This window comes from Anolis carolinensis, chromosome 2 (assembly GCF_035594765.1).
Source record: "Anolis carolinensis isolate JA03-04 chromosome 2, rAnoCar3.1.pri, whole genome shotgun sequence".
Taxonomy (NCBI): domain Eukaryota; kingdom Metazoa; phylum Chordata; class Lepidosauria; order Squamata; family Dactyloidae; genus Anolis; species Anolis carolinensis.
In genome coordinates, this window is record NC_085842.1 from 98,318,213 (window position 1) to 98,390,301 (window position 72,089).

The window sequence follows — 72,089 nt, forward strand, 5'->3', positions numbered from 1 at the left end:
TAGAGATTTAAGAAGAAAAGCTACATCTGAAGCACAGTCTTATGCATGGTTACACTGCAGCACGTTCTCTGTGACCTATTCCATAGACATAGGCATTGTGTTAAGGAAACCATGGGAGTGGGTCTTTAGTCAAAGCTGAAGTCCCTCCTATAGCATTAAATGACCACTGTTACTGTATCAGAAGAGCACTCCTATTGATCCATCCTTTATAAACTGGGTACTCAAATTATTCCTGCAGGTTGCAGCCTTATAACTGCTTTTTATCACCTGTAGACAATACAGCAGTGGATGGCATGTTCAGAATACAAGGAAAAGGTAACATTGAGATATTTTGGTCTCTGCAAGATACAGTTCCCACTCCACAAAGTGTAAAAACTGGGCAGACAAATGACCAAGACAAGTACTAAGCGAATGTAAGCCTGATGGTGTATGGACAGCCAGGAGGAAATGCTGCCCATGATCCTAGGATTTAATTGATGGACCAACAGGACTTGCTACAGCGTAAGCGTCCAATGCAGAGCCAATAAATGCCATATCCCTTTCTGGTTCTTGTATTCAGCAAAGACTACTCTTTACCTCCCAAGTTTAGAAAACCAATGTTAATGCTATTTGTTCTTCCTTAGCGTAAGTGGAGAAATGCTGGCTTAGACCAAAGATTTCTCTAACCATTTGGTTTCTAGTAATCATCCAAGTGTCCCAAGGAGAAAGCATCTGCATGAGTGCAATGGCAATCTCCTCATGTTCTATAGCAGGCATCCTCAAACCGCAGCCCTCCAGCTGTTTTGGCCTCCAGTTCCCAGAGGCCCTAGCCAGCTTGCTTAGGGATTCTGGGAGTTAGAGGCCCAAACAGAAGGAGGGCTAGAGCAGGGGTCCCCAAACTTTTTAAACAGGGGGCCAGTTCACGATCCTTCGGACCGTTGGAGGGCCGGACTATAAATAATAATAATAATAACAACAACAACAACAACAACAATAATAAAAAGAGGGTTGGAAGAGACCCTTTGGGCCATTGAGTCGAATCCCCCTCTGCCTTTGTGCACCGAAAGCACAAGCAAAGCACCCCAGATGGATGACCACCCAACCTCAATGTTAAAAGTAATAATTATAATAATAAAATAAGATTGAACTTCAAAGACGCTGGCAGAAACCAGTGCAGGTGGTCCCGGTGGTGATGGGCACACTGGGTGCCGTGCCAAAAGATCTTAGCCGGCATTTGGAAACAACAGACATTGACAAAATTACGATCTGCCAACTGCAAAAGGCCACCCTGCTGCGATCTGCACGCATCATCCGAAAATACATCACACAGTCCTAGACACTTGGGAAGTGTTCGACTTGTGATTTTGTGATACGAAATCCAGCATATCTATCTTGTTTGCTGTGTCATAATAAAATAATAATAAAGAGGGTTGGAAGAGACCCCTTGGGACATTTATTCCAACCCCCATATGCCTCTGTGCACCGAAAGCACAAGCAAAGCATCCCTGATATATGGCCATCCAGCCTCAATGATGATGATGATGATAATAATAATAATAATACAGTAATAATAATAATCGTTGTAAGAGAAGAAGTGACCCCTTGGGTCATTTAGCCCAACCCCCTTCTGCCCTTGTGCTGTAGGGGCCGGATAAATGGCTTCGATGGGCCGCATCCGGCCCCCGGGCCTTAGTTTGGGGACCCCTGGGCTAGAGTTTGAGGATGCCTGTTCTATAGAATTTAATATTGTGTGGCATCTTGCCTCTAATATTAACGGAGTGATCTGATACTGAGATTGGACTACCATGGCAACTGGCTACTAGACAGCCATAATGATTGGCACTGATAGCTTTATCTTCCATAAAGCCACTGAACCACACTGATCTTGTGAGCCAAACAGGGTCGAGCCTGGTCAGTACTTGGATGGGTGAACTCCAAGGAGTCCTGCTTTGAAACCCTGCAGACTGAGCCATGACTGCCACTTAATGAGTTGACTATATTGGGCTAGAAGACCAATGGCCTGATTCAGTGTAAGACTCTACAGTGTTCCCATGGTGATTCTAATTTTTTCAAAGAATAGACACTCTTGCTAAACTGTTGTCTTTACATCTTAATGATTTTAAAAGCTGCAATTTCCCAAGTATTATATACAGCGTACTGCCAATGCACTTGCTTGCATGCTTTACATAACCACAGAAAGAAAATTGCTCTTTTTCATTATTTGTCAACAGCTGCCGAGAAACCTTTTACCCGACACCTGGCCAGTTATGATAAAAAGTCATTTTTATTATTTTAAGAGTGCAGCAACAAACAAGGAAGTATTGCTAGGAATCTCCAGAGAGGAAAAATACTATTCAAATAGCAAATTGCCCTAAAGTGACATTTTCCAAAATCAGTAATAAATACACTGCACTTAACAATCAACATGCAGCGCAGGGAATGTTAAAACAATGGCAGCTAACTTATGAAGATAAAATGGCTCTGGAGAAAGATGAAGAAAGCAAGAGAGCCTTCAAAGACATGCCCAATAAGGCTTCAAAAAACGATTCAGTCCAAAGGTAAGAGAACTGTAGAGGAAAAAAGGGGGGGGACTTCACTCTTTTACCACTCTCCTACAGGTTTAAAGTAGTTTATTTATTTTATTTACTATATTTATACCTTGCCCTTCTCACCCCGGAGGGGACTCAGAGTGGCGTACAGGTAGGCAGCAATTCAATGCTGCATAAAAATGTAGGTAAAGGTATTTCCTTGACATTAATCTAGTTGTGTCCAACTCCGGGGGTTGGTGCTCATCTCAATTTCTAAGCCTAAGAGCTGGCGTTGTCCGTAGACACCTCCATGGTCATATGGCCAGCATGACTGCATGGAGCGCTGTTACCTTCCCGTTGGAGCGGTACCTATTGATCTACTCACATTTGCATTTCAAACTATTAGGTTGGCAGAAGCTGGGGCTAACAGCAGGAGCTCATCCCACTCCCTGGATTTGAACTGCTGACCTCCAATAAACAGATATACAAATAAAATAAACATATACTTTAAAACCAAAACATCTCAACAATTCTTCAAATAACTTGAACCCGAATCTTTCTAGGATTAGAGCTGTAAAAGGTCAAGAGTGCTTCAACCACACACAAAAAGGAGAAAAACCCTCACCTCTGAATATTCATCTTTCATTACAAAAGCACATTCACTAAGTTTCCAGGAATTAAATGACAGAGATGGAAGGGAACTGCCTAGGGCAGGAGGCCTGGTTTAAATGAGTTTTGCAATCCCATGGGGTTTTAGAGGCTTGGAAGCACCAGGTTATATTGAAAGACCCTGGAGCATGCAGGGTACAAACATCCAGAAGGTAAAAATGACAGCTTTATGCATAAAAGAAAATCTAAGTTTACCCACTTTTGTATAGTCTGCAGAATCATAGAATCATGCAGAATTCAACTAACTATTCCTAGATCAGAATCTGGATTGCACAGAGCCCTTGTTTTAGTGTCAGTTATACACCCTTTCTTTTAAGAATTCACAAAAATACTCCTCCCAGATACATAATGACTCAGCTGTCAGAGGGGAGTATAGGCAGTCCCTGAGTTACAAGCATTTAACTTACAAACGACTAATACTTAAGAACGGGGGTGAGACAACAGGAAGTGATAGAAATCTACCCTAGGAAGGGAAATCCACTCCTGATAGTCATCATGGGGAAAAGGTGTCTCTACTGAAGCTTCACCACCAATCCTTGTTTACATAACATGCTATTTTTTTTCAAAATCCAATTGTCATAGGGACAGAAAGAGAGGTGGAATCTTCTGAACAGGGGCAAAGCCATCAAAACAAACACCACAGGAGTGTTTACCCTTCCCTCTGCTATCCAAAGCAAATACGTGTATATTTTTGGATGGCGTCACACATAAAAATGTACCTGCTCCAATTTACATACAAATTCAATTTTAAAAACAAACCTACAGAACCTATTTTGTTCGTTACTTGGGGACTGCCTGTATATGTGCATATAGGTAAAGAGTTTTGTAAGAAGTTGACATGTTTTTAAACAAATGCACCCAGAAGAAATATTCTTGGGTTCTAAGAAATTTGTGCACACTGACCATTCTTAAGAGTTTCTTTTCATTCTGTTCCAGAAAAGGTGGATGCATATGGATTGAGAAACAGAAATAATTAAGTAATAACTCAGTTTTGTTCCTGAAATGTGGAGTATTTCATTCTGACAATCACATAGGGATTTATCAAGATTTGCAGTACCATTGATCTTTCTTTCATTTGTTTTACTTTGGAGTTGAAAGGAAATAGTGACATCTATGCATGTCTGTTTTGAGGGTCATGTCAAGATTTTTTCTTTAAAAAAATTACATGGAGCAGTGACAAGAAAAAAAGCAAAGCTTCAGTGTGATGTGATCTCAAGCTAAACAAAATGAGCCAATTGCTAGCTAGAGAAGAAATAGCATGAATGCTTTGCTGAGCAAGCAGTGAGAGAGAATTTTGAATCAGAGACAAATTCAACATAAGAACAAACCTACAAAACCTATCTTGACTGTAACTTGGGGACTGCCGGTATTGTTAAAGTGGGAAAATAGTGGAAAAAATATCTGTGGGTGATAGTGGTGATTAAAAGTAATTAAAAATAACCAGCACTGAGTTCCCTTGTGGGCCCTATCTGGTTGTTAATGAGAAGGATCAAGGGCGTGTTTCATACATTTATCTTAAAGTGGGGGTGGAAAAAGTCTATTCCAGAAAACCCCCCATTTACAACATCTGAAGTCCTTCACAAACCTCTAAAATATTCCAAAATCAGAACCAAAGAATGATACAACTTCTCTGTATGTATCGTTATTGTTGTGCTGACTGTTGGAGACCTTATCACGGGGGTTTCTTGGCAAGATTTGATCAGAAGAGATTCACCATTGCCTTCCTCTGAGGCTGAGAAACAAGGTCATACAGTCACTGAAAGTCAACATGGATTTCTCAAAAACAAGTCATGTTAGACTAATCTTTTATCTTTTTTCAACAGTGTTACAAGCTTGGTAGATGCAGGGAATGAAGTGGACGTAGCAGATCTTGATTTCAGTAAGGTCTTTGACAAGGTCACCCATGATCTTTTTGCAAAAAACTAGTAAAATGTGGGCTAGTCAATGCTGTTAGGTAGATCTGTAATTGGTTAAGCGACCAAACCCAGAGAGTGCTCACCAATGGTTCAACCTTCATCCTGGAAAGAAGGGATGAGTGGAGTGCCACAGGGTTCGGTCCTGGGCTCAGTACTATTCAACACCTTCATTAATGACTTGCCTAAAGGTTTAGAGGGCATACTTATCAAGTTTGCAGATGACACAACATTAGGAGGGGTAGCTAATACTCTAGAGAACAGAATCAGAATGAAAACCTCAATGGATTAGAGAGCTAGGCCAAAACAAACAAAATAAATTTCAACATGGAGAAATGTAGGATATTATACTTAGGCAGAAAAGAACCAATCGCACAAATACAGGATGGGTGACGCCTCGGTTGACAACAGAGTGAGAAAGATCTTGGAGTTTTAAGTCCCTTCCAGACAGGCCCTATATTCCAGGATCTGATCCCAAATTTTCTGCTTATCACAGATTAACTGGCAGTGCTGACTCATATAATCCAGTTTAAAGCAGAAAACCTGGGATCAGATCCTGGAATATTGGGCATGTTTGGAAGGGCCCTTAGTGTACAAGTTGAACATGAGCCAATAGTATAATGCAGCAGCTAAAAAAGCCAATGGGATTTTGGGCTGTATCAAAAGGAGTATCATGTCTAGATAGTCATGATGCCTTTGTATTCTGCTTTGGTTAGACTTCATCTGGAATACTGTGTCCAGTTCTGGGCACCACTGTTCAAAAGAGATACTATGAAGCTGGAAGGTGTCCAGAGGAGGGCGACTAAAGTGATCAAACGTCTGGAGACCATGTCCTAAGAGGAGCAGTTTAAAGAGCTGGGGATGTTTAGCCTGCCGAAGAGAAGGTTGAGAGGAGACATGATAGCCATGTACGCAATGGGTTCAAATTACAGGAAAGGAGATTCCACCTGAATATTAGCAAGAACTTCCTGACTGTAAGAGCTTCTCAAACAGTGGAACTCACTGCCTCGAAGTGTGGTGGAAGCTCCTCCTTTGGAGGCATTGAAACAGAGGCTGGATGACAATCTGTCAGGGGTGCTTTGATTGTGCTTTTCCTGCATGACAGGGGGTTGGACTGGATGGCCCATGTGGTCTCTTATGATTCTACAGTCGGTCCCATGTCTGAGTAGAGATTCAAACCTAGTCTCTAAAGTCATAGTCCAATGTTTCTACATTGGCCTACTCTACCCATGCTTGAAAACCATGCTTCATTTTTAAAAGAAAAACATTCAACACAAGATTCCAGCTGGCTGTGGGTTGGTCAAATGTTATTCAGCAGTGGCTGATTTTTCCATTTTAAGTTTCCAAAAATATGCGCATTCTTTCCCCAGTCATAATCTTTTATTTGGATCCATTATTTATAAAGAGAAAGAATGAGACAAAAGGAGAAAGACCTCTGTCTAAGGACAACATCACTTTGTACATATTGAATACTGGAAGAAAACTTGAACAGACTAAAGCCAGAGGATTGTCATCTCCTTTGCTATTTAAAAAAAAGGTGTAAAAAGAGGGACGGTTGTTTTCCTTTAAAAAAAATATAACTCTTAAGGGTTGGGTGGGAGAAGATAAAGGAGGACGAGGAGATAGCAGTAAACAAAACTGCTGGATTGAAAAAAACAACAACACAAAAAAAACCGAGCAATCAAAGCTGGCTTTGTGTCTTCAGCATCTTATTTCCCATAAAAACCGTATCTGAATTTTTCCCCCTGGCAAAGCAATCAAGAATAGCTTCCTTCCCCAAGGTCCAGGCTCAGGTCAACTGCAAGTAATACTTAACTCTAAAATTAATGGTTAAAAATAGTTATAAATTAAGATTTAATATCAGGTCGGATCTTCAAAGTCACATCTTCTTTGTTTAAAAAATATAAACAAGTAGTTCTTTTCTGTTGAGCGCTCCCAGTAGAGTTCTGTGTGCTGTACAATCACTGTGGGAGAGAGGAAATTATGAAAATTGTGAAAGAAGTGACATATCCTGCTAGGATATATTAAGGGTACATGCTGTCTCTTTTTATTCACATGTGGATGACATGCTAGCTTTACTTCTACAAGCCAATCAGCCATTTCCTATTAACCTTAAATCCACCTGACTCCCTCCCCTGTCCCCACAAGATACTTCAATATATTTAGGGATATTCTCAAAGCCTGCATCCCTGTACTTATAAGCAAGGATTGTTACATGATGATAAAGTGTTGTTCCAAAGCTAAAGTTGGAAAACGTGTGTGTTTCCTTTTAGGAAGGGGAATATTTAATACAACTGCTGGGAAACCACCAACCAATGGTGCCATGAGGAAAACAAGGACTGATTTATCCCCGGAGCTTGAGGTTCCCCACCATTGCTAAATAAGACTGTTATTAAACTATTATTTACATTACACTATTTTTATATTTGTATTTTGTTTTGACACCTTAGGTAGGCTCAAGATGGCTTGCATATGTTTAAATCAACATAAGCAAGAGTACAGTCAGCCTCCCACACCTGCAGGTTTAACTTTTACACATTTGATTATTCGTAGATTTGGAGGACCTAGATAGTTCTAGACAGCTGTACTCCAAAAGAGTTTTTAACCCCCCCCCCGCCCCAGTTTGTGCATCCCCAACTCCTACAAAAGTGGAGGATGTACTGCAATTTAAACCTGCCATCCCATCCTGGGGCTCTCTAGATATTGTCTGATTACAGTCCTTACAGTCAACATTTCCAGTAATCATGAGGGTGGGAGTTGTTTTCCAAATGAAGAGGAGGACCCTGGTTGAGATGATTGATCCACTTAGCAGTTGCAGGGAAATATCAACTTTAGAAGCAAAACATTATAGCCAGCAAGAGACAGCTATATATTTAAACTTGGCCAAGTTAGCATGAAGCAATCAGCAGAGTGCTTAAGGACACTTACGTGATCATGCTGCTCCCTCAAGGTTGCCTATTTTCTGGAAAGAATCCAAAATAAATTACTTAAGATTGTTTTAAAAAATACATACACAAAGAGCAGAGCAAGATGTCCTTGGCTCAACTTACAGCACGTAGACAAAGTTTCAGATAAGAATTTCCAGTTTTTTAAATCACACTCATAACCATTTCTCAGAGCATGTCTACACTGGAAGTTAGTTTAGGTTCTGTCCAGAACAGAAATGCTCCAGATTAGTTCTGAGGTGCCCATATGCCCTGTGCCTGAATGCAGTGGGGGAGTGGGGTCTACATGGCCCAGCTGGACGGTCACCTTCCTTCGCCACTGATACTGCTGAACAGCCGCAGAGCTCAGGAGTGTGATTCCCCTTCCTCCTTTGCTGATGTCAGCAAGGGCCACCCGTGTCAGCCAGAAGATGTACCAGAGCTCTACGGCAGTGACATTATTATTATTATTATTAACTTCATTTAGGATAGTCACCATAAAAGAACTTTCCTGGCACCTGGCTGAAAAATGAAAGTCTCTGGAAGAATTAAGTGTGTGTGGTAAGTATTAGATTTGCCATTAAGCAAACAGTTTTTGAAGTATATCAATCTTGGCAGACCATTCATGTAACTAAACATGGTACTCCTAAATGGCTGTGTGAGACAGTTCACTCCACACAAGTCTAACAGATTCTATTGGATCTTATTTCTTGGTACAGTAGAGTTTCACTTATCCAACACTCGCTTATCCAACATTCTGGATTATCCAACGCATTTTTGTAGTCAATGTTTTCAATATATCGTGATATTTTGGTGCTAAATTCATAAATACAGTATTTACTACATAGCATTACTGCGTATTGAACTACTTTTTCTGCCAAATTTGTTGTCTAACATGATCTTCTGGTGCTTCATTTGTAAAATCATAACCTAATTTGATGTTTAATAGACTTTTCCTTAATGCCTCCTTATTATCCAACATATTCGCTTATCCAACATGCTGCCGGCCCGTTTATGTTGGATAAGTGAGACTCTACTGTATATCTATTTCTCGTTGCAGCTTTAGCGATTTAAGAAAACAGATATTTTGACCAAGTAAATGTCTTACCTTCTTTTTCTTCTTTTTCTTCTGCAAACCATCTTTACTAATGGATTCCATTTTTTTACTCTTCTTTTTCTCTATAAAAAATTATGGTGGGGGAGGGGAAAAAAGAAATCAGACCATAACTGTCAGAAAGTACTGATAGACTCACTTATAAAACCATTTATAAAGCCAAGATTGAATAAGGTTGCATCCAATGTTTCTACTAGAACCAATGGTTGACTCCCTTTTCTTCAGTCCTGACTGCACTCTAAAAACCTATTCTGGAGTTGCAAGGAAAATTACTGGAGGTTTTTGTGGTGAAGTGGCAGTGCAGAAAGAAGGGGGTTGCAGATGTCGTTTTGGAAGTAGGGAGATTCAGCTGATGCACCAAGGAAAGGGAAGGTGGAATGGGATAAAGACATGAAGGAGAAGGAAAGGTGGAGGCGAGAGGCCCATTTGTAACTAGGAGTCTACGTACATCAGATATTCGTAATTGTGGGATTGCCAGGAATCTAGGATTCAGCTAGATATGCTTTCATTCAACTCTGTGTTAAGGTAAATGTATCATAGCAAGCAAACCTCAGTCTTTTTATTGGTGATAAAAACTGAAACTTGTATCTTAAAAAACTTTGCTTGGTTTGTGTTTATTTCTCCTTTCTCTCTCTTGCTCATTTTGTTTGGTTAATCATCAATTTTAGAACCCTCTGAGCCTTGTTTTACTATAAATCCTGAGAAGAAAGAAATGGAGATAGGAAACCTCCTTCGAGATATTTTTAATCATGAATTGCTTTGTGTTTAGTGAGTTTTGTGCTAAAGATGCTTATTCACAAGGACCAGAAACTTATATAAAAAATCCCTACTCTCTTTCTGAATGTCCAGGAGGTTGGTGGGTAAGAATGTCATGATGTATAAAAGCAGGGTTTAGGGGTCATGTAGGGATTGAGAGACAAAATAAAATGGGCTGACAGAAAAAAGGCTGGCAGTTGCATACACAATCTATGAGGATGACCTGGAATAAATGGTTTTATTATGTCTTCTTGTAAAAATGGATAGCGCAGTCCAGATTAAATTTAAATTAGGGTTCTTAACCAAGAGTACATAGATTTGCTTCAGTAGGTTAATGAATTATATGAAAGAAGGATTCTGTCCCCTCCCCTTTGATTTCTCCCCTTATTTTGAATTTTCTCTGTAACAGTACATTTTATCATTAAAAAACATCTTTTTCAAGTGCTTGTTGTATTTGTTTTCATTCCAGTTCAGGATACAGAGCAAGAGAAAATGCACATAACTAGCTTCCTCCGAAGATTAAAGTGACATATGTGTAGTTTATCAAACCATAGTCTTACTCTGGAAATCTACTTTTGGTTTGGCATCTGTCTAGCAATGGTTACTCAGCTCCAACAGAGCCTCCCACTAATCCCCTTCCCTATATCTTTCCTTCACACCTATCCTTCATATCTATTCCTTTCCCTTTTCTTTTCCTATCCCCTTCTTTGGCATGGATGAGGTTGCGAACCTCTTCCTGGTGAACTGGCAAAGAAGAAATAACCGTGGAGCCTATGAAGAGCAAGCTATGAAGCCTGAGTATTTATTTATTTATTTATTTATTTTATATACCGTTCTTCTCCCCCAAGGGGACCCAGAGCGGTCTTACATAATGGCAAGATTACTGCCACATATAACACAAAATATAGTAAAAACCAACAATCGTAAAACACACTTAAAAACCAATATCACACTCAATTAAAACAATAAACTACTGTGTGACCGTTACAACAGGGCCAGTAGCATTGGGCCAAACGTCAGAGCCAGTCTGTATTCAACTTCACATTAATCCAGCGAATACATCAGGTTATATCAACTCATATCCTGAAATGGGCCAAAAGTATGAAATAAGAGCTGCCTCTTTAATAGGCACAACATTCTGCTGTTATCAGGGCATGGAGGAAGTAGAGTGCTATGTATAAACACTAATGCAAAAATAAATGTGGCAATCTTAAATATGTTATAAGATTCCCTTTCCTGTTTTTTATTCTGCAAGAACAGCAACCCTTAGCATTTATATAGTCTTAATAACTTTTGAGTCATTTGCACAGATATTTATGACTTCCCGTAACTACTGCTTCAAATGAAAACTAGCAGCAATTGTGTAGCAGAAACATGTGTGTGTTTTAAGGGGAGGGATTGTCTGTCTATTAAAATTCTGAGCATATGGCTAGAGCTGGGGGACAGCCTCCATTTTAATTTTAAACATGACCCTGCTTTTCCCACACAGTGAAGGATCCATTCTCTAGCTATACAAATGCTCTGCCATTTAAATAGTTTACACTTCTTACCCTCTTCGCTTTGCCTTGTGATGGCCAGAAGGAAAGAAAGAAAAGAGGAAGAGGTGAGAGGGTATGCACACACCCTGCATGTCTGCTCAGATTCACCCTGAGGAATTCTGTCAGAAACACTTCTTTACCTAGAGAAAGCACTTACTGCTAGAAAGCAACCAGTTTTAGTCAGTGAACAAACTCCAAACCCCATGAAACCATGTCCACAATGGAAAAAAGGTTATCAGAAGGCGTATCTGAAGAGTCAATTTACATTGGGGTAAAATATCAAGCCAAATTAAGCTTGATTTTAGTTTCTCTTTCTGTTTTTAAATGAGTTCATATCTTAAAACTAAAAGCCCAAACAGCTCACAATAAAAAGAAAATGCAAAATAATACAAAACAAACAACATAACAACTCAGGCAGTATCTAGCATAAAATGGTAACTACTGCCAGTCTCTGAGCCTCTGACTGCCAGTATCTGCTAAGTTTTCAGGAAAGCAAGCAAGCATGGGAGTTAATGGATCCAGTCTCTTTCACTTGAAAGGTGGTGGGGAGAAGGGAGGGGTACTGGTTCTTCACATCAGGTAGCTTAAGTAACACTGATCTGGTAGAGGATTTTCAGTTAAAGGGATATACAGGATAAAATATCCCTTATCCAAAATGCTTGAGACCAGAAGTGTTTTGGATTTTAGAATATTTGCATTGGCATATACGTTCATAATGAAATATTTTAAGGGAGTGGAAACCAAATCTAAACACAAAATTCATTTATGTTCACATACATGTTATAAACATAGTCTGAAAGTAATTTTATAAAGAAAATTTTAAATAATTTTGTGTATAAAACATAATTTGCGAACATAGAACCACCAGGAACAAAATGTGTCACTATTTCAGTCCACCCATGGAGACAATTCTGGATTCTGGAATTCTGGAAAAGGGATGCTCCACCTGTATTAAATAGGTATATATCAAAAGTAATAGAGGCCCACTCTGGTGGGCGGACAGAAAAGAAGGAAAACTCTAGGACCAACTTTGGACTGAATGATTGCCTGACCATCTTTTGTACAGTGTTGGAGCAAAGAACCGCACCAAGCCTTGTTCCACTCCTGTCTTGCTGGTCAAATGTTAGCCTCCCAAATCCCCAAGAGCAACACTAACTTCTGGATGATGCTACCAAGGCTTTTCCCTCTCCCTGCAAACTAACCTTCTGACTGAAATGTTGAAAGCCTGCCTTAGGTTACTAGCAAACCTAACCAAAGCCTAAGGTTTTGTTGCTAGTAAACAGCACCAAATGAGCCCACCTGAGGGAAGCAGTGAGAACTGACGACAGGAGTGGAAAGGGAGATATAATACCAATTAACATGGAGCTTTGACAGGCATTTGGAGGAGAAATTGTGCTTACTCTTATCTGATTTTTTCTCTTTGCCATCTTTCTTTGCCAGCTTAGTATTGTCCGAGGACTTAGATTTCTTCTTCTTCTTTTTCTTGGTCAGCATATCAAGAATGTTCTCCTCTTTCAACTTCTTCTCTTTTGGCTCTCCTGAGACAGTTTCCCCTGTTGCCAGTTTCCGCTTCTTGGATGGCTTCTTTTTCTCCCCGCTCTTGGGTGCCTTTGTTTCTTTTGGAGTCTTGATGTCCACGACAGGGGTGGCCCCATCTGTATTATCTAGAGCTCCTGTGCCAGGAACCTGGGCCACAGGGCCCTCGTTGCTCTTAGAACTGACATCTGTAGGGTTAGCTTTGAACAAAGAAGTGACTGGCAACTTGGTGGCCAGGGTTTCTTTTGCCTTCCCGTTGCTTTGAGTCTTTGCTGTAGCCTTCTTGGTGGCAGAGGCTTTGGAGGAGTCCCTTCCTGGTCCTTTTTTCCCTGCCGTAGCCCCCTTACCTGCAGTCTCTTTGGCCACAATTGCTTCTTTCCCAGAAGCCGGCAAGGAGCTAGTTTCTGTAAACACAAAATTGAAATAAATAACAGAGCCAATTCAATGAGTTTTCTGCAGTCCATTAGTCAACATTTAATGAGAAATAAAACTTTTTTTCCCTACTCAATTCACTAGGTTCATTTAACAGGTGGAAGAACAAAGTGTAGAGGTAGAGGGAAAGAAGGAGCATTTTCTGATATGAGACATCTGTCAACAATTCATTTTGCTCGCACACTTGGGATTAACTGGCAAAGCCAACTTGGATCAGTTTCTCCCTTCAGGCATTTGCCAAAGGGATAAGTACACACAGCACACAGAAGTAAAACAAAAACCAAAAAACATGTTTTACTTATTTCTCAGTATGTCCAACAGGTGGCAGCATCAGACTTCTGTTTTGGGATGTTGGCTGGCCTTTACTTGAATTGTTTGTCTCTATCAAAATGCAACCATTTCCCAGATCATAAACTGCTAGGCGGCTCCTAAGCAGAATGGAAGCTTTGCACTTCAGACATGAGAGTTCTAAAATCCCAATCAACATTTTATTCAGGCAGTCCGAACCAGAGAAATAACGAATGAAACACAAGGAGCTGATCATAAGTTCGAAGACCCTTTAAATTTAAGAGTTGGGAAGCTGCAGGCCTCTATGTGCTGTTGAACTACAAGTATCACAATAGAACTCCTCCATCAACTAAACTGGATGAAAGCTGGGAGTCAGGCTCATTCTGCACCCGAAAGGTTCCCCACTAAATTGAAAGCCAACAGTTCTTAAATGTAATATTAGTTGCAATACAGGCTCCTGTTTACAAATAAAACAAAACAGAAAAGAGCCAAATCTCATACACTTTGATAGAAAGCTAAGCAGATAGCATATTTAACAGTGATTGTTCAGCCTATTTTTCCCCTCCAGCTCCTTCCCTAAAATTTAACTAATGCTATGACATGTCATCAAAACATAGCTGCTGTATTAGGAATGAAGAAGCAGCTGTGGTAAATGTATCAAGAAAGGAAGCATGAGACAGTAGGTGCGCCCCAATCTAAACCAAAGACTTGAGCCAAAATCCTATTAATGGCATGCATACTTTTTGCTCCCATGTCCAAAACTATCCTCCCCAAACTCAGGCAGATATCAAGTCTCCCCTCCCGGTGGGAGGCAGGGATGATACTAACGTTTTCTCGAGAAAGAAAAATAATAATTATGCTTCTTCCCATTGTAGCAAGGTAGAGGATGAGAGGAAATTTCCTGCTGCCTAATCAAGACCTAGTTTTAAACAGAGGCTGGATGGCTATCTGTTGGATGTGCTTTGATTGTGCTTCTCCTGCATAGCATGGGGGTTGAGCTAGATGGCCCATTGGTCTCTTCCAACTCTGATTCTATATCTACACACACCCACACACCGTTTAAAAAGATTTTTGAACTGACTTATCATTATGGTTTGTTTCTCTGCTAGATAAATTGATATTTGTGATGCCTGTACAGCTGAAAAGGGATGGTAGTAATTCCATCTAGGGACAAATTATCTTCCTTGTGTACGTTAGAAAAAGGTTTACCACAAGGTAGGTTTCAGTTCATAATATAGCATAACAATTTGAAATCAATTTCTTTGTGTTAAGAACATCAAATATGCTTAATCTACTGCCACTTTAAAAAAATATACATGTTCAGATAATATATAGATTTCTAACGGGAGCCGGCTATAGGGAGCACACAATGCCCCTATTAAAGCAGCTCCACTGGCTGCCGATAAACTGCCGGGCCCAATTCAAGGTGCAGGTTTTGACCTATAAAGCCCTACACGGCTTGGGCCCTACCTATCTCCGTGATCGCATCTCCTCCTATGAGCCAGTGCGGACCTTGAGATCTTCCGGGGAGGCTCTTCTCGCGCTCCCACCACCGTCTCAAGTGCGGCTGGTGGGGACGAGGGAACGAGCCTTCTCGGCAGTGGCCCCCCGGCTCTGGAATGCATTGCCAAAAGAGATCAGGCAATCCCCTACATTATCCAATTTCCGTAAGGAACTGAAGACCTGGTGGTGTCGGCAGGTTTTTGAGTAATTATATTGGACTACCGCCGACTTCTGAGCCTGAATATATTGCATAAGATTTCCCTTTATGGTTCCCGTCCCCTTGATCTGGTCATGTAAGTGTGATTTATTGTTATAATTGTATTATTTTACTTTGTTTAATAATGTGTATTATGTTGTTATGTAATGTTTGTGATGCTTTTATGACTGTAAACCGCCCTGAGTCCCATCCGGGAGATAGGGCGGTATATAAATAAAGTTTTATTATTATTATTATTATTATTATTATTATTATTATTATTATTATTATTATTATTATATGTTCACCCATTTTAATATCTATTCTGCCTAAATCTGGTAACATGTCCACTGTGAAAACTCCCAACATCCATAAGTTTATTTGAGGAGAGTCCCTGAGTCCACTGTGGGACATGCTTGCCTGTATATCTGTGGCTGAGATGTAGCACACACCTCTCTCAAGTTCTCTTTAAGGGGAGGCTTCAAGCCACAAAACACTTTCTGGCAGGTCAAAACAGGATGAGAGGTTTATTATGCTAACAGCCTCACCCTTGAATACATAAATACATTCTGCTGAACAGAAGACTCCATGAGGAAGTATTTGCTTCTAGGAAAGAGATTCATGATGGCCTAAATTCATGTAAAGTAGCCAGAGTCCCTGCCTCCCTCCTCCAAGACTCACCTGCCTTCTGAGCAATTGCTACTTCAGCATCCGTGTTTGAGTCACTACTGTCACTTGATGAGCTGTCAGCAATTGCTGATTTCTCACTGATGCCCAGATTCCCAGCTTTAGCAGGACTCTGTTTGGACAGCAGCACAGGAGACGTTGTGGTTTTAAAAGGGGTGGAGGAACCTGCCAAGAGGGACTACAGAGGGAGTGAGGGGGGAAGAGGGAGAGAGAATGGATAGGAAGAGGCAGTTATTGAGTGACATCTTCTTCTCTTTAAGAAGAGCATCAGAGAAGCATGTATAAAAGAATTAACAGGTAGTTACTTGAACAACACTTTTTTAGAGTCTCACAGAAACACAAATTCCCAGATTGTGGTTCTTCAAATTGTTAACTTTGAACTTTAAAGTAGAATAGTGCAATGTAAAAGAAGGGGGAAATGGTAAACAAAGAATTGTTAGAACACCTTGCTAACTGGTGTAGGGTTAGAGAGGCCCATGAGATTTGGTGGAGGGAATATCAGGGAACAAAGCATTTAGAGTAGATGCTATCAGGTTGCAACTCCCAGCATTCTTCACAACTTGCCACAATGTTAACAGCTATTGGAAGATGTAGCGCAAGAACCTCCAGATATTCTGGACTTCAACTCCCAGAATCTGTCATCATTAGCAAGTGGAGTCTTCTGGGAGCTGGAGGATCTAAAGTTTAGATTTTCTGCCAACTTCTACTTTAGAAATACAACCAGCCTCTATTTCACTGTGAATCAGATTCACCTGTAACGCCATCGCCACTAAATGCATCCCCAAAGAGAAACAATGCCCAACCCCTTAGAATAGTGGTTTTCAACCTGGGGCCCCAGATGTTTTTGGCCTTCAACTCCCTGAAATCTTAACAGCTGATAAACTGACTGGGATTTCTGGGAATTGTAGGCCAAAAACATTTGGGGACTCCTGGTAGAGAACCACTGCCTTAAAATCATGATGTGGATTCAGAGGCTTTTTAGCATAAAGCTTTGAGTGAGTTACAGGGCCCTTCCTCACAGCCATATAACCCAGAATATCAAGCCAGAATAACGCAGAATATCTGCTTTGAACTGGAATATCTGAGTTCACACTGCCATATATTCCAGTTCAAAGTAGATAATGTGCGATTTTATTCAGCTGTGTGGAAGGGGCCATAATCTCATCCAATAAAATCAACTAAGCTCCTGCACAGTCAAGTTTTGTTTTATAAAGGCAACACCATACTTCTCCACTGTATGAATACAAATACGCTAGTAATTCATATGCTGGGAATGGTGTAGCTGAGAAGGATGTATGGAAATGGGGGGGGAGGGGCATTTCCTCCCTTGGGGAGGAAAGGAGGGAGAGAATTTATGCAACTGTTTTATGGCTTTATGACATATACACTAAATTTACTTTTCTGTTCTCTCCCTGTTAAGCATGCATAAGGGAGGGTGCTGGCCATTAGCACACTCCCAGGCTTGCCTGCAAGTCTAATGCCTCACACATGTACAACATATACGATACACTGTTCATAAATGGCAATTTTATAGCTTCAACATGGCTTAAATTACAAATAAAAAATTGCTGCAGCATGCATAACACTGCTTCCCTTGTTTAACCATTTCACTGCCCTGCAATTTCTCTCTCGGGTCTGCTCTTCACAGGTTAATGGAAGGTCAGAGCTGTACAGCTGACTTGCGTACTGTATGGAGCTGGCCTCTTATTGTGGCCCCTGTGGCCATCATGTCCGTTTACATATTTTCTATACAGTTTTAGCATCCTATAGCCAATCCTATTTACTTTCTATACCCAGTTTAAATACAAAATATGAAAGATGGAATCTATTCTATCCTTACTTCACTTAACCATCCTACACCTTTTTGGGGAGTAGGATCCTTGCCACTATATGCACCACGTATTCTCCCAAGGGGCATACTGATTTATTGATTTTCTTAAAAGTCACAGACTTCACTTATACAAACTGATAAAGAAAGGTCCTTGGTTTACTGTGAAATGGAACAGCATGCTAGTGGATACAACCTTTTCTCCCTTTGCATTATCAGGAGAAACTAACAAGAAATCAATAATGCACTGTGATGTCTGAACTCAAGATCCTATTTGACTTCCCAAAATTCCCAAAATAATCATAAACAAGCTAAGGATGGCAGTTACCAATTTCCAGTAAATTTTGCCTAGTCACGTGAAAAGGCTGTATCCAGTTCTTGCTGTGTGCCTTCTGACTTGAAGCAACCCCAAGACACCTTATCATGAGGTTTTCATGGCAATATTTGTTGCTTGTGTCTAAGGCTGAGAGAGTATGACTTGCTCAAGATCATCCAGTGGGGATTTGAATTTTTAGTTACCAGAATCATAGTACAATGCTGAAACAACTATACCACATTGGTTCCCTATATGTACTTACATGCTGTCTTTTTTTTTAAAGGAAAATCAGGATAATCTAGAAATCTTGGTTTATTTGCACACATATGAAGATGTTCTCAGTATGGTAAAAGCATTCGTTTCATTTAAACCAAACAATAGATATTATATATAGAAGCCCTAAGGAGGTGTTAAATATTAAGTTTTATTTTACATTTAAACCTCCAGGAGAAAACAGTGTGATATTAAAATACATGTCTCCATAAATAGAAGTACATGTGTCTATAATATCTCATAGGAAGCAACTCTAAGAATCACTAAATGAAGTCACTTTACAAGAAAACCATCAATATTTTCTTATCAAACTGGAGTAACTATGAAATGTTTCTTTAAATTTGTGGGTGGAACAAAGATCTCAACTTGTTTTCCATACTGGAAGCTAGCTTTCCACCTGGTGCTTCCCCACCTGCAGCCCGTTCCAACTCAACACTCAAGTTTCCAACCTGAAGAGAAGCCCATTCTTCTTCTATTGGTTATAATGTAAATGAGCTGAAGCATTCAATTTCAACACTATTGCCCATGCCATTAGTCCCAGCAGCTTGGAACAAGATTGGATGAGAAGATTCTTCTTTCCCAGATCTTAGCAGGCCATTATATATGCACTATTATTAAAAAATCACATTTACAGCCTGCACTTTGTGACTGCAATTCTGTTTGTATTCATAGTAGCCTTTTCTAAGAGTGCACAAGACAGACCTATTGTGCTTCAGTAAGAATTATTATTAATTTTAATTTTATTCTTGTATCCCGCCCCATCTCCCCGTAGGGACTCGGGGCGGCTCACATGGGGCCTTGCCCAACATCACAATATAAAAACAAATCAAAACACATAAATTTACAACAATAAATCAACAATATCAGTAAAACCATCATAAAAACAATATTGCAGGAAAAAGCGTTAAAAACAGATATAAAACACAAGTCTAGGCCAAAGGGCGAAAGTGTCAAATCGGGGGGAGGTAGTTACGTAATTGACATAGTCATTAAAGTACTAGAAAAGACAATAATGACAATAAGAAGGCGAATCAGTGGGTCTATTATTATGTAGGCAGACAACTTGAACCAACAGAATTCACTCATCAAAGGCTTTCCAGAAAAGCCAGGTTTTCAGGTTCTTCCGGAAGGAGAGGAGAGGAGGGTGGGGGCCCTAGGGAGCAAGTTCCAAAGCTGGGGGGCCACGACAGAGAAGGCCCTCTCTCTCGTCCCCACCAACCGCGCCTGCGAGGGTGGTGGAAGCGAGAGAAGGGCCTCCCCGACGAGCGAAGAGATTGTGTGGGTTCGTAGGGGGAAATGCGGTCTCTAAGGTAGGCGGGTCCCAAACCGTTTAGGGCTTTGTAGGTAAGAACCTGCACCTTGAATTGGGCTCGGAAGGTAAATGGCAGCCAGTGGAGCTCCTTAAACAGAGGCGTTGAACGTGCCCTGTAATTTGCTCCAGTTAGAAACCTGGCTGCCGAGCATTGTACTAGTTGCAATTTCCGAGCCGTCTTCAAAGGCAGCCCCACGTAGAGCGCATTGCAATAGTCCAGTCTAGAGGTAACTAAGGCATGGACCACCATGGTCAGATCAGACTTCTCGAGGTATGGTCGCAGCTGGTGCACAAGTTTTAATTGTGCAAAGGCCCTCCCGGCCACGGCTGACACCTGAGCCTCAAGAGTCAGCCCCGAATCCAGGAGGACCCCCAAGCTACGGACCTGCACCTTCAGGGGGAGTGCGACCCCGTCAAGCACAGGTTGCCACCCAATACCCCGATCAGACTTGCGACTGACCTGGAGGACCTCTGTCTTATCAGGATTAAGTCTCAGCTTGTTCGCCCTCATCCAGGCCAACACAGCAGCCAGACACTGATCCAGTATCCGAGGGGCTTCCTTGGATTTTGGTGGAAAAGAGTAGTAGAGTTGGGCGTCATCCGCGTAGAGATGGCATCGAACTCCAAAACCCCGGATGACCTCGCCCAGCGGTTTCATGTAGATATTGAAAAGCATGGGGGACAGAATAGAACCTTGCGGGACCCCACAGGACAATGGCCAGGGGTCCGAGCAGGTGTCCCCCAGCTTCACCATCTGGGAACGCCCCTCCAGGAAGGACTGAAGCCACTGCAAAACAGCACCCCCAAGGCCCATCCCAGAAGGATACCATGGTCGATGGTATCGAAAGCCGCTGAGATGTCCAAGAGAACCAGCAGGGTCACACTCCCCCTGTCCAGTTCCCTGCGGAGGTCATCCACCAAGGCGACCAAAGCCGTCTCGGTACTGAAATCAGGCCTGAAGCCAGACTGTGATTGGTCCAGAAAATCCGTATCATCCAAGAATCCCTGGAGCTGAGAGGCAACCACCCGCTCCAAGACCTTGCCCAAAAATGGAAGGTTGGAGATTGGTCTGTAGTTACACAAGTTGGTCGAATCTAGGGAGGCCTTCTTCAAGACAGGTCTCACCACCGCTTGTTTTAGGCAAGATGGAAATCTACCCTGCCCCAGAATTCATAGTTGTTCTTTGAACTGATCTCCAAAAGCAAGTCTAGGCCACATATTAACAGAAGAAAAACAAGATTGGAAATCCTGGCTTTAGGGTTATGGGTGGATAACAAATGGTTGATCTGAAGTGGGAAGTTATGGGGGGGGATGACAATTGGAGAAAAAGACAAACAATGGGGGAGGTTGACTTTTTTTGGCTTTGGATCTGCCCACTGCTGGCATGTGGCATTCTCTAAGGAAATGTGGTTCTCACCAATGAAGTAAAACACCAAACCTCTTCATCCCAGTATAGTCACACTGTCATAGCAGTTTGATACCACTTTAATTTGTAGTTTGCTGAGAGAAACTTAGAATTTTCTGCCATAGCTCAGGAGAGTGAATGCTCAGAGTGAAGAGTGAATTTTCACTGGCAGAGTGAATTTTCTGCCATAGCTCAGGAGAGCTCTCTAGGAGAGAATTCTGAGCATGTATCCCAAACTACACAAGCTGGGATTATACAGAGCACAATCAAAATTGCTAGTGCTATAAAACTATTATCGTTGTGTAGTATGGCTAAATTTACAGCAGATCACAGAGAGAATTCTTTTGTTGAAAACACTCAAAGCACAGCAGAGCAATGCATCAAATAGATCTGTAAGGGAATGAATGAGAGAGCTTTTGGCTTTTCTCTCAGCATATAAACATGAAAGCAATACCTGTGAAGGCTTCTGGTCTTCATCACTGGACTCTTCAGATGAGCTGTCTTTTTTTTTTATCCCTCTTTTTTGGGCTATGCCTACCAAAAGAGAAAAACTTCCACATGACACACCTTTTATTAAGAAAGGCTGATAAAATTGACATGATAGCAACTGCAAAGATGTAGCTGCTCTGGCTCTGCAAAGGAATTATGATATTCTGTACTCTCCTTTTTTAAAAGACAAGGGCTCAGATCCTCCATCAAGAGGTGTGAATCTAATACGTTCCTAGGTCAAGCAATCTTACCCCCCCCCCCCCCCCCGCCAAAACTCAAAGAAAGCCCCCTTCAGCAACATGTGCTGTGTTGGGAGGGGACTGCATCACCAAAAGGTGGGTTGGAGGATTGGTAAAAAGCCTGACCTCTAAACAATTAAAAAAAGTGGGTGATGATAACACAATTTGCACTTATGCTATTGTAATATACCAACAAGAACCAACAAAGGAATCCTTAGGACAACAGATATCATGTATACAAACAGGAAACATACAGACTATGGTAAAGATTTCCTAGAACCTCCACAAGCAGCCCCATCGAGGTACTGTAACGTTTACATCTCATTTTCTAAGCATGTTTTGTTTTTATCTGATGGCAGCTTTACACATTTGACTCTTATCATGAAAGGGAAATAAAAGAGTGTGCGAAAGAGATCTGAAGTTCCTCTCTGGTGATCTCATACCATGTCCCCACAAGACAAGATGCAACCAAGATACAATTTCTTCCAGTGGAAGTTCGGCTGTGCCTATGTATCAAAAGTACATTTCCAATGACAAACATGGAGAGGGAGATTACAGAGCCTAACCTTGAATCAAGGCACTGCCTCGTTTCCTACTTTCAAAACAAGGGCAGAATATTAGGGCACTTGAAGTGCGGATCTAGGTACACACAGGATGCCTATCCCTCATTGCTTAAATCTAAACTTTGGATAGTGAAACCATGCTGGGAGTGGAGAATCTTTTTTTAAGTAACAGGATGTTGCATTGAGAGTTTCGAACAATCTTTAGATAGCTTTAAAAAAAGCCTTGTGGTTTATCACGGAAACATGCCACAAGTAAGCTGCCTTCCTGCTCTGCCTTAGAAACAGCCTTGTGCATTGCACGTATTCATGATTTCACATGGGCTTCTGAGGTCGGGACTTGTGTTTGCCAGGACTGAAATACAACTGGAAATTTCACCAAGGTTGAGCTTTGTCTCTCTTACCAGGCTGTGGAATTTGTTTGGCTGTTGCTGATGGTTTTGCTGCCTTTTTCTCCTCTTCTTCCTCGCTGTCTGAGGAAGTGCTGCTTCCTGAGCTCTCCTTGCTTTCGAGGGGTCCAGAAGGTTTAACAGGAAGAGCTTGGCCTTGGCTCAGTCTGGCCTTTTTGGAAGAGTTTTGCTCCACTTTCCTTTTTGTTACTGGGGCCAGACTTGGACTGGAACTGACCTGTGGGCCTTTTGGTGAAGCAGCAATGGCTTTACTTGCCACCTGCTTAAAAAAAGGATGAATTGGGGGCTGGAACAGGAAGAATAAGGAACCAGAAATTGACATTAGAATGAAAAAGGGTGGTAGCAACGGTGAGGAAATTTTAAACCAATCATTCTTAGAAATAAATGATGATCTTGCAGTGAAGAATAACAGTATCAAGAGTTCTTGTTTCTACTGCCATTGAATGTTCTTGCATGCACATAATGCACAATGCAAACCTTCAGTTTGCCTCAATCAACTGCTTCACAAGGGCTAGGTAAGGAAACCCATTTGGTTTAGTTTAGATCAATGGTTCTCAACCTGTGGGTCCCCATATGTTTTGGCCTTCAACTCCCAGAAATGTTAACAGCTGATAAACTAGCTGGGATTTCTGGGAGTTGTAGGCCAAAACACCTGGGAACCCACAGGTTGAGAACCACTGGTTTAGATAATATTATACTTACTGAGATATACAGATTTGACATATGTGAAACTAACCGTTTTTTCAGTGTTAATACAACACATAATCTTACTGAGAGAAGCCAGTGTGTTATAGTAGTTTGAATGTTGGACGATGACTCTAAAGACTAGAATTTGAATCCCTGCTCAGCCACAGAAATCCACTGGGCATGCCACATTTTCTCAGCCTCAGAGGGAAGCAAAGGCAAACCCCTCTTTCCAAGAAAGCCTTATGACAGGTTTGCCTTGGAGTCACCATAAGTTGGAAATAGTTTGAAGGCTCAAATAACAATACAGATTCTTAGCAGAATGTGATATGAAAAGGAAAGAAGATGGGGAAATCCATGCCAGAGAGAAGAAACAGAGTGAAAGGGTGAGACTAGAACTGTTTAACAATACGTCACCACTGACACTATGTTAATACCACCACTTTTTCAACATGCAGAACATGAGTAATGTCTACATAATGTTAAGGCAGTTTCATGTTTGATGTTTGAATCACTATTAGACTCAGAGCCTAGAAAAGTGACTTTTCTGGTTTACAACTTGTAGTAAAAAAGCTGTAATGAAAAACATGTAATATGTCCAAGCCTGCAACACGGTGTTTCTGCTTCTGTGCTATTGGTGCTGCTTGCCTCTTACCTGTTTTGTTGTTTTTGCAGCTGTCTTGGAATCTGAAGAATCAGAGCTGTCTGTTTCAGAGCTCCCGGATGCTTTCTGAAGACAGACAGCCACTGGCTTTGCAGGGCTTGCTGTCCCTTTTCCTCCTGGCTGAGAATTTCCTGGTTTGTTTACTGTGACACTTGCACTCTTTGCAGTCACAGCTTTCACGGGAGTGGAAACAGGTTTCTGTGACACCTGAGATGGTTTCTAGGACAAGCAGATTATTACATAATTAGACTGTCACAAGAACAGAGGCTCTAACCCTAATAAATATCAACAGGGGCAGGGGGAAGAGCACCATACATTCCTGATTCAAGAGGAACAATCAGTAATATAGTAAAAGTAAAAAAAAAGAACTTAGTGACATATATTGCTAATTCAGTTTTGAAGGCCCTGAGTAGAACTAAGGAATGTGGAAAGACAACAGCGGTATAACTCCACCATGTCAGACCTTTGTAATGGTAAGCAGACCATATATATGAAACCCAAAGACAATGTCTGTGTGCAGACAAGCCAGGCTAGCCAAGCCAATATATACAAAACCTGTCCCCCCACAAAACAAATAAAAAGGGTCTTTTCTTGAACCGTCTTTTCTGTTTACAGTTGTTGTATTAAGCCACAAAGTTATTGTAAAACGTTAGTTTCCAATTAAGTCCAAACAATGATTAGCATGTTCGGAGCTGGCAATGATCTTAATTTAACCTCAGTTTAGGATGCTGAGCTTGATGACTACAGTTATAGAACACTTTTCATAGCTGAGACTATGTTGTTCTGATGACAGAATGATCTTCCTTTTCATGGGCTGAAAGTGGGCAGTGCTAAGTGCTTTATGATGGCTAGATCTCTGCTGGTAGAGTTGGCATACTACTTCCAGTGCACCAACTTTCAAGTAGCATGCCCTTTCAAGTTGGACACTTTGGATCTGTTTGTAGGTTATATTGAGATTAGAGAATGACCTGAACTAGCCAAAAGACAGGAGGTTCTATGATCCTGCCCTAGTTATAAATAGCTGAGGCAGGTGTTTCCTTCAGTGTGATCACTGTCAGTCATGCTTGGTGAGGACACAAGAGGCTTTCATAGTGACTTTTCCCAATAATTCCTTCATGCAAGAAGCGAAGTTGGCCCTTCCCTCTGGTCTCTATCCATGACTAGGAAAAGCTCTTTCACATTTAGAAAAACCCTTTTCTGTACACTCACTATAGCAGAATAAATTATTGAGTGTGTGAGCTACATGCCTTTCTCAACCTTAAGATTTTTCAATGTTTTTTATACACTCCATCTGATGCAATTGTATAAACTAAATATTTATGAATTCAGTATATATTTATATTCATAATATATTACTGTGATTTATAAATTATGTTTATACTAAAAAACAATAGTGCTAAATGTAACAGCTGTGGACAATAAAAGCCATTTTTTTCCTATACAAGTAGAACTGCTTGGACAACTCCTGCATGGGTTCTTGTATGAATTATATCTTTTTTTTTTTTACAAGGAACACCACCTTCTGAGCAAGGATAATATCTAGGAACTTTGTTGGAAACCTACCAAGTCTACCAATTTAACAGGGAACAGGGATGAGTGGGGTCAGGCACAGAGGAGAAGCTATACAACAATACAATAAAAAAGTCCAATCCAATAAGAGCTATATACAGCTACTTGCATTCTCAGAGACTAACACAAGAGCTGAGCAAATGTTCCAAGTCACAATTTGTAAATGTAAAAATGCTTCTTGCACGCCTTAGTGGGGATTTGGGGCTACTAGGTGGCAAATGTATATATTTTCACAATTTCATGATCTTTATGGAACTTTGGAGGGATGCATGCTGCCCACAGTTTGCACTTTGCTCTCCTTCAATTTAAGGGCCAACGACTATGTTCACATATTCCTGAATAAGGAACTTCACCAACAAAACATGTCTGGTGCACAATGTTATTTATTTATTTACTTTATTTATACCCACCTTTCTCCCTGTGGAAACTCAAGGCGGCTAACAACCACACACTTTGGTCACCATTTAATACAAAGTGAGTACAATTTAATACAAAGTGAATACTGGGTTCTGGCCCAGTTTACCTGTCCGAACATATCCCTCCCCTATGAGCCATTTTGGAGATTAAGATCATCTGGGGAGGCCCTATTCTAGGTCATGTCTGCTCTGCAAGCATTTTAGAGCAGGTTCCACAGTCTAGGAGCAGCCACCGAAAAGGCCCTCTCACCTTTTCCACCAAATGCACTTCAGCAGGTAGCTTTGACAGAGAGAAGGCCCTCCCCAGTAGATCATAGATGTCTACCAGGTTCATAGAACATTGTTTCACAAGGCCCCCACCCTTCTGCAGAAGCTGGTATTTCTTCATCAAACAATCAGGGGAGATTGGTTTCAGCCTCCTTATTATCTCATTTTAGTACAGTTTTCAAAACAAGAATGATTTTAGTGTAATTTAAGAAATAAAACCAGTATGCATAGTTCCGAGATGTGGCGTAACCGTTTTAACACTGGATTAGGGTTCCGGAGCCCGGTGTTTGACTCCCCACTCAGCAGTGGAAGCCCACTGGGTGACCTTGGGTGAGTTACACCCTCTCAGCCCCAAAAACCCCTGTGATAGGTTTGCCTACAGACTTTTTATTTAAATAGCGAGTCTTCGTAGATTTTTGAACAGCAGCAGTTCTACAAGGAGATATTGTGGCCCAGCATCACTCTGCGTTTACCTGAGTGTATACTGTGTCTTCTTCAGAGTCAGACTCATCGCTGGAATCCTGGCTACTGTCTTCGCTCTGCTGGGCTTTCTGGAGTGATCCTGATACAGGTTTCGTGGCACCGGCAGGCTGAGCTGGAGTACTTGCCTTGGTTGCTGAAAGATGAATGAAAAGTCCATTAATTAAAATGGAAGGAAGATGCTCATACACTTAATACTGTATGCTCTTAGCCATTCCTTCATCATTATTTTTCATACAAAGAGTCCCCAAGGTGCACCTTTTCTAGGGACCTGATCTCACTGGGATATACTCCATTTCTGAGGCGCCTTGAAAGCGATTCTGATGGGTCCTGTCCCCTTAGAACATTTCTTCAGCCAATTTGGAAGGAAGGAAAATATGGCATGAATATGTAACTGGAAACAGTGATAAACCTCTCATGTCCTCCTCAGAATAATTGGTATTTGCTTCCATATTTTGGCTTTTAAGAATGCACTCTGCACATCCTTGAGGAGCCTATTTATTCCTCCCACACTCCCATGACTGCATGCTGCTCTAGCAGAGAAAGATTAAAAAGAAGTAAAGACACCAATGAAAATGAGAGGCCACTTACCGGGTCGAGGGGGTGATTTGAGAGCCATTGGAACTGTTTCATCTTCACTGTCAGATGAGCTGCTGCTCTCATTCACTGCTTCCTTTCCTTTATCAGCCTGAATTTGTTTAGCTCCAGCAGGATGCGGCGGGGTTTGCAATCTCTGCACCCAAGAAAAGGTACATTAAATCCACCAACAGTAAATCATGTGGTTTCATTGTCCAAATGAATCTTACTATTATCTTACTGAAACTTCTCCATCCCACAACCTACATCGGCTATTCTAAAGATTCAAAAAGACACATTTCTAACATGAAAAAGTAGGTAAAGGCTGATGTTCACAGTCATTCATTTATGGAACGGACATAAGGCAGACATTTACATTCTCCGAAAGTGAAACACGAGTATAGGATTAAACATGGAAAAATGATTCCTTTATGGCATTTTAGGAAAAGGGAGGAAATCCTGTGGCCCTGGAGCCATATGACGATCAAGTTTGGGTAGAGCCCTCAGGCCCTCTCCATTTAAACACATTCGTGCGCGCACACACACACACACACACATTTTCTGTCTCCAATTGCACTCTCAGCAGAAGGAAATGTAATTTAATCACGGTTTTTAAACCCACTCCACCACAAAAAACAGGAAAACATGCAGAAATGGGAACCAGAAGTGATCACAATGTCATTTCCAATTTCACACCTTCAGGTCAGAATCCTCTTCCGTTCTGCCTGGGATTCTTTCACATCACAAAATCATTGTATTATGATTAACTAACATGGCAACCTCCTGTGCAATTTTGGGATTTGCAGTTTAATGGGGGGGGGGGGGGGGAGGTTAACATTCTCAGCCAGAGAGCCCCAATACCTCAGAATTAAATATAAAACCAAGATTTTCCATAATATTGCAATTGCACCTAAAGTACCATTATTATTTAGGGTGAAAGGGACTTTGGATACCAGAACTTTCTGCATAGAAATGTAGTCCCTGCTTACACCCACCTCTACTGTCAATTTATTGAGTATGAGTATGTTCTGTCTAGGAATTTCTTGGTACTCCAACATAACTTTCCAGTGAACCTCTGCCAGAAATTAACCATAAAGTCATCCTGGATGTCGCAGAGATTTTTAGAGAGCTTTTATATGTATTTCTTTTAATTAACTTTTTTCCCATTTTCAGAGGGTTCTATACCCCTCAACCCATAAAAGTGGTGGGTCTACTATATTTTATTTCTACCACAAACTTTCGAATCCCCCTCTGCTGTGTTGTTGGTGCATAAGGTAATTTCGAACCTTCTTCGTAATGTAGAGCCTGTTATATTTGCTGTACCCCAGAGCTTGGAAATTAACCTTTAAAGAATGATTTGCGAAATAAAGACCTTTCTGCTCATTTGAATGTTTAAAAAATGACTTGCCATATTACTTATATTACTGTTTACTCTCATTGGTTTCCCTTGATTTTAAAAAAGGTTTCAACTTGATAAGAGTACTTGAAAAAATCTATCAAAATGCTCCTTTAAAAATAAACATATGTTTATGTACCAGTGGGGCAGAATTGTTCCTTCTCCGAACTATGATTTTGGGACATAATTTTCTTGAAAAAGCAGGTGCAAAAAAGTTCATTCATTATAGGTAGCTTCGTTGCTTCCTAGTCCTGCCCTTTCCACAGGATGAGACAGCTTCTATCGAACTGGGTATGAGAGCATCCTACTGAGCATCTTGCTTTCTGAATGTTGTTGGGCTGCTACTCCCTAAATTTCTCACCACTGGCTATGCTGGCTAGAGCTGATGAGGCTTGAAATCCAACAGTATCTGGAGAATCACATACTGCACTCAAAGATACTGAAGGCCCATACCCATTCAACAGAAATTAACTCTGAGAAAATGAGAGCACTCTGATTTTTCAGAAAAATTAAACAGAAAAGACTGGTAAGGAGAGCAATTTTTGCCAAACTGAAATATGACAAAGGCATACTCTGAATTGACGCAGCACTGAACCCTTATGAATGCCAAGACATTTAAATTAGTTAATCTCTCAAAATAACTCAATTGATTCTCAATTGATGCAAGACAAATACTTCCTGATTCCAAATCCTTTTGATTTGTCAGAGCTAAGAAACACATTTACTTCCATACAGAGCCTAAACATGTGCGAAGACACGTAGAAAAAAGCTCGTATTGTAAATGAGAAAGAGAAGAGCAAGTAATGTAACACTATTTCTACAAAATACAAAAGGAAGCCAAGCAGCAAGCAGTACAAGCTATGGTTGGCTGAATTACATAAAAATTCAAAGGCCTCAAATGAAGCAGAATCAAAGGAGCCTTTTCAAAGAGCCCAGCATCTGGCCTGCTGCATTTTTAAAAACTCTGGGGAACAAACTAAGGCCTTGGGCAAAAAGAAAAAAGACAGCAGTTTTAAAAAAGAACAACTTTCATACATTAAACAGGTTGATACCTGGGCTGATGGGATGGTAATACCAGAATTTTGCTCTGTTATCTCAAGTTGTGTAGCAAGATTAAATACAAAATAATGGAACAGGATTTTGTGCAGCAGATTGTGAAAGTTTGCTGCCAAAAGAAGTATGCTTTGTGATCAGAACTATTTACCTTTGAAAATATGAGAAGGGAAGAAAAAGGGGCTAAATGCACAAGTCCCCTTTTCCATGCTCAGAATTATTCAGATTAAAGTGCACCTGCATAAGGACTTGACATAAGTTGGAAATTACCAAATGTAAAAGGTGTTCCTTATTATAATTCTACTAGCAGTAAAAAAAAAAAAAGGGGGGGGGGAAGCTGGCAGGACTGCTGACAGACAGGTTGACGGTTCAAATCCTAAGAGCTCCCTCTGTCAGCTCTAGCTCCCCGTGCAGGGACATGAAAGAAGCCTCCCACAGGATGGTAAAATATCAAACATCCGGGCGTCCCCTGGGCAACGTTCTTGCAGACAGCCAATTCTCTCACACCAGAAGTGACTTGCAATTTCCCAAATCGCTCCTGACACACACACAAACTAAAAAAGTTCCTACCCCACAGAAGAATTTTAGAGAAGGAAAAAGCGTGTTCACTTTTTTGTTTAGTTCTAATACAGATATTGCCCAGTAGCAGATCTTGTTTCTCTCGGTCTATGGAAAGTGTGGTTACCTCTTTTAAAAAGTGGGTTATAACATTGCCACTCTTTATATTATAAACACATACACACAGTTTTAACATTTTCCCTTTAGTTATCTGGAAGGTACATTGGAGAAGAAAGGCAGAAGAATAACTTTGAAGGGCTGAAAATGCCTTGCACAAGCTGTACAAGATCCTATCTCAAAATTCTTCACAAAGGAACACGTGCCAATTAGATTGCATGACAGGAAGCATGCCAAATTGTCAGTAATGCCTACAGGATTGGAAGAAAATTAGCAAGTATCATAAAACTAATCCAGTTGGTTAAGCAGAATGTAGCACATGCTGCATTTAGAGGGGAAGGAGAAAAGCCAGGAGTCACTATCCCTACTTCAAAGTCTTCTCTTTACTCTCAAAAATGAGGCTTAAGTGCATGAGAGAACATTTTCCAGAACTTGAGAAGTTCCACATTCCTCCCATGAAGCTTGGGAGGGCTCAACACGCCAAGGCCCTTGACACCACTAAGTCACTTCTACGTTGGAGAAAAAAAAAACAAGTTTTAAAGCAGTTCTGGTGGAATCAAAAACATGATGGCACTGTTACAAAGCACAAGGGCCCTTTTAAAGTTAAAAATGGAAGTGGAAACATAGTGGATGCAGGGAGGAAGGCCGCACAGGGGGACGCCAGGGACTCACATGCAACCCATAGATGGTATTTACCATATGCCTATCCATTAGGCAGCATTGAAACAAAACACACACAAACACACACTGCAAACTGAACTGCTGTGCTCTGAGCTTATATCCCATGATGGCCACATACATTATTAAAAGAAAGAAAACATATACACCTACTCAAATGAGTAAGGAGGACCAATTTAAGATACATGAAGAATAGGGAGGACAAAATACATGCCTTCATTTTTTATATTCCCTGGAAACCAATTGGCTCTCCACAAGAAACCAACTATTGAGTCAATAACTAAAACAAGGATACATTTTAAATTTTGTAAAAGGAAAAAAAACACCAACAAAAGGCCAGTATCTGGATAGTGTTTCCAGTATTGGGTATCAGATGTAGCTAATCGTATGTTTTTAATGAACAAAACTGCTGTTTGGTTAATCAATTACAGCCCTTCTTTGCTATGAAAACACAAAATTAGTAAAGTTGTCTACTAACAAGCTAACATATTACTCTCGTCCTGGATTGAGTCCTTTGTGACATTCCAGGTGTTTTGGACCTCAAGAAGCACAGTCAGCACAACCAGAGGGATATTCTGAAAGATGTACACCAACAAATTTGGAAGTCCAAGTATGCATCATCATGGCCTAGTTGTGTAACTACACAGGTTCTTTCTGCAATTCACACTATTCCTTACTGTTAATTATGACGGATAGGAGAAACAGGACATAAAATCCAGACATATCTGTAGGGCCACAAATCCCTCACACTTACCACAGGTAAGCAGTTTGATGAAAAGTTTTCTGCAGTGACCAGGGCATGGCAGTCCCATTATTTCAAATAAAAGCAAGAATTTCTAACCTTCTGGCTCACTGGAATTGGATGAGTTTCTTCTTCACTCTCAGATGAGGACTCGCTGCTCTCTGAGCTCTCTGCTTTCTTTGATGGGGTTCGCAACTTTGCCGCAGATGGTTTTGGAGTTTGTTTCATTGGACTTGAAACAGAGACTTTGCTGGATGGTGTACTTAATGGTGCATTCTTCACTACTGCTGTGGCTGCCTGAGGTGTTTTTCTAGGTGATTTTGTCTGTTGTGAAGAGATTAAAAGAATTACATATGAAATTAATGAATACATTCAACCAGTTCATTTGCTCAATCATATAATCATCTGCTCCCAGACCATCTCTATATTTTAGAATACTTTTTTAAAATAGTAGGAAGGTTTCAATTCCCTTAAAACATTTTATGCTGATTGAGAGGATATTTTATACTATAACATCATAAAAATAGGACTGCACAATTAAAGAGTACTGGTGCATTTGGGTCTTAAAAACTGGCATTATGGGGAAAAGGTGTTATGGTTACACATCACATTCTTCAGGGGAATGTCTCAATGTATACCATTTTCAAATTATCCCTTTGCTTACAGTTCGAGCCTTCTGGTTCTGGATTGCAGGAACCAGTATAGAGGACAACTGTATCCAAAGTGTCTTACCTGGGTTAGTGGCCTGGGCTCCTCATCCTCACCACTCTCTGAGGAGTCACTAGTCTCTGAACTCTCTGCTGGTTTCGTGCTTTGAGCTGTATTTCCAATTTCTGTTCTGATTTGGTTCTCTGGTGTCTTGGCTGTAGATACTTTTACTGAATGCCCTTTGGAAGGTACAGTAGAGGTTGGTAAGTTTTTGGCTAATGTGGTTTCCCCCAGAGGGCTCTGTACACTTGGTTTTGGCTAGAATGAAGTATAAAAGAAAAGAAGAAAAAAAACAGAAGGTATCAATGGAAGGAGGAAAATTGTGAGGTTCACAAGGCAGCCAAAACTGGTTGAAAACAGCAGTGCACCATGAAGGATAATTTTGTTGTCCACCTGTAAGGGGAATGCTTAAAGGTGAACCCAGCGACAGCCTTCTCCAAAATGGGATGCCAAAATCCACTGAGGAAAAAAAAGCAAGTTGACCTATCTACTCTCTTAAGACTGATTTCATGATCAGTTAATGATTCTAGTTTTTTTTTCTTTGACAATTTTTAATTTCCATGACCAAATTTAGACTTCTTGAAACCTACTCTCTTCTATTGTCTCATAAACAGCTCTCTAATGTCCATTCCTCTTAGAAAAAATACTGCTGAGAACAGTCAAACTGAGTTTTCTCAAGTGACAATTCTTCATCTCTATCAACAGATGAGTTGAATAGTATTTTTATAGTATCGACCCTGCAGAGCAGAGCAAAATAAATGCTAGAGGCGTGGGGGCAACTCTCAGAGTACTAGTGGGAAATGTACAGCCAAAACCCATGTAAGCACAAAGCATGTAATGCATGCTTCTTTCCTCAGGAAAGGCCCAGGTGAGACAGAAGTGGTAGCTGTTATTCTCCAAAGGGGTTCCAGTTATCTTGGGGAAGCGATGCCCCACACTGTGTATTTACCCACTCAGCCTTCCCTTAAGGCAGAGGTTCCCAACCTTTGGGCCTCCAGTTGTTTTGGACTTCAACCCCCAGAAACCTCAGCCAGTTTACCGGCTGTTAGGAACTGTGGGAACTGAAGTCCAAAACACCTGGAGGCCCAAAGGTTGGGAACCACTGCCTTAAGAGAAGGCAAAGTGAAGGGAAGTAATGGCTACCACTTCCTGAATGTATTTTTTCTGCCCGTACTGTCAAGAAGCTGGACCTCTTTATACCTGGCAAGTACACAGGCAAATCCCAGCCATTGTTCTACGGTTCAATGCTGGCTGAGTTGGATTGGAAGTAATGGGAGAAGAAAAACACAGAGAGGAAAGGGTTTTTGACTCTGATGCCATGGAAGTGCATCCCACTCATTTTTCTCAGGGATCCAAGCCTTCCATGACCTTCAAAAAAGGATCCTCACTCCTGTCTTAATCTTTAGGAACTATTTCTTGGTATGAGAGAGAATTGCAACAAGCAAAGAATCTTGAGGTCATATTCCAACAGAGAAAGTGGGGCTCGGTGCACAATGGGAAGTAACAAAGCAAAAGAGGCATGGCTTGGTGAATTCCTACTACTCTAAGTACTTCTCCGTCAACCTCAAAAAGCATAGTTCATTGGTTTATGTGTTTTCTCAATGGCTCAATGCCAATACAACAACTTTCAAGGCAGCAAAGCAGAACTAGATTCCACTAACAGCTTTCCAGTCAACCATCAGAGATGAAAAATCATGTAGCACACAGCAGATTCAGGTGGCATTACCTGGACAGTTGCTGCTTTTGTTTTTGCTGCTGCAACTCCTCCTCCATCTTCAGAGTCTGAGTCCTCACTTGAGTCCTCACTGCTGCTTTCTGCTTTTTTCAGATCTAAAACATGGAGTACAGTTATTCATGTTTGTAATATAGTGATCTGACCGATGTGACAGTTCGGCTTGTGAAGCGATCTGTCAAGATAGAAGGCTCTTGCTATTTATTGAAAGAAAAGGCCCTTACTCCATTAGCAAAAACAATCAGGGAAAGCACACACAATTAGCTTGGATTTGCCACTTGTAAAGTAGAGCAATTAAGACAAAGGCAACAGCAGGTTTCAGCCTGCTCTTGCTACATTTCTAATTGTAGAATTATTTCAGGAACACAACGTAAGAGGTTGTTTAGACAGAGACTGCAGCAAGGGTTTCCTCTCATTCTGACTTCTGGGCATCAATTCTGTAAGCTAATTTTGTTGTCACCTGTAAATCTCTGCCTTTTGACTATCAATACATAAAGTCCATTTTAAGTGTTCACTGGATCTTACATTGCATTTTTAGAGGCAGTAGATTACAGAAGCCACATTTCTGCTTCATGCAAATTCAGAGTTTGGAATCAATGTGCCACATCTATCTATATCTATAAAAATGTTCTGACCATTTCTGCCTTAAAGTAAACAGAGAAACTGAACACCCAAAACCCATGAAACTTGGCCACAAAGGACATGATCATCCCCGCTGTGTTTAGACATAAAAAAACAAGAAAAATAAAGTCCTAATTAGAGGGAGAGGAATAATTGTTTTTTCCCATTGCTGCCAGTTAGAAGGCTAGGCTTTGCCCACTTTGTCTCCTAGCAACCCACTCAGCCATTTAATGGCGTCAAGAGCCACTTCAATCAGGCCTCTTCCACACTGCCTAGAAAATACAGATTATCTGATTTGAATTGGATTATATGGCAGTGTAGACTCAAGGCCCTTCCACACAGCTATATTATCCATTTAGAATCTATTATCTGCTTTGAACTGGTTTATCTTGAGTCCACACTGCCATATAATCCACTTCAGTGTGCATTTTATACAGCTGTGTAGAAGGAGCCTCATATAATCCAGTTCTAAGCAGATAATATAAGATTATAAATATACAGTAGAGTCTCACTTATCCAACATATAAACCACGGCAGAACGTTGGATAAGCGACCCTCTACTGTAATATGAAATAATTACTGTGGTATAATAATACAGAACAATATAATCTCTAAAACCAGGACAGTAAATAAAGAGCAACACTATGAAAGCAGGGAAATTGGGAATTCCAGAAAGGAAACAATCAGGGCCAGCTAACACTTCCCAACAAAGGATTCTCCCAGGCAGGAAGCAAACAGGCTTTGAAGCTGCAAGGCCATTAAATGCTAATCAAGGTGGCTAATTGCAGCATTCATACCTGCCACACTGAGACTATTAATTGCTATTCAAACTGGCCAACCAAGGATTTCGCAAAGTAGAATGTGGCCAAGCTTGTAAGCAGCAAGGCTATTCAGTGCTATTCAACCTGGCCAACCACGATTTCCCCTAGATAGAAAACCCCCAAGCTCTGAAGCCATGAGGCTACTCCGTCCCATTCAACCTGGCCTAGCAAGGATGCCCTATGTAGAAAGCGGCCAGGCTTTTAAGCTGCAAGACTATTCAGCGCAGTTCAAGATGGCCAAAGATTCCCCTACTAAGGAAGTAGCCAGGCTTCTTTGATTGAGGGTGGTACTCCAGCTACTCCAGAAAACGGCCAGACTTTGAGGCTGCAAGGCTATTCACTGCTATTCCACCTGGCCAACAAATGATTCCCATAAGCCACAGTAACGCGTGGCCGGGCAAAGCTAATGTAATATCATTATCTATATTCTTCTGACACGAGAAATAAAATAAAAAATCTATAGCAAGTAATTTCTCTTGCTAACAGATTTCTTATTCTTCTTTTGTGCAAAGTAATGGCATGGACTGTTAAAGATTGTTCTTCATTCTCTGTGAAAGAGGCTATGTTTTTAACTCATGAGTCTTCAGGGAGGGTTAAGAAATAGTTATGAACCTCATGGCATACTCTAGGAGGTGTGGCTGCCACCACTTCCTGCTGCTGTGCTATACAACACTTGGATGGTGTCTTATTTTGAAATAGAAGCAGGGAGTCCAACAACCAGTCATGCACTGCTAAACAGCATGCAGGTCACTTAATTTAAAACATAATGGGCAAAAAGTCCAGAGGTTTAGAAGTATCAGGCTCTTGTTAATCTTATCCAATGGCTAATATAATGACCAACTGGAGCAGGGGTGTGCCTAGCTTTGTAACAAGCAAAGCAATGAATTATCTTTAGGACTCTTAACATGCAGCAGAAATAATCACATTAATTTTTATATAAATAAATCAAATGCGCCCACACAGAGAAATGCATCTGCATTGCTATTAAACAGAAAGGCAAAGTATGGAAGATTGGCAGGTTTCAACAATATAGAGGCTTCTATTTCTGCTGCCACCAATATGTAGAGGATTTAAACTCACTACTCTATCAATGCTGTCACCAATGCTTTATTCAGGAGCCTCTTTTAGATTAGGATATTGAGAGAGACACACATGACACTTTATGTGAGGAGAAAACAAGAAATGGTTGTTTATTTGTAGCTTGAACAGTAAATATGCAAGATGGTTTCATTAACATTGAACAGTAAAGATGCTCAGCGGTTTCATTAAAGGCTTATGCTTTTCTCTTCAAATGATGTTCATATAACTTCGTTTCTGTGTAAATATGTTCCTTCACCAAGGAAACACAAACAGGACAATTTACTTTAAAATCCACTTCTCCTGGGATATAAACAGTGCTCTAGACTATAGAGTTCACAAATATAGGTCTCAGCCTTCCCTTACTTGAAGACTTTACCTATATTTCCTTAAAGAGGCTTCTTTTTCTGAGTTTCCAAGACCAACTCCTGACTGACTTTCAAACTTTAACGGAAAAAGAATGCTCTGGCTGCCTGGCTCAATTGTCACTTTGACTCCGCCCATCTCCAGCTGCTAAGCAACTTCTCATTTGCATTCAGACAATCAGACTGCACCTATGGTAATAGATGCTTGACTGCTCCTTCCCCTTGCTCTGCTGAGCTGTTGCAAGTAAGGCATGCAAAATGGCTGCTCATCAGCCCTGCCTACAAAATGGCTGCACACCAGTCCTGCAAGGTGGGTCACTTACCAACCTTGTAAGGTAATCAAGATCTGTCACACGAAGCATTTCAGACAATGCAGCATACTTCTTCACTGTAACTGCTAATGCTATTGTGCTCTGCACACACACATTCACACCTATAAGTACCGTTTGTGCAGTTCAGACCCTTTACTTCTTTCTTCTACCAATACTATTATTCTGGTATTGTCTAAAAAGAAGAAGTGAAAATAATAGGCCAGTAGCTTTATTTGGAAGATAGCACATGGCTGATCTCTATGCAAGTCAAGCTGAGAGTTTGAGGACCAAAACATTCATTCAAAACTAAGCACTCAACATCTGTCAAGCCAACTGGTATCTTCTTACCTGTCTTAGGTGTTGGTGGTGTTTTTACTACTGAGGGTGTATTTTCTTCCTCAGCCTCAGATGAGCTGCTGCTACTGCCACTTTCAGAGACCACTGTCACCTTTGCAGTTGCCACCTGCGTCTTCTTCGGTCCTTGTTGAGCAGGAGACTGGGCAGCCAGCCCCTGTTTACTGGAAGGGACTTTATTCTGTCCTGCTTTTGCCACAACTGGGGAGAGTGGCTTATTCAAAGATGCTTTACTTTGTCGTCCTTTTGCCTGGACGGAAGCAACAGCCACCCCTTTACCTGGGAAGGAATTTGTTTTTTGAGCAGCAAGCTGCAGAAAATCAGTTTGTCTATTTCCTGTTACAGGTGTTTTCACCTAGAAAAAAGAAGGATAGTAGAGAAGAAATGCTATCAAGTTTGCTAAGCCTTCTTTACTAGCCTAAAGAATCTCAGATATGACCCTAATAGAAAAATAACACAATGAGGAAGCAGTCAGAATCAATTCAAAACAACATATGAACAATACAGGTTGAGCATTCTTTATCTGGAATTCCAAAATACATCAAAATCCAAAATTGTCTATGTGGGTGACTGAAAGCGGTACTTCTACTTTCCAATGGTTTATGTATACAAACCTTGTTTCATGCACAAAGATATTAAAATGTATAAAATTACCTTCAGGCTATGTATAGAAGGTATATATACAACTTAAATGAATTCTGTGTTTAGACTTGGGTCCCATCTCGAAGATGTACGCATATGGAAATCCAGGTATTCTGAAATCTGAAATCCAAAACGCATCTGATCCCAGGTTTTAAGATAAGGGATACTCAATCTGTAAAATGTTTTAAGACAGCTGTGTAACAGGAAGTTTACCAAAAAAGATACACTGAAACAATCTGGAAATCTTGTGTTTATTCAGTTTGTTTCAGTATTTCATGCAATATATTTGTAACACACTGATTACTCCCTATATTGTTTGCATATAATTTGATGTTCAGATATTTGTTTCTATCCATGTTTTGTATACAATTAGATACATAGTGACCTTGTAATTTAATTCACAATTTACTTCCTATAATCCTGATTTTGTGGTTACATTGGTTTTAGCCCTATGTTTTACAAATGTGTGTGTTTTCAAGCCGTTTGTTTTGATTCAAGCCATATAAAGACCATCTTTCTCAGCCCACGTTATGCTCTAGAGCAGGGGTCCTCAAACTTTTTAAACCGAGGGCCAGTCCACTATCCTTCAGACTGTTGAGGGGCCGGATTATCATTTGAAAAAAAAAATACAAACAAATTCCGATGCACACTGCACATGTCTTATTTGTAGTGCAAAAACATCAACAATAACAAGAACAATGAAAGAACAATACAATATTTAAAAATAAAAACAATTTTAACAAACATACATTTATCAGGATTTCAATGGGAAGTGTGGCCCTGCTTCTGGCCAATGAGATAGTCAAGTTAATTAGGGTTGTTGTTGTTGTTGTTGTTGTGTGCCTTCAAGTCATTTCAGACTTTGGGTGAGCCTAAGTCTAAAATTTATTTATTTATTATTTATTTATTTACTGCATTTATTTACTACATTTGTATCACACCCTTCTCACCCCAAAGGGGACTCAGAGTGGCTTACAAATTATATGTACATACAATATATTATATTATTAGCATAGCACAATATTAGCATTATATATTACTTTATTGAACTATACCACTATACTGTAATATTATGAGTAATATTATATGTAATATAGAATATATAATTAATATTATTATGTGGTATTATTATTAGTGTTATATTGTATTACATTATAATATTATTATCAATATTATATGTATATACAATATATTATATTATAAAACTGAAGGCGGGGGCCAGGTAAATGACCTTGGAGGGCCGCATCCGGCCCCCGGGCCTTAGTTTGGGGACCCCTGCTCTAGAGGCTCCAGTTCAGACAGGAGCTTCAATATACACATGTGGTGTACAATTTTATAGAAACCTTTTCTTAAATAAGGTTTTTAAACAAATAAAATGATGTCAGTACAATACCTATCAGGCCCCCAAACTGATGTATTTCCTTTATGGACAATTCTCACACTTTTTGGGCAATTTAGAGTTTGCTATTTGCATGCAATAATATACAGTCATAGATCAGCACTTTAGTATCCCTCATAAGGAGATTGAATGCCAGGTGAAATAATCCAATATTTTATATCTGAGAAAGCAACTTTTCCAAACGTGTCCACCAGAGATTTCAACGATCTTCAAAAACAAAACCAGTGCATGGCTAGTTTTCATAATCAGAATAATTTAACACCACTCAACCTGTGGATCCCCAGATGTTTTGGCCCTCAACTCCCAAAAATCCTAATAGCTGGTAAACTGGCTGGGATTTCTGGGAGTTGTAGATCAAAACACCTGGGGACCCACAGGTTGAGAACACTGCTTTAACAGTAACAGCAGTTACATAAACACACAATTCTCACACAAGGAAGAACAACTAATTCCAGCTTACCACCTTTGCAGCAACTGTTTCCTCTTCAGAGGATGAACCTTCATCTTCACTGCTTCTGTCTGCCTTAGCCACAGAGCTGTTATTCGCAGGCACATTGGCTGAAACATAGACAAGGCACAATATTTAGAAACATTCGAAAGACATTTGCTTCCCTCTCTCCCTGGCAACAAGTGTTGCAGGCATCATAGGGAATATCTCTGCTCAAATAGCATCAAACCTTGAAACACATCAAAATAAAATAGTCCTGCAGTGAGATATTTGAGGATGGCAGCTTTCACTTTATTTAACTCACGAAATAGTTTGCAGATCAATATCAGACTTGCAAAAGTAAAAGGACAAGCCAGGTTGGGGGTGAGGGCATTATAGGTGCTCATTCATGTCATGAAGGTTTTTACAATGACCAGCTTTAATGAAACCACAGTGCTATTGGGGAGCTGGATGTGATTGATTTTCTTATTTACAAATGTGCAGGAGAAGAAATGGTTCAGGAGGAGGAGGAGCCAAAAAATGGCTAAGCTGACAAGATCTAATTTTTTTCACACACACTCTATTCATCTGCCACTGGCCCAGCCCGTTTGTCAAATTTTAAAACACAATGTGTCAAAATGTTTGCCCATATTATATATAATATAATTTATAAACATTTCTTGGGGCTACACAAAAAACTGTTACTTTAAAAAGGGCTCTATGGATGAAAAAATTTAAGAACACCTGATCTATAGTTTCAATAGCACAGGCATCTACAAAATGCCCTATTTCTATCGGTTAACAAGACATGTCCCTGAAACATATCCAGTGTTCCCTTTCATCCAGGAAGCAACAGCCAAATTTTGTAAAGGTACAGAAAGGCTATTAGTCCAGATAACTATCTCAAGTCTCCCTTGAAAAATAAACACTGTTGAAACTAACCAAAAACAACAGGTGATGCAATACTATACACTTTTCTAGCAAGTTGCTTCTAAAATCAATGGTTTCCCCCTCTCAAAAAGTTATCTGCTTTAGATTTTCTACTCAAATTTGAAACAGCTTCTCTTCAAAAACCAGCCTGTTACGGTTTGCTTTTCATCCAAAGGTTCTTCCACATAGCCCTATATACCAGAATATCAAGGCAGAAAATCCCACATTATCTGAGTGTGGTTGCAGATAACCCAGTTCAAAGCAGATACTGTGGGATTTTCTGCCTTGATATTCTGGGATATAGGGCTGTGTGGAAGGGCCCCTAGTCAGATTACAAGATACCACAATGGCTGTTGGGTCTTTTATTTTTTTTACTAGTGTAGTAAGGGGCAGTATAATAAAGCCACCAGTTAAAAGTGGAAATAGGAGTTTAAGATTCCAGAGGACAACAAATATTAAACAGAGAAAACCAACAGAAAACCTACAGCTAGGTAAACTGAGAGGGATAAAAGTTACTATACAATGCAGAGCTTCACTGGAGAGAACTGAAAGTGCTGTAGCTAGTAACTCACTTTGGCCTACTAATCAGATCTGCAATACTGATAAATGAACAAACAGCATCTAGCCTCTGTCTCTACACACTTTCTTTGTTCTCTGCCATATTTCAAATTATTTCACTGGGCAAACTGCAAACAGCAGTTCTGACAATTTAGGCTTTTCAAATCTGACTGCAGTAATGGCCTCAAAGATTATTATACAGCCATTCCTCATTCAGCTGTTCTGGTGACACTGACCCTTACCTTTCGTGGTGCTTATCACTTCTTCATCTGAGCTCTCTGAGCTGCTCTTGGGGTCGGGGACCCTGATCTTTGCTGGAGGCTCTCTCTTGCCGGCACCCGCTTTTCGTTTCTGGGGTTGCGATCTGTTGAATAGATTTTACAAATACATGGGACAGAAGTGCACACGGGCAACTAGATTAAAAAAAAAAGATGCTTTATAACATACTGGGCCTCAAGCCGCTTTCAGAGAATGGTCACTAAGATGCTCTTCAAAGACTCTTTTTGTGCTGTGTCACATAAAAACAAAGGTTTAGCACATCTTTAGAACTTACATAAACACTGGGAATCAAACAGTTGTCTGGGCAAATTCCCATGCAAGTCATTATGGCTAATAGATAACAAAATTAGCTTATTAGAGACCAGAATAAGGCTCAGTTATATCCAAAAGCGTGAAATTAGGATGGAGAAGCTAATTAAACCTAATCACAGTTTCATAGCATTTGCATGGCTAATTTAAACTTGGAGATGTCTGATGCAGTCATACTGATCCCCTCCAAACCAAGTTTAAATGTTTATGTTTTATATAAAATAACAATAACAAGCAACAACAGGGCTTGGCTATACATGATTACTCATCCTCATGTTAAGTAAGGCAGACCCTTGTGAGAGGAAGATATGAAGACCCCCCCCCCCCCCACCACCACCACACCTCCACACTCCAGCAAAGGTTGGCTGTCACACTGACAGTCCTCAAGGCAATATGTAGGACAGAACAGGGATAAATGCATGCATATATTTCAATGCCATTCACCAGTAGAAGTTTTCCTTAGTGATTGTTAAGATCCATTTTACATCTGACAATGCACTCCATCCTCAGTCAATTTGGTGAAACTGATCAAAACCAACAGGTGATGCAATACTATACAGCTCAAGAAAGCCAGGCTGTCTATGCACTTCAATTGGGACTTAAACCTGGACTCTGCAATCCCAGTCCCACATCAATCATGTCTGCAGGTACTACTTGAATGGCATTTCTCCTTTCCAGATTACAGTAATAATAATCATCATCATCATAATCATCATCATCATCTTTATATCCCACCAGCATCTCCCTGAAGGGACTCGGGGTAGCTTACAAAGGCACTCCAGGGTGCACATATAACATACAACTGGTAAAAACGATACAAAAGTATAAAACAAGTTATATAAAATTATAACAACTACCCCTGTCAACACATATAGCATAAAATCAAAATACAGTAGAGCCCCGCTTATCCAACGTCCGCTCATCCGAATTATCGCATTCCCTCCCTTGCTCACTCACCAGGTTGGGCCTGAGTTCTGCCACCGTAGCTGCCGGGACCTGGCCTGGTGAATGAGTAGGCAAAGGAGGGCAGGCAGGTGAGCGAAGGAGGGTGGAAAGGCCCTCCCTCCATTGCTCGTTCGCTCACCAGGCTGGGTCCTGGTGCTGCCACCATGGCTGCCGGGACCCGGCTTGGTGAGTGAGTGAGGGAGGGTGGGTGAACGAAGGAGGGCAGCAAAGGACCTCCCCGCTCATTCACTCACTCACCAGGCCGGGTCCCAGCACTGACAGTACCAGGACCTGGTCTGGTGAGTGAGTGAGCGAGGGAGGGCCAGAGAATGAAGGAGGGTGGTAAAGGCCCTCCTTCCTCCACTCGTTCACTTATTCACTAGGCCGGGCCCTGGTGCTGCCACCATGGCTGCCGGGACCTAGCCTGGTGAGTGAGCGAGGGAGGGTGGGCAAGTGAAGGAGGGCGGCAAAGGCCTTCCCTCTGACCCTCGTTCACTCACTCACTCACCAGACTGGGTCCTGGTGATTCCGCTGTCACTGCTGGACTTGGCCTGATAATTGAGTGAGTGAGGGAGGGCAGGCGAGCAAAGGAGGACAGCAAAGGCCCTCCTTCCCTCATCAGGCTAGGTCCTGGTGCTGCTGCCATGGATGCCGGGTCCCAGCCTGGTGAGTGAACAAGGGAGGGAGGGTGGGCGAGCAAAGGAGGGTGGCAAAGGCCCTCCCTCCTCTGCTCCCTCACTCACCAGGCTGGATCCTGGTAGTGACAGCGGCAGCACCAGGACCCAGTCTGGTGAGAGAGTGAGCGAGGGTGAAGGAGCAGTGGGGACAGAAGCATCCTCCTCCTCTTCCTGATGGCCAGCCTGCCAAGAGGAGACGCCTTTTCCCTAGCAACAGGGGAAGGGGCTGCTTCTTCTGCACCCACCCTATTATCCAACATTTTTGTTCATCCAACATTCTGCCCGCCAGTTTAAGTCAGATAAGCGAGACTCTACTGTAATACAATTTTACAAACAGCAGTGGAGAAAATTACTATGAAAGGTAAATGAGCCCCACCCTCCTTTTTCGTATGGCAGTCTCACAACTGTCTCGCAAATTCAAAGAACAAGCCAAGGCACAAGTTGAGGTGCTTTGGAGTTACATAAGGATTTCACTGGAAAGTTAAACCATTTTTACAGCCTGTGATGACAATGTCTTCCATACAAAGGGACCTCACTTCAGGAACATCTTTTTGAAAGGAGAATAGGCACTTCATAATGGAAGTACTGTAATAGAGCTTTCCATGGAATTCATTTTCGTGCTCTAACTCCAGAAACACCTTTTATGACTTTTCTCTAAATGTTATCTACATAAAGTAGCTAATGCCAAGAATGGTCTCCAATGTAAAGGCATAAAAATTAATGGAAAAAACAACTGCAATTTGTTTTTATTATAGCATGAATAGAGGAGAATTTGATTTGCATCTATTTGTTTTAAAAATAAAGAAGTCTTCCAACATGGTGTCCTCCAGATGCATTGGGAGCCATTGGCTATGCTGTCTGGGGATGAATGATGGGAGCTGTAGTACAACACACCTGAGGAATACTAGGCCAGATCTTGAAAACAGATTTTTTTTTAAAGCGGGAGGGCTGCAACTCTACTAGTTTATGCCTTAGAATAGTAAGCTGGAGGAGAGTCCAGGACTACTGAACTTTTAACAGTTCTCTGGAACAATGCTTCATAATCTGTCAGATGTGGGGACTGGGAAGGTTTTCACAATGTACCAAGGACCAACCTCATTTTTGTGCCTATTGGCTACATCTGCTTCTTTCTGTCTTGAAAGCATACTGGGGACCAGCAGCCAGTAACTCATGGACTGGCATTAGTCCAAGGACAAACATTTTCAATAGAACTAGTCTAGAAGATAAGTCAGCAGATGTAGAAGTCACATGTCAGCACAGCTAAAATTCCCATTTCTATAGAACTATTTAAGGTATGGGAAACCAGTCTTTTTCTGTATCTAGCCACCTGGAGTAAGATGCATACATTCCTTGACCGAATAGTTATGTAACACACACACATACAAAATCTGTCTTAAGCACGAACAGAACACGGTCCTAAAGCTCGACTCAAACCCAGCATTGTCCCCTCTACTTACATGTGTATGCACACACACACACACAAATTAGAACGACCAGATGAAAAAACAGGACTGAGCTTATGCATCTTTAATAGTTCTCTGGAAAAGAGAATTTCAGCAGGCACTACTTGTTATGCAAGCAATGCTGAAATTCCCTCTTCACATAGCTTTTAAAGATGTAACAGCCCTGTCCTCTTTTCCACTGGGTCACTTGTGTGCACGCACACATTCCCTTTTTTCTAATGGAAAAAAGGAGCCTCCAAAAGTACCTTCAAATAGTTTACTAAAATCGGTTTCAAAGCCAAACTGACCCAAGCACCCACCTCCAATGATCAGGTGACAATCCAGATAGATCTTTAAACTAAGATATTGACATTAACAAGAAGTGGAAGAGGCTACTATGAAATTTCATAAGGGCTGGGTAGGCTGATTTATTCTTTTTATTGCAGTCCTAAACTGAAACAGTAGTTAAGAACAATTTCTTCAAGTTATACAGTTATGCTGACTCTGTATTAATGTTTCTAAATCAAAAAGTGATAGTTCAGTGAATAGCAGTAACAAGAGAAATATAACAAAAATGTGGCTTTTTGAGTAACAGCAGGCAACATTTTTCTGAACTCCACCCTAAAATAGTTTTTTAACACACACACACACACACACACTTACTTCTTCCACTGAGTGAAGATTTCCCTGAGAGGGACAGGGGATGACGAGAAGGTCTTCTGTAGCAGAAAAAAAACATATATTTTTTTTAAATCAGGAACAAGACGCCTATAAGTTTTAGTTCACCAATACAGGTTAAAGCTACAGGCATTTGCAACATAGTCCATAGTTAGCAAGCCTAGATACTGAAAAAAGCAACCAGAAAATTGATAATTCCTTTTACAGACAAGGAATTCCCTAAAGCTGCAAATTATAAATGAAATAATCAGTATAATTTTCTTTGGATATTGTATTTCAAAAGAAGGAACTGACAATTCCATCTCTGACTATTCCTTGACTGAGAGAAATGCATAGGGTCACCATAAGTCAACAGAGGACTTGAAGGCACCTATACAAACTCAAGCATACTTAAGATTCTTAACAGTACAAGTCTGACAGGTAAATCGAACCTAACTCAATGGGACTCATTCCAAGTAAAGCCTGTCTAAATCTCTAATCCTAATCTCCTGAATAATGATAAACACAGAAGAGCTTCTTTGCATCTACACAGTGCATTTTGGTCACAATATACAAGTACTTACATTTTTTTAGGAATAGGTGGGATGTGTATGTTTCAATTTCAGACAATAAATACAAGCTTTCATGTGAGGTTGGCATTTAATTATTTTTTTAACAACTTTAAAAAACATTAATAGAACTAAGTTCATGAATGATCAACATATCAAATATTAATGCTAATCACACTGATTACTTACGGTGAAAAACTCAGAAAAAATTACTACATTTTTTAACACTGATAAGAAAAGTTTCTATAAAATATGAACTATTACCCAATGAGTTTTTCTTTTAATCACAGAACACGGGGACCACATTACAATAACTAAAATAAAAAATGAGATGGAACAAAATAAAGTTTTCTTTCTATATGTTTTTGTTCTTCAGGCAGTACCATGGATCTCTTCCCTCCCCCAGCCTCACAAAGCTAGGTGTACCTTGAATCCAAACTCTAGACACCAATGCCTTTCTGGTGCTGGCACCTGCCTTCTGGAATATTAGTCTTGTGGAATTGCTCGACCAACAGAGACCCATCAAGTCCTGGCACCAAATGGGTTTACAGTAATGGTAAATTTTAAAATGCTTTTTAAGATGGCATTTGGAAAAGTTAAGGTCCAGGGGCATTGCAAAGAAGTGAAGATGATGATTGAAAGCCAGACCTTTGCTCTGAAGTGAGTCCAGCTGCCCTAAGAAAAACTTGGCTATTTAATACAATATGTTAATATTATTTATGAAAAACTTAAGGGTCTGATACAATGAAAAATCAAGATATTACTAAAATGCATCAGTGCATATAGGCACCATGTTGCCAATACCTATTCTTAAAGGTTGCAAATAAATTCTTTTTATTGTTTTCATAAAGATTATCAATGTTGAGTATTGATGGGTCAAAGATTCCCATGACTTAGTCTTAGGCAAGCAGAGTTTTGAAATAAGAGAAACTCTGTCCATGAAAAAAAAAACTCTTATAATAATCCTATTAATTCTACCAATGCATGCCAAGTTTATCCCATCTCATATACATGCAGCCTCACTTCCCTTTATGTGTGAAAATACTTTCAGATGGCAATCCTGACAACTTATGATCTGCCTCTGCCTGACAAATCAAAAGGGTCCCTTTACATAGTAATACCTAATACTACTACTAGTTTCCCAAAACAGGAAAAAGCAAGAGTTAAACTGATTGGAGTGGTGGGGGAAGAGATAAAATGAATAAACCAATAGTACACCAAGGTATTTTATCTTGATTCGTTGACCTGTAATACTTCCATGTACATCTACACCAGTGTTTCTCAAACTGTGCTCCTCCAGGTGTTTTAGACTTCAGCTCTCAGAAATGCCAGCCAGCTTACCAGCTGTTAGGAACTGTGGGAGCTGAAGTTCAAAATACCTGGAGTAGCAGTTTGAGAAATCCTGAACTACACAATCCAAATGTTGTAATGTGGATTAGGAATCCAAATTCTAACAGACTCATATGCAGAAAGAACCTAAAATTTACTGTTAGTATTAATGTACAAAACCCTAAAGCATTGTGGGTCAGGATATCTGAAAGGCTGCTTTCTTTTGCACATGCCTGGCTGAAATGTAAGATCCTCAATGAAGATGGTGTATGTAACCATCCAAATAGGATAGGCATTTACCTGTTGGAGTACCTTGGCTGGAATACTCCAACAGATAGATCCTTGATTCTCATTAAGAGAGGAAGGCGGGATATATATATATATATATTAATAACATTAATAACAATAATACTCTAAACAGGAAGTCAGACTGCCTCTGTCTTCTCTTAATTTTCAGCTACCCAAACTGTTTTCATCTGCCTTAAGCTGTGGTTTTTAAGATTACTTTACAAAATATATTTTAAAGCATGTTTTAAATGGGCTTTAAATACTTTACAGCGTGTTATCGTTCCCCACCAGTCCAACTACAATAGAGAATTGGCTAAGCTTGCTTTGTAAGTGATAATACCTCAAAATAATAGAACTGAAAACTGTATGCTATGTATCTGGACAGCAGCTGATTCAATGAGAGTTTCATATTTTTATATATAAAAACTGTAGAGGAAAATTGGACATGTGTGGGCGGAAGAGCAGAGATAATCTGCGCTATCAGTATTATTCCATCTTGGACCTCAGAACAGCTCTCCTGAGATAAAAAAAACTGCAAGGAAGACTGGAAAGAGAAATAACAGAATTGGAACACAGTCAGCTCTTCCCATTCATTGGAGTTAGGGAGGCAGGACTCCCAGCAAAAAACGGGGGGGGGGGGGGGATTTAAAAAATAAACCTTAGAGAACACACTAAGAATCTCTAGGTCAGTGGTTCTCAACCTGTGAGTCCCCAGATGTTTTGGCCTTCAACTCCCAGAAATCCTAACAGCTGGTGAACTGGCTGGGATTTCTGGGTGCTCTAGGCCAGTGGTTCTCAATCTGGGGTCCCCAGATGTTTCTGGCCCTCAACTCCCAGAAACCCTAACAGAAACCCAGCCTAAACTGGCTGGGATTTCTGGGATTTGTAGGCCAAAAACATCTGGGGACCCCAGGTTGAGAACCACTGCTGTAAGTCCTCCAGCAAGACTCTATGGTCAACACCTGCAGGAATACAGACTCATGCAGATTGTTATGTCTAGAAATCTCTAGGTCTTCCAGTGCAACTTTAGAGAAGACATTGACCAGAGTTCGTTGGAGGACTCAGAGATTCCGAGAGAGAACATATTAATGAAATCTGCGAAAGTGAAACCTGCAAATGTGGAGAGCTGGCTCTATAATCACAAATGCCAGTCAACTGACAGTGAGTTGAATAGAAACAATGGTTTCCTGGCCCACCACACACATTATAATACCAGACTCATCAGGTCTCACTTGCTCAGTTTATCCCATCTCCTTCTTGATTCTTGGCACTTACACTCCAATCACTCCCTCCATTGTTCATATGTTTAACACCCCACCTGTCCTTAGGCAACATCTTTCTTCCTGCCTTTGTCCCACAAGGATAAAACTGAACTGGTAACCTCATTACCACACCCACAAGTTTTACATGTCTATGGTTATTCAGTCTGACTATAAAAGTCTGTTCTTAGGCACTCTTCGCATCTGAGGAAGTAGACTGCCTATGAAAGATTTTGCTGTCAACTTGTCTCCCAGGTAGTCTCTCAGATGCTATAAGATCCCTTTGGCCTTTGAATGGAAGCATCCATTCCTTTCTGGAAGGACCAGATCCCTGTTTTCAGCTCCTCCACATGGGAAAACCCGTAGGCCTGTAAGGGATGAGACTGTAATCCCTCTGGAAGGGTGTATCTACTGGGTTGCTGTGTTTTACGGGCTGTATGGCCATGTTCCAGAAGCATCCTCTCCTGACGTTTCACCTGCATCTATGGTAGGCATCCTCAGAAGTTGGGAGGTGTATCTACAGTAGAATGTGTGCAATTTGACACCACTTTAACTGCTATTGCTCAATGCTATAGAATAATGATATTTGTGGTATTACAAAACATTTAACTTCCTCTGTTAAAGAGTGCTAGTATCTCCCCAAACTACAACTCCCAGGATCCCATAACATTGAGTCGTTATAACAAACTGCAGTGATTCTACAGTGCAGATGCACCCAAAGAAATCCAAGTCTGACCAGTGTCAACTTTTAGATGCAGATTCTTGTCTTTTGTTATTACAAGGGCTGTTTTGAATTATTAATTATTATTAACTATTAATTACATTTCCACTGCCCACCTCTCAACCAAATAGCACACAACTCTCCTGCTTCTCCAATTTATCCTCGCAACAACCCTGTGATGTAGGTTGACCTGCCAGACAGTGAGACTGGATCTACGCTGCTCTATAATCCAGTTTCAGAATGTGGATTAGCTGCACTGAACTGGATTATTGGGCAGTGTAGACAGATATAATCCAGTTCAATGCAGTTAATCCACTTTTTGAAACTGGATTATAAGGCAGTGTAGCTACAGCATGAGTGGCTAAACAACCAGGCTGATGGGATGAGAGGGCCATCTCTGCCATCGCCCCCCCCCCCCCCCCCCAAAAAAAAAAACCTCTGGAACTTTCTCCCGAAGGAGATCAGAATGGCCCCTGCACTGCCCTCCTTCAGGAACTAAGCAACTAAAAACCTTCCTATGCTCCCAAGCATATGGAATGCCGAATGTCTGAAGATCTGGCCTTACCAAATAAGGATGGACTATGGATATGGCTTGTAATGCTGTTTTTACTGATGCTGTGAAATATGTTTTATTGGTACAGTGATTTGTTTTTTTACAGCTGAATGTTTTCCACTATTTATTTGTATTGTTGAATTTATTGTCTGTTTTTCTGGCATTGAATGTTTGCCTTTTATGTTGTAAGCCATCCTGAGTCCCCATGGGGAGATGGGGTGGTATATAAATAAAGCCTATTTGTGTGACCGTGTCTCCCCCTATGAACAAATTTGGGCCTTAAGGTCCTGGGGGTGGGGATATCATTGTCTCACCAGTTCTGCTTGTGGAGAGAAAGGGTCTTCTTGGTGGTGGCCCTCTGCCTTTGGAATGCTCTCCCTAAAGCAGTGGTTCTCAACCTGTGGGCCGCAAGAACGAAAATCTGGTCCACAAACCTCCTTCCTCTTTGTTTATTAATTTTATTTCCACTCCTTTCTGCAGAGCTGACCATTGCACATCAGCTCTAGACCACATCAGCTCTAGATTATTAAATATGGTTTTCTGTGGGTGAGCAGATGGCGACTACTGGATGGCATATGTTCTGTATCAGAAACTAAGGTGATCTGGCCTATCCAATGCAATTTTCTGATAACCAGATAACCAAACTGAATCTAAAGTTGATCAAAACCTGATTTTGCAACCCTTTTGGTACTGATGTTGGAGAGTGGTCCCTGGCCAAGTGGTCCTTGGTAAAAAAAATTGTTGGGAACCACTGCCCTAAAGAAATCAGGCAGGAGCCCTCTCTAGCTAACTTTAGGGTTGTTGTAAGTTTTCCAGCCTGTATGGCTATGTTCCAGAAGCATTCTCTACTGACATTTCACCCACACCTATGGCAGGCATCCTCAGAGGTTGAGGGGTCTGTTGGAAACTAAGTAAGTGAGGTATATATATCTGTGGAATGTCCATGGTGGGGGAAAGAACTCTTGTCTGCTTGAAGTACATGTCAATGTTGCTATTTGCCACCTTGACTAGCATTTAATGCCCTGCAGTTTCAAGGCCCGGCTGGTTGCTGCCTGGGGGAATCCTTTGTTGGGAGGTGTTAGCTGGCCCTGATTGATTCTTGTCTGGAATTCCCCTGCTTTTTGAGTCTTGCTCTTTATTTACTGTTCTGATTTTAGAGTTTTTTTATACTGGTAGCCAGATTTTGTTCATTTTCCAACAGACCTCTCAACCTCCGAGGATGCCTGCCATAGATGTGGGCGAAATGTCAGGCGGGAATGCTTCTGGTACATAGCCATCAGCCTGGAAAACGCACAACCTATTATATTATTATTATTGAACTATATACTAATACCATAAAGGTATAAAAATTGCATGCTTTAATAAGGGAGAGATTTGTTGCGTGTCTTTCACAGGGGGGTGGAGGGTGTTTGCTTTCGCTGTCCTCTGAGGCTGAGAGAGCGTGACTTGGTTCACCCAGGCGAGGATTTACAATAGCAAACTAGAACGGAATCCACACTGCCAAATTAAAGCAGTTGGACAGTTCTTTCATTCTGCAGTGTGGGTGCACACACCGAGGACCCAAAGCAAAGCGTGCTGTTCCGCACGTGGCTGATACAAGGGAAAATACTCCCCGCCCTTTTCCCCTCCTCCTTCCCGCGTGGGGCCGGCGGGAAGCGCTCTGTACCTGGCCGCTCTCCTCCAGCAGCTCCTTGGCGGCCCGCGCGAAGCCCGCCTGCAGCAAGTGCTGGTGCACTAAAGCCAGCAGTTCCTTGGACTCTCCGCCGCCTCGCGCCATGTTCCTGCGTCACCGCGGCCTTTAGGGCTCGCGCACCAGCACCCGCGCAGTCCCAAGCGGGGCTCGGCTCCACCACCACATGCCCCTCAGCTCCTGCTCCGGGACCCTTTGAACCCGGCCTCTGCGGGCTGACGTCACTTCCGGTTCACGCGGCGCAACGTCGGGGGCTTCTGGGAAGTGTAGTTTGAGTGGTCCACTTGGCAAAGAGCCGCTCGCTTCCGTTCAACGCGTGGGACGGCATGCAGGCGCAGAACCATTTAGCATTTCCCCATTTAGAAGCCATGATGATGTTTCCTTTTTGTGGTTTAACCCCCCCCCCCCTCAAATATATATAAAGAAACATTCCCAGAATACCCCCCAGCCCATGTTAAACCTCTAATGTTTGGATTGGAATCTCCATCACAACCCCCCCCCCCCCCAAAAAAAACCCCCAAAAAAACAGAATACTGACCTCTAATTTGGCCTCCAAGGCCTACGTACATAAATATTTTCACAATGTCCTTACAGTAGAGTCATAGACTAGAATACAATCCTAGAAGTGGACGGCACCTCTAAAGGCTATTTAGTCCAAACCACATTTGCCAGGCAGGAAACGTATAAACTATATAAATTATATGTATGTATGTCTTACATTTATATATACACATATACGTACATAGGTTAGGTAAAGGTTTTCCCCTGACATTAAGTCTAGTTGCGTCCGACTGGGGGTTGGTGCTCATCTCCATCTCTAAGTCGAAGAGCTGGCGTTGTCCGTAGACACCTCCAAGGTCATGTGTCCAGCAGGACTACATGGAGCACCATTACCTTCCCGCCGGAGCGGTACCTATTGATCTCACATTTGCATGTTTTTTGAACTGCTAGGTTGGCAGATGCTGGGGCTGAGAGCGGGAGCTCACTCTGTTCCCCAGATTTAAACCACCAACCTTTTGGTCAGCAAGCTCAGCGGTTAAACCCACTGAGCCATTGGGGGGGGGGCTAGCTGTGTATATATTGTGTGTATAGATATTGATATTAAGATTAACACCTCCAGAATACCCCCAGCCCATATTTAATCTCTAATGTTTGTATTGGAATCTCCATAATCCCCCCAAAAAACAGAGTACAGACCCCTTCTCCATTGCCAGATAATCCAGGTTATCAAAGCAGACAATCAACATTATGTGATTTGAGCTCCATTATTTTAGGCCCCTTCTGCACAGCTGTATAAAATCTATATTATTTGGATTATCTGGCAGTGTTGACTTTAATAATCCAGTTCAAAGCAGATAATGTGGATTATCTGCCTTGATATTCTGGATTATATGGCAGTGTAGAAGGGCCCTTAGTCTACATTGCCATATAATCCAGATTATCAAAGCAGATAATCCCCATTATCTGCTTTGAACTGGATTATATGAGTTTACACTGCCATATAATCCAAATCAGATAATCTGGATTTTATATGGCAGTATATAAGGCCTCAGAGGAAGGCAAGAGCAACCCCACTCTGAACAAATCTTGTCAAGAAAAATACTTGATAGGTTCACTTAGGGACACCATAGTTTGGGAATGACATGAAGGCACATAATAGCAACAATTATTTCCTTTTATTATTTAGGTTTCATACTGTTTGGTCCAAGAACTACTGCTTAACACAGTTCTAAATAATAATAGTGTTAACGAACAATTTTGAGCAGCATTGGATAGTGAGATCCAAGCTGTGGGTTAGGCCTAGTGAGAAAGGAAGCCAATAATTTCCAGAATATAACTCACCAAGTTGAAACAGAAGCCACCAAAGAATTTTATTTAATTTCAGCTGAAAGTGATGCCAGCCTGCAATTGTTCACCAAAAACAGACTGGGATCCATAACATAGCAAAGCATGCACTTTTATTCTTCTTCTTCCATGAGGAAGGCTGAGCGAAAGAAGATAGATGCTTTTGAACTCTGGTGCTGGAGGAAAATCCTGAGAGTGCCTTGGACCGCAAGAAGATCCAACCAGTCCATCCTCCAGGAAATAATACCCGACTGCTCACTGGAGGGAATGATACTAGAGGCAAAGATGAAGTATTTTAGCCACATCATGAGAAGACAGGAAAGCTTGGAGAAGATCATGATGCTGGGAAAAATGGAAGGAAAAAGGAAGAGAGGCCGACCAAGGGTGAGATGGATAGACGGTATCCTTGAAGTGACTGGCTTGACCTTGAGGGAGCTGGGGACAGTGATGGCCGACAGGGAGCTCTGGCGTGGACTGGTCCATGAGGTCACAAAGAGTTGAAAACGACTGAATGAGTAAAGAAGAAGATGCACTTTTATACAGTTTTCAAAATTCCCACTGCCCCTGACTGGACCCAGCTTTGCTGTGATTGGCAGGGGCTCGCTGGAGAGGTGGGAGCTTGACACGCCTTGGCCAATGCGAGAGCGCTGCCTGCCTTCGAAAGAGGGGCTGGCAGGTCTCTGTACAATACAATGGAGGAGGCGATGGCTGATGATGGGATTAAGTATCCTGCTGTGTGGGGACAACAACCCTGTTTCTCTTTGCATGTACACTCTCTGATGAGGCCTAGTGTCCCGAAATACTAAAAACTCCGTTAAGTCCAACAGAACATATTTGTCTAATGGCTGGAGTATGACTGACCCTTCCTGGGCCCATTGCCAGATGGTCTAGAGAGAAACCCAGGGCCCTGCAAGCCCGACCTGGCTATGGATTCATTGATTGATTTAGCAAGTAGTCTTACACACACTGGCCAGCCTTATTGTGAGAGTACAGTCATGGCAGATGAAGCTTGGTTTTCGGATCAGGATGTGACACAGCGGGGAGGCGGTGGTAAATTCCCTGGTTCCCTGATAGAAAATTGCCCTTTGTTGGGTGATCCAAAATGTCAATAGACTCTATCATTCCAGATGGCCTGGCTATCAGCCCTCCTAGGTCTGGATGATAAGAGCCATTTACTTATTGTCCATGCAAATGGGCTTGGTGAAATCCTTTGTTAGGGAATTACTGGCTCTGGAAGTTTGGAAACTTCAAGAGCCATGAGTTGCTGGCTTTTAAGAAGCAGCCTGCTTTCCTTCATATTTTTCATATAGGCATACATATAGGGAATAAGGAATGGGGCAGGGGAGCATACACAGAGTTCATAGGAAGAGGGGGAATCATGCAAGGTGTAAGGGGAAGTCATGTCAGCCCCCCCAAAGTCCATAAAAGTTCATAAAGTTTGGCAAGAGTTTATAAAAGTTCCTATAAAGTTCATGAAAGTTTGTGGAAAGTCCATAAAAGTTCATGGGGGTGTATAGAAGGCCCTAGGAGCACTGAGTAGCCGGAGTCCATTCATAAAACAGGAGTTTCATTCATAAAAAAGGAATCCAATTAATAAATAATAGCCAAATTGGTCAGATGCTAGTTTGGGTTACAGGAGCGTTGCCATGTGGGGCCATGGAAAAAGCCTTAGAATTCCACATGGGGAGAGATAGGGGATTATGGGATCATTGCAGCCTGGTGTCCTTGGCAAAACTATGAATTCCCTGTTTTTGAACTATCTTTTACAGAATCCTTGAAGGTGGGGGGGGGGGGGGTCACCTCCAATCACAATAGGTCTAAAAAAAATTAAATTCTTAACACTTAATTGTAAAGAATAATGTGACTATAAACATAAGGCAGGTTTAACAAACATTTCCTCATTTGCACTCAGCATAAAAACTCTTTTGTTTTGTTTCCCCCCCAGCTTTATTATAATCTTTATAATGGCTACTAGCAAGCATGGACATTTTCTGTCAAATGAATAGGAGATGCAATTGGATGAGCAAATCGTATCTGGGACTAGAGAGAGAAACCATTACAGTACTTAGATTCACATCTTTTTTTTTTGCTTAGTGACCCTTAGATCTATATTGAAATGTGGGAAGCATCCATTTTGCTGCAACTAATTGTTCTTCACAGCTATTTCACTGAAATGGGAATGGATTTAAATTGCTGTAGGATGATTGAGTTATAGAGAATGCACAATGTCCCTATTCATACATTATAAAAAGAGTGACAATCTAAGGAGGGTAGACTACTTGCTACCCATTTGCCCACAAATGAAACTCTTTTTATTCCAGTAGGCTTTTATGAAATGTAATACAACAAAAGGACTGTTTTAATGTGTTGTACTATTATCATTTTTGCTTTTTAATGAGATTTATAATTTTTTTAAATAGTCTATAGATCACTTATTGGCATTCAAAAACATATTTTATATAATCTTATCCATGTTTTTATTTGCATTTCATTTCCCTCCCCGCCCTATAAGCTTCCTTGAATTCCAGCTTTGAGAAAAGGCAAAGTATTAACAAAAATATACCATACCAAACTGTACACCCCAGTGATTTTCATTTTCTTCTTTCTTTTTTCCTCTGGCATTGCCATAAATAGATTATAACCTCCCGCTTCCATCTTAGATTATTCAGACTGCTCCTTGCAGTGCGAGAACTGTGAGAGACCAAGGAGCACCTGAGCTGCTTTGTTTCTTAATCAAGAGTTTAAAACAGGATATAAATAAATATCACCACCATAATCAACATCATCTAACACTAAGCTATGGCATATAAAGCAGTCTTAGGGAGCCAGCATGGTGTAGTATTTGGACCATTGGAATTTGCCCATTAAAATTAAACAGAACTTTGGCTAAACATTGTTTAACTCCCTCCCCTTTTAACCCACTTTCTCTTAGGTTTTAATGCACACAATAACAACAACAACAACAGCAACAACAGCAACAACAGCAACAACAAATACAATCAGCCCTCCATATTTGCCGTGATTTGGTGCCCAAGCAATTTTTTACCTGACAGTACACATTTAGGAATTTTCAGTCCTCCAGCACAGTTCTGTGGTCAATTTCTGCTGGAAGCTAACCATAAGAATTGCACTAAAAGACCTCAATCCTCTAATGTGACTGTGGTCTACTTCCTAGAGATAACATTTTAATCAAATCCATGAACAATCCAATCCATGAAAGTGAAAAAGTGAAATCCTTCTGAACTTTAAAATCTTCTGAATAATTGGATATACATGCAGAAAACTACTCATTTGTATGGAGCTCTGTTGGTTTCTTGCCATGTAACTGATGACTTACTATGTTTCTGACTTTGCCAATGAGCAGGCAAAGTAGGGAGGGAAACCTGTGGCCTTTTCAAGCGTAACTCCAACCATGGATAGGCAATGGTAAGTGACAATCGTTGCAGCCCACCAGTATCTAGAGGACAACACATTGCTTACTCCTAGTACAAAAGGTGACTTTAAAATTAAGTCTGAATGTGTAGCGGTTTTGGCTAGGTATTTCTCAGTTTTAGGCATGCCACCTATTGCCTGTTTTGACCCTTGGCTGGCCGTTTCCATTTGAAAAAAAGTAAGTCTTTAATCCTCATAGGAGCCAGGATATGGGGCAAATGTGTAAACCACTTTTTACAACAGAATTTCATGTACAAGGGAAGAAAAGATAGGTGACAATTGAGTGGTGTTAGCAGTGAGACCAAGCAGATTGAGCAGCAGAGTGCTTGAAGCAAAAGGAGTTCATTGTGAGGCCAAGGAGGGAGTAGGAGAGAAGGGGATGAAGCAGCGCAGATGCCCAAGTGTAGGATGCAAGGGTGGGCACAAGGGGAGGGGAAGGCGGATGGGAGAGGGAAGGGAGGGTTCCCAAACTTATTTGGCCTGCCACCCCCTTTCCAGAAAAAATATGACTCAGCGCCCCCTGGAAAGGGGGGCGTGGCTTAGAGGGGTGGGTGTGGCTCCTGCTCAAGAGGGCGGGGCTGAGCCTCTCCCCTAGTCCAAGATGCAGGGCTACAAGGGGAGATGGCGGGGCCACAAATGGGTGGCCAGGACTGGGATGGGTGGAGTTACGAGCTGTGAGGCAGGGTTGAGCTTCTATCCCTGTCCTGCGGCACCTCCCAGGACACAGGAGGCGGGGCTAGAGGAGGGGGCGGGGCCTCTTCCCAAGTGCCTGATAGGGCTGAACCTCTATACCCCGCCCCCGTGTTCTAACAAGCGCCTCAGGGGAGGTATACAGAGGCTCAGCCCTGTCTTGGGCTCTTGGGAAGAAGCCACGCCCACTCTTCTAGCTCCGCCCCCTGTGTGTCCTAACAGGCGCCTCCTCTGGCCCCGCCCCCATGTCCTAATAAGTGCCATCAGCACCTCCTGGATTGCTCCAGTGCCCACCAGGGGGCGGTAGCGCCCACTTTGGGAATCACTGATCTACACTGTAGAATTAATGCAGTTTATACCACTTTAACCGTCATGGCTCAGTGCTATGGAATAATGGGAGTTATACAAAGTCTTTAACCATCTCTGCCAAAGAAGGCTGGTGCCCCCCCTAAACTGCAGATCCCAAAATCCCATAGCATTGTGCCATGGCAGTTAAAGTGATACCAAACTGCATTAATTTAAAGTGTAGATGCACCTGCTGCCTCACTAGAATCATGCAAGATTAAGGCCCCTTCTACACTGCCATATAAAATCCAGATTATCTGCTTTGAACTGGATTATATGGCAGTGTAGATTCATATAATCCATTTCAAAGAAGATAATGTGGATCTTCTGTTTTGATAATCTGGATTATATGGCAGTTTAGAAGGGGCCTAAGTGAACCTGGATGATCTTGATGTCCTCTTCCAGATCCAATGGGATGGTCACATCTGTCCGCTTAAGAACTGAGCAAGGTTTTTTTGTTTTGTTTTAGCATCTCGGATTTAACACATGCAGGTTTGTACACAGCAGAAGTACTGCTTGAAAATCCTCATAACCTTTAAAATCTTCTGAATCATTGGTTATACATGCAGAAAACTACTCATTTGTATGGAGCTCCATTGGTTTTTTGCTATGTAACTGATGACTAACTAATTTCTGTTGTTTGAAAATATGTCTTCACCAAGTATAGCCTGTGGCCTCTATTTAGCTTCTATGCAAATATTGCTTCATGTAAATAGCACTTCCATGTAGCTAAATAGTTGGTTATATCTGAAGACTTTGGACACCTACCAAACCATCTGGATCAAGGAACTTACTGTTGCAAGGCAGGTGGTTTTAGAGAACGGAGGCAGGCTTGAAGTGCATAGGTGTTATGATAATCTGGGCAGATGGTGTCATTGACATTGTGTTGTCACATTTAAATATACAAAGTTAAACATAGGTACGAAGCATGTTAGATGTGGTGAGCAATTGCCACAACTTTCAGTTCTGCTCACTTTTGGCAAGGATAAATGCCTCTATTTTTAGGTGGCCTAATAATATCCAGGTGAGGCTTTGGGGACTGTGAAATACAGGGCCCATAGTTGTTTTACTGGGAAAGAAGAAAAATTGGGCCTCATTCAGGAAGGTGCCTAGATTTAAAATTATTATTAATAGTTAGATGTAAAGCCATTGGGTGTTGAATTAGGCAATTGTAATATGTTAAATTTTTAAAATAAATAAATAAAGATGTCACAGTGCAGACAGAATGGTGATAGTTTTGTTTCCAGGAACATGCCTTTCATGGATAAGACCTATAAGATTGCAGGTTTCAGTCCCAGCAGTTCCAGTGAAAAAAAGGATGGGAATTATATAACACATGTTGGTGCCTCAAATGTTAAACCTATTTCTGAGTATATTTGACCTGCTGATTCAAAAAAATGACACCGAATTATCCCTATAAGCTCTAGTTTTTGAGATACAGAACATATTCCATATATTACTCTTCACTTTGCTGACTGTGCTCTCACATAGAAAATCATGATAGCCATATCTAAGAAACTAGAGCTGATGTGAAAAAAAAATGCAATTTTTTGAATCAGCACCACAAATAACCCCAGGAAGAGGCCTAAAAATCAAGACACCAAAAAGTGTTTTGGTTGGGCTGTGTAATTATCTGAGGGCCCTTTCACATAGCCATATAAACCAGAATATCAAGGCAGATAATACATAATTTTTTGAACTGGATTTTCTGAATCTACACTGCCATATAGGGCCAGGCTGTTAGTAGCCAGCAGGGCCGGCCCCACTATAGAGGCCCCTGACGCCGCCGCCTCGGGCGCAGGCCCGGGGGGGCGCCGTCAGGCTGGGCGGGAGGCGGGGCACCGCCCTGACGGTGCCCCGCCTCCCGCCCAGTGCGCCCTGGCCCGTCTGGCCTTTTCTAGCTGGCCAGACTGCAGCGGAGGTCCCTCCAGGCCGCAATCGCGGCCTGCAGGGACCTCCGCTGCAGTTTGGCCTGCTAGAAAAGGCCAGACGGGCGAGCGGGAGTAGCGTGGGAGGCGGAGCCAGCTCTGGCGCCGCCCCCCCCCCGCCCAGCGTGCCTTGGCCCTGCCTCCCACGCAGCGTGGGAGGCGGGGCCAGGGCACCCTGGGCGGGGGGGCCAGAGCTGGCCCCGCCTCCCACGCTACTCCCGCTCGCCCGTCTGGCCTTTTCTAGCAGGCCAGACTGCAGCGGAGGTCCCTCCAGGCCGCAGCGGAGGTCCCTCCAGGCCGCAATCGCGGCCTGGAGGGACCTCCGCTGCAGTCTGGCCTGCTAGAAAAGGCCAGACGGGCGAGCAGGAGTAGCGTGGGAGGCGGAGCCAGCTCTGGCGCCGCCCCCCCCCCGCCCAGCGTGCCTTGGCCCTGCCTCCCACGCAGCGTGGGAGGCGGGGCCAGGGCACGCTGGGCGGGGGGCAGGGCCAACTCTGGCCCCGCCTCCCTCACTATTCGCCCTGGCCCCGCCTCCCACGCAGCGTGGGAGGCGGGGCCAGGGCACGCTGGGCGGGGCCAGGGCGCGGGAGGCGGGGCCGGTGGCGGGGGCGCTTTTCAGCACCCCCGCTTAACATTAAAAAATATCTCCGGCCGGCCCTGGTAGCCAGCTGCAATAAATCACTATGACCAAGAGGTCATGGTTTGAGGCCAGCCCGTGTCGGAGTGAGCATCCGACCATTAAAATAAAAATTAGCCCTGCTCGTTGTTGACCTAAGCAACCCAAAATATAGTTGCATCTATCAAGTAGGAAATTTAGGTAATGTGGGAAGGCTAATTTAGCTCATTTACGACACCATAAAAATTGTCCAGCAGAGTTTGGAATGAGGAAGTCAGCATCACAGTGGATGATGAAGCAACTGCTCCCCCTGTGGCTGGAATCGAGCATACCCTCAGGAAGCTGGAAGCTGGAGAAGGTTAAATTGCCTCTGTTTCTCTGTCTCTATGTTCATATGGCACTGAATGTTTGCCTTGTATGTGTATATTGTGATCCGCCCTGAGTCCCCTTCGGGGGTGAGAAGGGTAAAATATAAATACTGTAAATAAATAATAATAAATAATATAATCCAGTTCAATATGGATTTTATACAGCTGTGTGGAAGGGGCCTGAATGTAATTGAACTGCATATCCCAGGATTATGCACCATTGGTTATGCTTGGGTAGATATGCTGAGAGTTGCATCCAATAACTTTTCACATAATTTCCACTTCTGAGTTAAAATGCTCCAAAAGCCCTGCTATCTGATAAAGATCTCTCCTTGAAGTAAGGGAGAATCACACTTGGTAAAATTAGGCTATAAGGGAGTATGTTGCTATTCCTCACTTTGGCATAATGCCTGAACAGGTCTGTTGTTTTTTAAAATGAAACCCCAAACCCACAAAAGTGTGATACCTTTATTGGCCATATAAAATGCATCATGAGCGTATTCTGCTGTGTGGCATTCCAAAAGCATGGGGCCACCCCAAAATATCGTTTTCCTTTCAAGTTAATTGCAGTTTCATGTAGGCCCCTTCCCCACAGCTGAATAATATCCCACATTATCTGCTTTGAACTGGAATATATGGTAGTGTGGACTCAGATAACCCAGTTCAAAGCAGATATTGTGGGATTTTCTGCCTTGATACAGTATTCTGGGTTATATGTCTGTGTAGAAGAGCCCTGAATGACTGCCTGAACCTATGGGATCTTCCACCCAGAATATCAATAGGTTCAGGCAGTCATTCAGGGCTCTTCTACAGACATATAACCCAGAATACTGTATCAAGGCAGAAAAACCCCACAGTATCTGCTTTGAACTGCGTTATCTGAGTCCACACCGCCATATATCCCCGTTCAAAGCAGAAAATGTGGGATTTTATTCAGCTGTATGGAAGGGGCCTCCAATAACCTCATGTCAAGTCAAAGGGTATTTATTTTGTCATTCTATGTAGGAGAAATATTATTGGAAATCTTGGAGAAAGGAATGATTTACCAAGCTCTACTCTCATCCTGTGCCCATGTGCTGTGTCACTTATCAATGGCCACAAGGGTACTCGCCTTCCCAAACTACATTTCTCAGGGGAAAATATTGGAAGATACGCTGGATATTTAGTAGGGCTGTGCAAAACTTTGTTTGTAATTTGTTTGTTGTATCTTATTTTGTAAGATACATGTGAGGCAATATTAAGAAACACAAAGGGCAGTCATGCAAAAAACTTAAGAATCAAAACACTCACCTATGACTTTTCATTATAGTTCCCAAATCAGTTGGCACGAAGTTAAAGAGGGCACTCCTCTTTAAATAAAGGTTGTCTGTCACCACTGGGAGGAAAAGCTAGCTGGGAGAGAGACTGAGAACTCTGAGGGCCCTTTCACACAGCCCTATATCCCAGAACATCGAGGCAGAAAATCCCACATTACCTGAATGTGGACTCAGATAACCCAGTTCAAAGCAGATATTTTGGGATTTTCTGCCTTAATATTCCGCGATATAGGGCTGTGTGGAAGGGCCCTGAGACATGTAGTTTGGGAAGGCGAGTACCCTTGTGGCAGAGAATTCAAAAGGCCTGCCCTAAACTGTTGCTACTATACTATAGTTGCAACCCCCCCAGTAAAAAACCTGGTTTACTCATGAATTTTAACTGGTTAACCAAATCCCCATGCTAAGTCTATGAGACGTAAAACATTAAGAGTCCCTCCAGGCACTATCTCAAGCAGATATTGACAGGTCTGAACCGGGGTGGGGGGGTGGGTCAGGGGTTCAACCCCCCTCCCCCCCCCCCCGAAATTTTCAAAACACCTCCTGATTTTTTTTCTGGCTATGGCCCTGGGTAGGAATGCTAAGCTGAAGAATTTTCTTGTTAAAGAAGATTTATGGTCTGTTGTAGAAATGCTACTCACAGAGGCTGCAAGTAAGGAATTAAAGCTGCAAGATCAAAAAGTCAGAGCAGCCATTATTCTTGCCATGGAAGATGCCCAATTAATCTACCTATGAAAAGCTGTATCTGCAGCACATTGTTGGCAGAAGTTAAAAGAAGTTTATCAAACTGAAACTTCTGGAATAAAAATTATTTTGACTTGGCAACTTTATAATTTAAAGCTAAAGAAAGGTGATAGCACAATGGAGTATCAGCAAAAATTAAGACACCTGTTAATAGAGCTTGAAAACAGACAGATGTATTTACAGAAAACCATAAAGCTTTTATTTTGTTTTCATCATTGGACTCCAGTTGGGACAATTTTGTTTTCAGTATGCAGAGTGTGCCTGGTGATAGTAAACATTCCATTAAAAATTGCCCCAGGAGAAAGAAGAAACGAAGAGGAATCTCCCAAAATTCTGCTTTCACCCCCAATAGCCATCTGTAGCAGCAGCAGAGTTATTATTGAATCTGCAAAGAGGACTGAGTAAGTAAATCTGTGCTGGACTTGGAGGGAAATCCCTAAGCTGAAGTTCTAGTGTATGTGTTGGTGTTGTGTGTGTGTGTGTGTGTGTGTGTGTGTGTGTGTGTGTGAGAGAGAGAGAGAGAGAGAGAGAGAGAGAGAGAGAGAGAGAGAGAGAGATTGAGATATTCAAGCTGTTGTGGCTTTAAAAACGTTTTTGTCAAAACTTTAAACATTGCCCAAAAATGAGTAGATGTGCAAATCTTTCTGAAACTTGGGGGGGGGGATTATGCCATGGTGATCTTGTGTCATTGTACATATACAAACTCAAGCAGATAGCTCTTGTACTTTTTAAAAAATGTTTGTAAAAAGTTTTTAAAATCCCCCAAAATTGGTAGATGAGTGAAACGTTCTGAAACTTGGGGAGGGGGGTAAATGTGGTAAATGTGTTCTACAGTTGTAGCAAGTTTCATGCTGATAACTAACAATGAGGGAGAAAGGTGCCCCTGAAGTTTCCCCATTGGCACAATTACTTAACAAAAATAAATAAATAAAGATCATTATATTGTTATGGTTATAGTTATTTTAGAAACACTTTAGAAATGATTAGCTGCCTCCCCTAATTTAGTAATGAGTATTGAAACATTTTTTCATTGATCGCACAGGCCTAATATTTAACCTTTAGTGTTACTGAGATAACCAGTATTAAAACTACATTTCTCATTTAATTCCAGTAAGATCTTTGCTAATAAATGTTAACTAAAACAAGTTGATCAAGATAGCATAGCGGATTTTGGTCTGACAGTTCTACTAACAGGTTTCTTGTGAGACCAAAGAAGTTGAAAGCTTTAAAAAAAATCTCTTTCACAGGTGTATGTTAGGCGTAATACCACAAAAGCCTGTAAAACAGCACCACCAACACTAAAGTTGATAGGAAAGGTTGATTCAGGCCAGTGACTTGTGAGTCAATTTTGACCAGCTTTAACAGCTCTAGATGGAATGTTTGTAGAACTCCAATAGTTGTGCTGTTTGTGGTGACAGTCTTACTGTGAACTTAATAATTGCAGGGAACCTCTGTATAGAAAACTGTTCAGGAAAAGCCTAGGCTAAGTGTTAGAGAAAGCAACAGTCAACATCTCTAGCAAGTACAGAGTCTTCATTGTAGGTATCTGTATATTAACAATATCAACAGGGTGTGAGCAGTGTTGCTAAACTACACTGAGGGGGCGATATCTTTTATTGCTTAAATTGTTTAATTGGCTGCAGAGTCTTCCTAGTGCCTTGAGGATGCTTTCTCCTTGCTCCAGGTGTCATCCGGTTTCTTGGTAGAGGGACTTTGAAATGGCAGATGAGCTGGAGGGCTTTCTGTTGCCTCGGGGACGCTTCGCTTTCCCTCCGGAGTGCTGGCAACCCTATGATTGAGGGATGACGTTCTCCATGGTGGGATGCTTCCATGCAAAGGACCTCTTCCTCCTTGGGGCTCATGGCCAGGAAGCGCAGTTCCGATCATTTTCCTGGTCATCTTGGCTGTCTTCCCTGAGGGCCTCTGCCCAGAAGCTGTAGAAGGCATCCCAGCAGCTTTGTCCTTTTCCAGAACCAGGCCTTACCATGGTGTGGGGGGTGCTGCAGAACTGCGAAGGCTCTCCTTGGGCCTGAAGGGGCGAAGGAGGCCTTTTTCCTCAGCAGTGCCCTTGGCGGAGGGTGATGTTCCTGCGCAGCGGCGTGGGTGGTTCCAGGTTCTTCTTGGGGGCCTTCTCCTTCTCCTCCTCCCTCTGAGGCTTTCCTGCCTTCTTTTCCTTCTCCTCCTTCCTTTGAGGCCTTCCTCACTTCCCCTTCTCCTCTGCCCTCTCAGGGCTCATGGCCAGGAAGCTCAGCTTTGGGAACGTATCATTTTCCTGGTTGTGTTGGCCGTATTTCCTGAGGCCCAATGCCCGGAAGCTGTAGAAGGCGTGCCAGTGGCCTGGTCCTTTTCTGGCACCAGGTCTTGCTGTTGTTTGGGGGGGGGGTGCTGCAGAGCAGGGGTGCTCTCCCTGGACCAGCAGAAGCGAGGGAGGCCTCCCTCATCTGGGCCCTCAGCATAGGGTGATGTTCTTGTGCAGCGTTGTGGGTGGCTCCAGGTTCTTCTTGGGGTCCTTTTTCTCCTCCTTCCTTTGAGGCCTTCCTCTCTTCTCCTCCTCAGGGCTCATGGCCAGGAAGCTCAGCTCATCATTTTCTTGGTCATGTCAGCTGCTTTCCCTGAGGCCCTCTACCCGGAAGAATAGTGTAACATGGAATCCGACTTCAATGTAGCAGCTTGGATAAGGACTATGGAAAGTCAAGGAGTATGGAATTTAAGGCTCAGCACTTCATTTTTAATGTGTTTCAATGTGTTTTAATCTGTTCATGGTATTTATATGTTTTAACTGTTGTAATTGAGTTATATTTTATTGTGTGTGTTATGAGGCATTGAATTTTTGCCATGATTTGTGAGCTACTTTGAGTCCCCTTAGTGGTGAGAATGGTGGGGTAATAAATATAGTAAATAAAAATTATAAATAAAATATTCGCCCAGCAAATATGGCATTCTTTATCTCAGGATTCAGATATTTCCCCAAGTTAGCCTAAACCTGGGGAAAGCCGCATTCAGCGGCTTTCTCCCAGGTTAACCTGGATCAGCTTTGTACAGCGTGTAGTCACTGTTGGGTTGATCACACCTCACCCCAATTTAGCTGTCAGTATAGATATGTCCTTTGCCTACCAGCAAAGAACAATAGTGGTGAGTGAAAGGTGCAGGTTAGCATCCCATGAAACCAAACTCCATAGCCTGGGAGCAGGCAGTAAAAAAGCCCTTTAGTACAGTCTTCTACATATTTTTCAGTTACAGATCATACATGATTATTCAATTGCATTGAGCCATGGCTGTTAAATGGGACAAACTGCATTCATTCCACAATGTAGATGCACCTTTGTCCACACAGGCCTGAGGGGGCCAGTGGTCTCTGCTTGCAAAGGGATCCCTCCAGAGCAACTGAACTACAGCTTGGGCTGCATCTACACTGTAGAATTAATGCAGTCTAACAGTTAAAGCTCAATGATACAGAATTCTGGAAGCTGTAATTTTACAAGGTCTTCAACTTTCTCTGCCAAAGTTTGTGATGCCTCACCAAACTACAGTTTCCATGATTCCATAATAGTGAACAATTACAGCTAAAGTGGTGTCAAAATGCATTAATTCTACAGTGTAGATGCACCCATTGACACTTTTCTTCTTCTATGACTTTTAACTCCATTCACCTGATGAGGAGGTCATGGAGTTTCATGATGTTTGTGCATTTTAGTTGGGCAATAAAAATATCACTGTTTTGTGGATTTCATGTGTTGTTGTATTTTGCTGTAGCACAACGCAGTTATCCGGAAATATGATTCCTGGATCTGTTACATTGTTTTTAAAAGGCTATGATGTGGTGTGTGCAAATTGTCACTAGATGGTACTATGGTGCTGTGTTCATAGTTAAAACATGAGACCTCCCCTCCCTTGGAAAGGAGCCAGTCCTTCATTTTGTCTCTATGATAGGAACCACAAACTTCCTCAAATATATAGCATGTAGAGCAGGATTTCATTATGTGGATCATCTACTTTTGGAAATGTAGCTTAAGCTTAAAGACTTTGAACTTTATCAGTGTTGGAAAAGTAGTAGATACATAGAGAATGAATGTTAAGGTTATCCAGACTGCCATCCAGGTACATAACACTAGGTGATAATTTAAAATGTCATAAAGAAATCATAGTGATTTAGGTCAATGTGCTCTCAGCATTCTCCTGGAGTGGCTACAGAAAGGAGGAGATTTTGCTTCCAGTTTGATAACAGAAAACAGGGATTGGAAGGATGTATCACCATTACCAGCCACACATTACTTTTGGGGAATAATGAGGAACTATAGCATTTATTTTATTACAAAGGCAACAATGTGTGTGTTATGCAGTGAGTAACATCCACAAGTGATGTCTTTTTAGAGGAGTAGATGACTTTCTCACCTACCTTATATATGAGAGAAATGCAAACTTTTCCAGAGCTGAGGAGGGCTAGTTGCCAAGTTATTTTCACAGCATTTTCACCAAGACTGGTAGACTTGTGAATGTGTTCTGTGGAAAATCCTGATTGAACTAGAATCTTAGGCTCCCTCTACCCTGCCATATAAAATCCAGATTATCTGATTTGAACTGAATTATATGGTGATGTAGAAGGGGCCTTAGGGGCTGCTGAAAGACTATCTCTTGGTGTTCAAGTCAACTTACAGGGAAAATTACAGAAATCTAACTTCAAACAAATAAGAAATCTGAAATGTTCATACATTCATGCCTCCACATTTGCTGGGATTAGGGGTGCGGGAACCTGCACAAAAGTGGAAAAACTACAAATAAAAAACTAGTACTTTTTAAACCTGAAAAAAACCACATCTCTAGGGACTTAATCAGATTACGCTGGCAAGTGTTTGGAAGAAGAGAGTTCAGTATAACTCCATTTTGTAATAAAACAGAGTTTTCCCCTACCTTTTAATCACACTGTTTTACTTTATCAGTGCACTCAGTTGTCTTGCGTATTCTTTCAATGTATAGGTCTCCACACTGCAGACATTTGGCCCTGTCCATCATCCCTCTTGGTGCTTTTTTTAAAAGAAGAAACTTCCCTGGCTCTCCTGGTGTTTTTGACTTCAACTCCCACAATTCCCAACAGCAGAGAGAGGGGGAGGGGATGGAGGGAAGGAAACCGATTGGAAAGGCAACAAACAGCGCTGGCCCTCCCAACACAGGACACAGACAAATCACGGAAGGAAGGAAAAAAGGTACCCTTAAAAGGCTATTTTATTTTTTTGCAAAGTAGAAGCGTTATAAGGTACCTGTTTGGGGAGCAAAAGGAAATGGTGGAAATTGCCCCAAAAACTTTATTTTGACTCCTCCCACAAATTTGGGTAACCCTAACCTGAGAGCAATGAGTACTACCACTTTAGAAATTTGGCAAAACATCCGGAGTTTTGAGAAAAATCAATTTCCTCACCTCTTCCTGACACGTTAGAAAAAAATGCTGTTCTCAATGTTTAAAAGACTCAAAGACTGTTATATTCTACACTTTAACCCAAACTAATGTGATAAACCCAGTGGGTTACCAGATTTTAAGTGTAGAAGTCAGTGGAATTTAAGTTATGTGATGAAGTGGCACAGGCATGTAGCGGGGGGGGGGGGAGGGGAGGGGGGGCTTGAGGGGCTTCAGCCCCCCCCCCCCCCCGAAATTCTCAGGGTGGTCCGTGAGAAGGCCTTACATTTATTATTTAAACTGTTATGTTTATTCATATCATGATCATATCATATCACCATGCTCAATACATCCTATATGCATTGGGGTATTGGGATAACGATACAAAAGGTTTGCTAGGGTAGATCCTCTCTCACGCAGACTCAGCGCACCCCCCCCCCCCCCCCCCGGAACCAAAATCCTGGCTACAGGCCTGAAGTGGCAGATCCTCCAGTGCAACTCTACAGCAGAAGTTGACTCTTTAATCTTGCTAAAGAATCTAGAGATTCCTAGAGTGAATATATTAATCAAATCTGCAAATAATCATAACCACAAATGTGGAAGACCTACTGTCCAAAAAGCAATCTGTCAGAATACTTCCCACACAGAAAGATTACTCTCAGCTTAATGTCCTTCAGCTATATTGATGGAAATCACCCCAGATGGGTTGCGTCAAATACACTACTTGGTAATGTTTACCTCTGCCAGATGCCTAACTGTGATAGTTCCCCTTTTTATTGAAACAAATGTCTGGTAATGTCTCTCAGAAAATCCAGTATGCTACTAAATTGTGCTGTTGGTTTTTTTGTCTTAGAGGATGTATCTGGACTGAAGGGCTTTTTCGGACCCCCAAATCCTTGAAAAGAGAGTCTATGTTTAAGTTCATTAATTCCAATGTATGATTTCTTTGCTGCTTCCATCTTTAAGAAAAAGATCTGGTTCCCAAGATTATTGGCTAAGCTTTGCCTTGCCCTGTTAAGTTATAAATCTTGAACTCTAGGCTTGATAGAAATCATGCTGGCAGTTGGACCTCATACACACAGAAATCTGGGATTTGGCCAGGAAATCTCAGTCTTGTTCTGGCCTATGTCTCACCTTCCATTCACTGCTCCAACGGTTCCACTCAGAAGTCTAGCAAGAATGATAAACTCTCAACCTTAAATCTGTTTTTTTTTCTGGCAGCACTTTCTTTGCATATTGGCAGCTCTATCTACCTTCTCTTTTGCTGGATGTGTATGTGAGTGTGCGGCTGCTTTAGGGAGAGATCCTCCCACCACCCTACTTTTAGCAAACTCTTTGTTTGCCTTTCCCCGCTTAGCATCTGCAGATTGCTTAACCCCAAACATTTATACCTTCTGCAACCTGAAGCCAAAAGACATCCTGGATCTTAATACTGCAGCAGACTAGTAGATTTGCTTTTCTGAATTAATACTTTCACAATCCAAAGAATTAGGTGGTTATTTTGTTTCCCGTGGTTATTTTGCTTCTATTTAGGAAACTAACCCAAAATATTTGCTACTCCCTAATGGAATCGTTGAGCCAACAATGTGATGCGGCTGCTAAAAAAGCCAATGGGATTCTGGCCTGCATCAATAGGGGAATAGCGTCTAGATCCAGGGAAGTTATGCTCCCCCTCTATTCTGCCTTGGTCAGACCACACCTGGAATACTGTGTCCAATTTTGGGCACCACAGTTGAAGGGAGATGTTGACAAGCTGGAAAGCGTCCAGAGGAGGGCGACTAAAATGATTAAGGGTCTGGAGAACAAGCCCTATGAGGAGCGGCTTAAAGAGCTGGGCATGTTTAGCCTGCAGAAGAGAAGGCTGAGAGGAGACATGATAGCCATGTACAAATACGTGAAGGGAAGTCATAGGGAGGAGGGAGCAAGCTTGTTTTCTGCTGCCCTGCAGACTAGGACACGGAACAATGGCTTCAAACTACAGGAAAGGAGATTCCACCTGAACATCAGGAAGAACTTCCTCACTGTGAGGGCTGTTCGACAGTGGAACTCTCTCCCCGGGGCCGTGGTGGAGGCTCCTTCTTTGGAGGCTTTTAAGCAGAGGCCATCTGTCGGGGGTGCTTTGAATGCGATTTCCTGCTTCTTAGCAGGGGGTTGGACTGGATGGCCCATGTGGTCTCTTCCAACTCTACTATTCTATGATTCTATGATTCTATGATTGGGTACAATCTGATAAACTTACTGTCTTTAAAAGTTCCTTTATAACAGTTCTTTTCAGATTGTCTCATGTGAGGTACTGTCAGTTATCCCCCCCAAATCATGCCAGGGACTGGTGTCATGTCTGTGCCCAATAGCTATAATGTTTTTTTTTCTAGGCAACTCAACAGGGTTGGGAACCAGCAGTGAGTCAGGGACCACCATACTGAGTAGTATTGCCTTAAAGATTGCTTATTTAACATGCATGAATTCAAACATGTGCTTAAAGGCATACTTTGTAATGTACATTGTACTTGCTTCCTACTCATAAAAATAATTAAGAGAAATTGATGTAATGCAGAAAACATGACTAGATGCCAACAGTTCCTAGGAGTCCTGGTATTTATTTATTTATCTATCTATCTATCTATCTATCTATCTATCTATCTATCATGTCAGAAGTGAATTGAA

General features: G+C 41.7%; 1 protein-coding gene across 3 annotated transcripts; it reads right to left on the reverse strand.

The window, feature by feature from the left end:
- Positions 1–6,447: 6,447 nt before the first annotated feature.
- On the reverse strand, positions 6,448–52,974 carry tcof1 (treacle ribosome biogenesis factor 1). 3 transcript variants are annotated; one of them, XM_008104823.3, is made up of 18 exons: positions 52,735–52,974; positions 46,356–46,411; positions 42,283–42,404; positions 40,586–40,683; positions 38,079–38,439; positions 34,530–34,633; positions 32,828–33,061; positions 32,195–32,419; positions 27,567–27,708; positions 26,969–27,111; positions 24,235–24,462; positions 22,890–23,154; positions 21,652–21,731; positions 16,058–16,241; positions 12,822–13,361; positions 9,122–9,192; positions 8,018–8,051; positions 6,448–7,053 (listed from the first exon to the last, which is right to left on the reverse strand). In XM_008104823.3, exons 1-17 carry the CDS (start codon positions 52,843–52,845, stop codon positions 8,022–8,024), a joined length of 2,994 nt encoding a protein of 997 aa, XP_008103030.2. In that variant the 5' UTR covers positions 52,846–52,974; the 3' UTR covers positions 6,448–7,053; positions 8,018–8,021. The 3 variants fall into 3 exon arrangements, with proteins under 3 accessions (XP_008103030.2, XP_008103028.2, XP_008103027.2); XM_008104821.3 differs by having other exon boundaries at positions 22,890–23,181; positions 40,589–40,683; positions 52,735–52,973; XM_008104820.3 differs by having other exon boundaries at positions 22,890–23,181; positions 52,735–52,973.
- Positions 52,975–72,089: the final 19,115 nt, after the last annotated feature.

Excerpts from the sequence above, each read along its gene's own strand:
- tcof1 (XM_008104820.3), bottom strand. The coding sequence starts at position 52,845 with ATGGCGCGAGGCGGCGGAGAGTCCAAGGAACTGCTGGCTTTAGTGCAC. Across the intron at positions 34,634-38,078 it reads ACCACCAACACCTAAGACAG|ATCTGAAAAAAGCAGAAAGC; the intron begins GTAAGAAGATAC and ends TCCATGTTTTAG. Across the intron at positions 23,182-24,234 it reads CTGCAAAAACAACAAAACAG|CCCCCAATTCATCCTTTTTT; the intron begins GTAAGAGGCAAG and ends TTCCTGTTCCAG.